General features: G+C 38.4%; 4 protein-coding genes, 3 long non-coding RNA genes and 2 pseudogenes across 9 annotated transcripts in view; 6 read left to right on the top strand and 3 right to left on the bottom strand.

Moving 5' to 3' along the window:
* ATP3 (gamma subunit of Mt ATP synthase) overlaps nucleotides 1-962 on the top strand; it is a 5706-nt gene extending 4744 nt beyond the window's left edge. Inside the window, exons 8-9 of the mRNA XM_086559165.1 lie at nucleotides 251-372; nucleotides 555-962. Coding sequence (XP_086415291.1) covers nucleotides 251-372; nucleotides 555-624 — 192 coding nt within the window. The 3' untranslated portion in view covers nucleotides 625-962. The remainder of the gene's footprint in view (nucleotides 1-250; nucleotides 373-554) is intronic.
* Nucleotides 963-2750: 1788 nt separating this feature from the next.
* On the bottom strand, nucleotides 2751-3751 carry LOC147496178 (thylakoid lumenal 17.9 kDa protein, chloroplastic pseudogene; annotated as a pseudogene). The gene is made up of 3 exons (XR_015194391.1): nucleotides 3602-3751; nucleotides 3424-3493; nucleotides 2751-3104 (listed from the first exon to the last, which is right to left on the bottom strand). The product of XR_015194391.1 is annotated as a thylakoid lumenal 17.9 kDa protein, chloroplastic pseudogene (transcript).
* A 17780-nt stretch (nucleotides 3752-21531) lies between these two features.
* On the top strand, nucleotides 21532-22689 carry LOC147496177 (uncharacterized). Its single transcript, XR_015196567.1, has 4 exons — nucleotides 21532-21617; nucleotides 21746-21815; nucleotides 21892-22211; nucleotides 22572-22689. It is a non-coding gene; the product is annotated as an uncharacterized LOC147496177 (long non-coding RNA).
* Nucleotides 22690-25196: 2507 nt separating this feature from the next.
* On the top strand, nucleotides 25197-35210 carry U2A' (U2 small nuclear ribonucleoprotein A). Of its 2 annotated transcripts, XM_086559163.1 has the most exons (8): nucleotides 25202-25385; nucleotides 25462-25502; nucleotides 25587-25716; nucleotides 25784-25989; nucleotides 28930-29103; nucleotides 30610-30660; nucleotides 30770-30943; nucleotides 34868-35210. In XM_086559163.1, exons 1-8 carry the CDS (start codon nucleotides 25304-25306, stop codon nucleotides 34871-34873), a joined length of 864 nt encoding a protein of 287 aa, XP_086415289.1. In that variant the 5' UTR covers nucleotides 25202-25303; the 3' UTR covers nucleotides 34874-35210. The 2 variants fall into 2 exon arrangements, with proteins under 2 accessions (XP_086415290.1, XP_086415289.1); XM_086559164.1 differs by lacking the exon at nucleotides 25462-25502 and having other exon boundaries at nucleotides 25197-25385.
* Nucleotides 35211-36345: 1135 nt separating this feature from the next.
* On the top strand, nucleotides 36346-37001 carry LOC147496175 (uncharacterized). Its single transcript, XR_015194510.1, has 2 exons — nucleotides 36346-36485; nucleotides 36798-37001. It is a non-coding gene; the product is annotated as an uncharacterized LOC147496175 (long non-coding RNA).
* A 5146-nt stretch (nucleotides 37002-42147) lies between these two features.
* On the bottom strand, nucleotides 42148-42525 carry LOC147496174 (benzyl alcohol O-benzoyltransferase pseudogene; annotated as a pseudogene).
* A 13670-nt stretch (nucleotides 42526-56195) lies between these two features.
* Nucleotides 56196-57018, bottom strand: LOC147496173 (uncharacterized). The gene is made up of 2 exons (XR_015194509.1): nucleotides 56741-57018; nucleotides 56196-56632 (listed from the first exon to the last, which is right to left on the bottom strand). It is a non-coding gene; the product is annotated as an uncharacterized LOC147496173 (long non-coding RNA).
* Nucleotides 57019-57029: 11 nt separating this feature from the next.
* Nucleotides 57030-60137, top strand: LOC147496172 (glyceraldehyde-3-phosphate dehydrogenase A, chloroplastic). Its single transcript, XM_086559162.1, has 5 exons — nucleotides 57030-57302; nucleotides 57424-57543; nucleotides 58564-58865; nucleotides 59017-59261; nucleotides 59392-60137. Exons 1-5 carry the CDS (start codon nucleotides 57261-57263, stop codon nucleotides 59892-59894), a joined length of 1212 nt encoding a protein of 403 aa, XP_086415288.1. The 5' UTR covers nucleotides 57030-57260; the 3' UTR covers nucleotides 59895-60137.
* Nucleotides 60138-60950: 813 nt separating this feature from the next.
* LOC147496171 (uncharacterized) lies at nucleotides 60951-62451 on the top strand. The gene is made up of 2 exons (XM_086560997.1): nucleotides 60951-60960; nucleotides 61058-62451. Exons 1-2 carry the CDS (start codon nucleotides 60951-60953, stop codon nucleotides 62449-62451), a joined length of 1404 nt encoding a protein of 467 aa, XP_086417123.1.
* The last annotated feature ends 8976 nt before the right edge of the window (nucleotides 62452-71427 follow it).

Raw genomic sequence — 71427 nt, 5'->3', positions numbered from 1 at the left:
ACCACTGTTTGATCATGTCTCTCTCTTTTTCTTTTTTTCCCGGAATGTTCCTTTCTGGGTTCCTAACTAGTCATTGACATGTGTGGCCAAGTATGCTCAGCCGCTTCTTGGTTTATCAATTATAAGTAGTACATGGCAGCTGTGCTTCTTGTTGCTTGTATAAGTCCATGTTTCTGTATATTATTAACACCTATCAAATCCAATCTCATCATCTGTCATACTAATGTGTGGTTTTCACACTGCGATTCAGGTTATGTTCAATGCAGTCTTGGAGCATGCATGCAGTGAGCAAGGGGCAAGAATGTCTGCTATGGATAGCTCCAGCAGAAATGCTGGAGACATGCTTGATCGTCTCACACTTACTTACAACAGGTGTCCCATTATCTTTCTCACACTTACTTACAACACATGTATAAAAAAACCACATGTATAACTTGCGCCAGTCCGTCACATCCGTGCACATACCAACTGCATCAGAAATTCATACCTTTTGTTGTTGTTACAACTTATTTATACTTGATACTGATCATTACTTTTGTGATATCTGATTATAGAACCCGTCAAGCAGCTATCACCACTGAACTAATTGAGATTATATCCGGAGCTTCAGCTCTCACTGGTTAATTCCAGATATGGTAGTCAGGATTCTATGGTTTTCACAATAAATTTGCTGTGTGAGCATTAAGGTACTCAATTTCCATAGCTTTCTTTTTTGTAAAGAGCTATGCATAATGATGATGATGACAGAGTTACGCACAATGAAATCCCCGAAGTCAACTTTTCTGGGACTTTTGAATTAATTGTGAAATGCTCTGTGGATTGCGGCAATGGAACTCTCATCTTCTTGTTTTCTTTTATGTTTTTCTTTTACTAGTAGCATTAATGTTGTAGTGTGAATTTCTATGAATTTGTAAAAACTTTACTTGTCACCCAAATAAACCTTGTATAAGTCTCATGCCAAATGACAATTTTCTTTTATATATATATATATAAAAAAGATGCTTTTTTATACTCGTCCACAAATACGGAATGTACAGAAAGATGCTTTTTTTTTTTTTTTTTTTAATTTCCATAATCACCTCTCATATATTACTTAACTTATAAAACCATAGGCTCCAGATTCTGTGCAAGGATACTTGGAAGACTACTCAGGGCATCACCAATGCTGGCCCTCAAAATAGAGGGCCATGTCATCCTTTTAGAGGTCTGGTTAAAGGAGAAAAGCAAAATGAAGGAGCTTCAATGGAGGTGTTCTACAGTGCCGAGCTTTAAAATGAAGATCTGTTCCTGGGATAACCAATCATAACTCGAACCCAGGTTTAACACTTCCTAGATCACTTAACGAAGAAATAAACCAACTGGCTCTATTATTTTCTCTTGGATGTTTTTCAACAGTTGCGGGCAGAATTTTGTTTGTAGAACCCAGGTCCTTTAAAACTTCGGATGAAATTAGTGACACTTTTCAAGATGGTAGAAATAGAGTCCCAGGGCTGTATTGGAAGGATGGTAGAAATAGAGTCCCTCAAATTTGGAGATAGAGGTCCATATAAGGGCTCCATTGGTGATGCCTTCATGTTCAGTTGCTGTTGAGCCCAACTGGCCAGCTCATGAGCATCCCCATTTAACTCCCTTTTTTTTTTTTTTCTCTCTCTCTCCACTTCATCTCCGGATCTAAAAACCACCACCTTCAAACAAATTTTCTCCAAACCCGTTACTTCAAACCCCCCGCCTTTGTTCTTGAGCTCAGGTTTGGTTTCAAGATTCTTTTTTTCTTTTATAAATGTTATGTTAACTGTCACCTTATTTTATTGAATTTTGTTTGTTATAAAGTTCTAGGGTTTTGAATTTTTGGCTAACTTATATTTGCATTGAGATTCGGGATTACTTGCATTTTGTATCTAATCACTCACAACCATAGTTCGTGATTCCTAACGAAACTCCGGAATTCTGTTCGGAATTTTGGTTTTTCAAAAAAACGGAATTCCGAATATAGAGTCGAAATATCCAAAATTCCAAAATTATCCGAAATTCCAAATATAACAAGGGTCGAAATTTAATAAATTTCGGTTTTTGAATTTGTCGGAATTCTAAAAATTCCGAAATTCCGAACTATGCTCACAACTACGTCTGTAATCGAATTCTCACCAAACAATTTATGGTGAACCACACTCAACAACTTTGAAATACTCATCCACTAGATCAACTTCAATAAACGGAAAGGAATACAAATCCATATTAGGAATATTTTTATATAACCTTGGAAGAAAAATAAAACTAATAAATTAAAGTCTTTTAGGGACCACATTACATTTGTAATTATGTACAACTGCATTGCAAATACACGCCATTAGTCTGCACTTTGCAATGGAAATCAATAGAGAATGTTGTGTAATAGGCAATTGATGCTCCTTCACTGTCCTTAATTATAAGGTTCAACGTCCAGTAGGGTACAATAGTGGGGAAAATGAGTCTTGGAGCTCCTCTAGGACGATAAATTAGCTAATCTATGTGATGTCTAAGAACACTTTTTCTCAAATGTTCTAAGATCACACAACTTTATCAATGAACATAAATGAATAAAGAATGAAGAAGATGAATTGAATCAAAGTTTTATTGATTGGCGATAGAAATTTACAATCTCTCTCTCTATTTCTTTCTCTCCTGTTTCTAATGATTTTTCTGACAATGAACTAATGAATTTTTTTCTCTTGCTCTTCCAGTTTTTATATAGTATCCTGATTTTGCTTTGACCCAGTCCATCTTTGACACGTGCCCCTTATCTTTCTCTTTTTTTCCGTTCAATACCTGCAAATGTTTGAAAACCACTACGAAATATACCGAGACATTGACTCTTATACCCATGTCTCGAGTTTTGAAATATCAGTTATAATATCTCCAGGCACGATATTTGCCCACTACATACAATCCAATATCAAAACTTGGTGCAGACCATCCCAACTCATCCACAATCTTCTTCACTCTTTCCTCTTGTCCATTAGAATCCCCTAAAGCTGTAGTGAAGGGATACACATAGGTTACCTTTGTAGCCATACATCTGGACACATTGACCTGAATAGTTCTATCATCAGAAACGACCACATAAAACAAGACGGAGTACATTCGGCATTATTTTGGCTTAGTGTATCGATCTCATGAACGTGACTGTCATACAGCGCTGGCATAGCTAGTTAAAGAATCAAATTCCCGAAAATGTTTTTGGTCTGTCGCGATGTTTCATAATGCATACGACTGAGTGCTTAGATGTCGTTGCTTGGCAAGTTGAATCAGGCAATTCAAGTATTGCATTACATACGAAGTTGTGACCAAGCAAGACTTAACTCAAAATTTTATATTCAGTAAGCTAGAAAGACTAGAATATTTATTCAACAACTGTTCTGGACTTCTGGAGTTCAATTTACTTACCATCTGGGGTGTCTTCAAGTACTTGAACTTTTGCATTTTCCTGAGTCTTCAATATGGCTTCCTCCAACTTCTACAAAAAATAGTACAACCAACCATATATATCGATCAGCATCAGTTCGAGCCCGAGATACCAATGTTAAATCATACAACTGAAAACAAATATTGTTCTGCTACTCACCTGAATCGCATTCTTGGAAATGTTATCAGGAATAGTCAGTGGGAAAGTGAATGACGATGACTTTGAATTCGTTGTAATACATCCTGGATTTGTTGATGGACATGGTCTAATTGAGAATAAATTCTTAGAGTGTGTCACTGTGAGGAACCAAAGTTAGGCCATGATGACACTGGAGTTCAAGTAATGACATTTTCTCAACATGGTTTTGTCTATCCATGAACTGGTTTTGTGCTTGTTTACCTGGAAATCTTTCCATATAAATTTCGAACAATGAGCTCACATGCTAGTCATATATTAGAAAAACAAAGGGTCGTACTCGGGAGATCTCCAAGAAGAGCCGCAAAGGGCTGAAAAAGACCGCGAGAATTTTTAGCTTTGGCTTTTTCTCAAGTGAGTAAATTCTCAGAAAAATGCCAAAGTTCAAGTACTTGTACACACCCCAGATGGTAAGTAAATTGAACTCCAATTCTCTCTAAAAAAAATTTGAAAAAAGACCAAAAATATTTTTATATTTAGTATGTATTAAAAGTCTTGTTTCATTTTTCTATAATGATTTTTTTTTTAAAAAGTCTCATTATAGCAACAGAGTAAGGATTTGTTCTTCGAACTTAATTAGACTAATATACGTACAATAGTTTCTGCGTCTTTTCATGAATGACATGCATAAGCATTTAATTGTATATAACAGTGAGTTTCCGAGACCAAGGTTTGAACAATTAAGTTCTATATCTTGTGAGAATCTAGCCAAAAATCTCATCTGAATGATTATTAAGTGATGACACAAATGATGTCCAGATAAAAAGACCACACGTCCACTTATTTGATCACCTCGCCATATCTTAAGAGAGAATTTAGGCCTTTTTTTTTATCGATATTGCCAAATAAACGTTAAAAATCCAAAAAGATAGTTTTCCGCTAGTTACCCCTCTTGAGCCTTCACCAATTTCTAAAAGCTTCTTTTATTCTTCGTCAGAAATCTCTAACCCGTTACAACACACAATAAAAAGCTTACCTAGCTGACGAATGGAGAAGTGGAGGGATATCAGAAAAAGAGAAGAAAATACCTTATATAAAAACATATCAATTAGTTGTTTCGAAAATAAAATAAAATAAAGACCCATCAAAAACCAAAACTCCAACAAAGTCAAAGGAGTCAAAAAGCGAATCTCCTAAAAGTTCAAAATCAAAAGGGAGACGATACCAGAAACAAAAGCAAAAAGAAACAAAAACAAAGTTAGAACTCCTAAAATTCAAAATCATATAGAGTCACAAAGGCAAAGGGCTAAAGCATGAATCACAATTCGGAAGCAAAGAACAAAACGAGGTTCTTATCTAATTACAAGTATTTTGAAAACCTAATTTCTCAATTTCTCAACTTATCAGATATATGTTTTTCTCTTCTTTTTTCTTTCTAAACTATCACCATAGCCCTATAACTCTTAATAAAAGACCTCTAGCTCAATTAGGAATATGATGGTGTGATAATAAGTGGTAAATGTGATTAATCTTTCTTTGGACGTCATTCGTGTATGTGAGGAATATAAATGTTTGCTGCATTTGAGAGAACGAAACTTGAGTGAATCTATCAGAGAGTTTGTGTTTTAACACACCATTGTGAGAACCCACCTTAAGGACGCTCTCAAAAAGTTTCGGAAACAACTCTGATTTTGCACTTCATTGCTAATATTGCGCATTTATCTTTAGATTATTAAATTATTGTACATATGTTATTCTAAGTTCAAAGGAGCTTGTTCTTATTCCCCGCTAATGAGATGCATACTCTTGAAAATAAATAAGGAGACAAGGCCATTTGTACTAAATAGAAGAAGTTTGTAAGTACCTTATCTGGAAAACTCTCACAAGACTTAAAGCTTGTCCACTAAGGAATTCCTAGTGGTTTAAGGCCTTGTTGCATATGGTCAATACAATCGCACTCTGCGAAACGAGATTAGTATAATAAATTACTCATTTGTGTTCTTAGTTTTTTTCTCTCTCATTTTTGTTTGAAGACAATCAAAATGCTATTTGGGGGTGGTGATTAGCTCCCAAATATGCGTTTTATTACCCTTATATTACTGCATTACAACCCTTCTTACGAATAATAAAAAGACAACTCATATTTTTTATTGTATTTTTCAGGTTACAGAGCAATTCAAACCACTTATCATAAAAGCTGCATCTTAACACCAAATGGAGCCTTATTTACGCTAATTATGAAGACTCAAAGCTGCTATGAAAAAGTTAAAGTCAAAGTCAAAGGTCAAAGGTCAAGGACTCAAAACCCGAGAGCTGGAAGTCACGTCCTTAACTCAGAAGACTAAATATGGATGACCTTGATACAAAAGAAGGTTTTCTCTAAACCTAGCTTGATCAAGAAAAAGCAAAAGGAAAAAAGCAAAAAAGAAAAATATAAAGCAACCATGGTGAGGTGTCTTGATTGTAGAGGGAGAAGACAAATCAGTCTTTTGTAAAAGTAGGGGTATACGAACTCAAAAGTAGGAGGAGAGAATACACCTAGACTTATTCTAGTGTCATGTAGGAGTAGTGTAGGATTTATTTTTCAAGTAATTTACATTCAATCAAGTTGTTTATTTTTTGTTTTTCATTTCAATCAAGTTATTTCTTTCAAGTTTATGTTTTTCATTTCAATCAAGTCATTTCTTTCAAGTTTGTGTTTTCAATCATTCAATCAACAAAGTCTTTTCAAGTTTTCTTCAATCATTAAAGTTGTTTCTTTCCAAATGTTTATTCAATACAACTAGAGTTAACCAAAAACAAGTCCAAAAAGCTAAAGAAATCTACTTTTTCTCCTTCAAAACTCACGGGTATAAGAATTCAAAAGTAGGAGGAGAGAATACACCTAAACTTATTCTAGTGTCATGTAGGAGTAGTGTAGGATTTATTTTTCAAGTAATTTACATTCAATCAAGTTGTTTACTTTTTGTTCTTCATTTCAATCAAGTTATTTCTTTCAAGTCTATATTTTTCATTTCAATCAAGTCATTTCTTTCAAGTTTGTGTTTTCAATCATTCAATCAACAAAGTCTTTTCAAGTTTTCTTCAATCATTAAAGTTGTTTCTTTCCAAATGCTTATTCAATACAACTAGAGTTAACAAAAAACAAGTCCAAAAAGCTAAAGAAATCTACTTTTTCTCCTTCAAAACTCCCATTTATCGAAGTTCCAAACAATTTATAGTGAACCTCACTCAATTACTTTGGACTTACCACTATATGAAAACTTCAGGTATCATATAAATTTTGATATATAACCATATAAGAGTTACTTTTGTGAAATTTGTAGTTGGATTTAATTTGGAATTATATTATTCTTTTGTGCAGCTTGTGGGGCAGAAAAGGGGCAAAATGGTATAAGCCAGGTATGTATGACCCATGTACGATGCCAAAAATGAGGAAACCATCTAAGACAAGCACTGGTTTGCAGGCATCTACAAGTTCGTGCTAGCAATGTAACACCATTAGGCACACAATCATCAAGTACATACTTCCAGCCCATCCAAGAATATAAGATCTTAAGTTGCCACAGTTTCAAAATACGGAGCAACATTAGGAACACATTCATTTGGTGTTGGTAGTCGTTCCAATAGTACAATATCACAAACTGTTGCAGGGAAGAAGAGTTTGTGAGCCATGGCTAACAAGAAGGGATAGACATATGATGGATTTATTTCTTATGTTTTGAGGTATATTTTGTTTTTTTACTTATGTTTTTGGGTATGTTTGATGGTCTAAGGCAATGTATGAACCATGTTTTATTAATGAAAAATGTGTTCTTAGATGGATTGTATTATTTATTAAATGTGTATTTGATTGGTTTGACGCAAGGGAGGTGACAGTGTCTTTTATGTTTGTGTTACTAGTCATGTTATGTATGTTGTTTTTAGATTGGTGTATGTGATACATATAAACAGGTGAGTGTGATAAAATAATCAGCTCATCGCCGAATTTAGTTTAGAGAAATGGAACTTGTTACATTCAGTGGGAGTCTGTAACTTGTTAGTTTAGTGTTAATCTGTGTTATTTAGTATATATGTAACGTGTCATCCCTGTAACTTATTTAGTCATTTAGTATGTAACTTGATTGTTTTGTTCAGAACCTGTAAACAATGAGACTCGAATTAACTATCATTTTGCACCATTTATGTTAATGAACAATACAATTAGTGAATTGAACAGAGTAGCATAGTAAGATAATCACAAAGTTATTCACAAATAATTCAAAGAACTTTCATCTATTCATTGCAAGTATTCAAATACAAATTCCAACAACATTTCATTAATGAAACTCCACTATATCACTTAATTACAGTCACTTAAACAAATAAAAGCATATGAAACAAACAATAACAACACTAATGATCATTTTCTTCATTTCATTCGCCTTCTTCAGCTTAGAAACTTGGTTCTCCAGTTGTTCTTTTTTCCTTCTCAAGTGTTTTGACCTTTTCATTCTCCGGTGGCTCATCGACCCAAGTGAAGAATTTATACCTTTTCAGATGGTATCTACACCCCGACGAATTTTCTTCATAGATTTTTCAGTGTATCCGACCTTCTTATTTTAGTCTCGAATAACAGTTTTTTTTTGTGACAAGGGCTTTTCCCAATTTGTGACGCCAAATAGGCGTTAGAAAATTTGTGACATCAAAGTGCCGTCAGTTAGGGGTGGGAATTTGGCCCTAACGACCCTAACCCGGCCCTGACCGACCGACCCTAAGCCCTATAAAGCCCTCACAACTAAAGCCCTCACAGGGTTTAGGGCCAGCCCGCCCTAATGCCTTCTAGGCGGGGGCTAGGGCTAAGATTCTAAAACATAGGCCCGACCCTAATTCAGCCCTCATTAGCCTGAATTCTAACCAAGCCCTAACCGCCCCGTTTCACACTTTCACTATAAATACACATACCATAATTGTCCAACTCTTTGTTAAATATTTTCAATTAAAATAACATTGTCCTTTGTAATTTATCACTTACACCCAATGGTACTTCCAATAACTTGTCTTATATAACAAAAACTTGTCAACTTAATGTACCATGAAGAACAATGAGCACTAGCCTAATAAAAATAAAACTTTATTCCTTTGATCATCAAGTCAAAGTCCATAACTTATTATTCTCAATTTCTTTTCTCACTTATTTCTTATAAATTATATTTTTATTCACATCCAAGCCAAGTCTAAAACTAAAGATTTCCTTCCACACCATTAAAGCAAAATACGAGCGGACATTTTGTAACATAGAAACCAAAAACAACCTTTGTCGGAAAAATGACATTTGTAATCTCAAACCTTTCTCCATCACTTGTTCAAAAGCCAATATTTTCATTTCCATATACAAAGCTTGAATCACTTTTAAATTAGAAGAAAGGTAATATTATATTTGTTTGAATCTATTATAGAAATAATTTATGATATTACAAATAGTTTAACAACTTCCATGACCCTTAACCAAAACTATTATGTTTCTTCTTTATATCTATTACTTCTTCCTTTCAAATGATAATATAATTATTTGTCTATATATTTCAATTTAAAATGTAATTTTAGTGAGGTTTGAGTACAAGGAAGAACAAATTCAACTCTTGATGTACTTCGATTCATTAGATTGTGGATGTGCATTTTAAATTTTTGGACTTATACAGATTATTACTAGATTGGTTGGACTTTGAGTTTGTAGATTATTGTACATTTTGTAATATAAATGAGTTTTAAAACCGATGTAAAAAAAAAAGAAAATATATAGGCCCGCCCCTAAAGCCCGACCCTAAAGCCTTTAAAGAGGGGCTTAGGGTAGGGGTAAGGCTTGAGGTTTAGACTTGTGACCCGGCCCGACCCGACCCTATGCTGACTTTAGGGCCGGGCCAACCCGGCCCTAATATTTGAAGGGCTTTAAATGTTTAGGGCCGGGCTAGCCCGACCCGGCCCATTGCCCACCCCTACCGTCAGTATTGTTGTTTAGCGTCACAATAAATCTAAAAATTAGTTTTAGTTTATTTATGAATTTTTTTGAAAACTTAGTGACGACAAGGAGGCATCACTTTAATAAAGATCCAGAGCACGTGTTTGGCGGTGTGCAACGAAGAAGAGTCGCCAAAATCCAATCTTTATGCGATTTCTTCTCGACTTCGAAAACCCTTCCCACTTTTCTCAATCTTCTTCTCCACTTTTCTCAATGAATTCGATTCCAATTCCGCTTTTGGTTCATCTACTCCAAATTTCGATGAAAATGAACTAAAAGTGGTAGTTTGTTCATCTCAAAATCTTCATCTTATGACAAAGGTACCATCTTTCCGATCTTTTAAGGTCAGTTTCTATAAAGATTAGTTTTTTTTTTTTTTTTTTTTCCGATTTGGGTTTTGGGTTTGCAATTCTTGATTTCGTTTTCTTGGGTTTATAATTTTCTTGGTGAATGAGTTTGTTTATAATAGCTGGTTTCCAAGTTAGACTTACAATGAACATGCCGCTATTTTACACGATTTCCCTTCCAACAAGGTTTAACATGATCTAATAATGGAAGTTCTTGTTTATGCATCAAAACAGGAGTTGTACTATAGTTGGATTCTAGCACACAATTGGAGGATCTGCCACTAGAAGAGACAAGTGAGTGAGCTAAGGGGAAACAACAACAACAACAACAACAAAAGAAAAAGCTATTTGGGATAAGGTGATTGAGAGATTTAGTAACAAACTAGCGGGTGGGTGGGCCTCTTGTCTTATGGTGATAGGATCATCCCCGATCAAGAGCACGCTGTCTAGCCTTCCCGCTTTATTATATGTCTCTTTTTTCATGCCTCCTCTCGGTATATCACATAGAATGGAGGCGATCATTAGAGATTTTCTATGGGATGATACTGAAGAGAGGCATAGATATCATCTTGTGGCTTGGAACTTAGTGTGCCAATCTAAAAGGAATGGTGGCCTAGGTATTAGGAGCTTACATGAATTTAACGTGGCGCTGCTAGGTAAGTGGTTGTGGAGATTCGGGGAAGAGAGAGATAGCCTTTGGAGAAAGGTTATAGTATCGAGGTTTGGGGAGAGACATCTAGGCTGGCTTAGTGGCCCTGTTACGAGTCCTTATGGGTGCGGGGTTTGGAAAGGCATTTTAAAAGTTTGGGAGGAGTTTCATAAGAACATTAGATATGTCTTAGGAAACAGAGAGAGTTTCAGGTTTTAGGAGGATGTTTGGATCAGTGATAGGCCATTATTTAGGATTTTCCCGAGATTATATGCCTTATCTGTTTTGAAAAATCAGCCAGTTCGCTCGTTCATGAGGATTGATAATGGTAATACGGTTTGGAACATGGGAATTGATACAGCTCTCTTTGACAGGGATATAGTGAGTGTGGTAGCTCTTACTGACATGCTGGAGTCCATCCAACCTGTGAGACCGGACAAAGATAAACGTCTTTGGGCAATCAATAAGAAGGGGAAATTTTCCATCAGATCTTGGTATTATGCCTTGAGTTTCCATAACAGACCTCGGGCTCTCAGACACACCCTGTTTCCTGGCCGTGTTATTTGGGGGTCCAAAGTTCCTTTAAAGGTCACTTTCTTTGTATGGTGTGCAACCTTGGGTAAAATCTTAACAGTCGATAATCTTAGAAAGAGACATTTCAAGGAAGCATTAGTCAACGTCATCCTTTCAGGTTTGAAAGATGGTGAGTCGCTGAATCATATCCTCCTTCGTCTTTTTTTTTGGCAAGTTTGGTGTTTTCTCATTCAGGGGTCGTATGGGTCATCCGTGGTTCGTGAAACGTGTGTTAGCCTCGTGGGTCTTCGATATGCAATCTCAAAGGGGAAGACGTATATGGAGAATGATTCCTTTTGCGGTTTTGTGGGGCCTATGGATGGAACGGAATAGAAGAACTTTTGAGGGAGTTGTGGCTTCTTTGGAGGAAGTAATCATGTCAATTAAAGGGCTGTTATTTTTTTTCGGGCCAAAGCTCATGAGGAAACTAGTAACATTCCTTTTTGAGCACTTTGTGTGTAGATGGGAATATATTTTGATTTGAGAACGGTGTTTTCTGCTTTTGTGTACATTTGATGTTGTTCTTTCTTTTAGTTGGTTTTCAATGTAAGGATACCTCATCCTACTATTTCTATGTTTTTATATTTTTATATCAATGAAATATCTATTTATCGATTTAAAAAAAAAACAAAAAGAAAAAAGGTAATTCTTAGGGCATTAGATTAGCAAATTTTTTTTTTTTTTTTTTATTATTTATTATTATTAAATGATCAGTCTAGAGACACCTTATTCATTACTTCATAACCCCTAGTTGTAGGTGTTTAAGTTTATGTTGCTTTATTATCGATGACGCAGATTGCCTTAACAATTAATTAGTAAAGCTATCCGAGTGAGTTCTTGAGCGGATTTTTTTTCTCGCTTCCTCATTTTGTATTTTTCATAAGTTCTAATCACGCTTTTATATTTGATACCCAAGAACCTGAAATTAGTTTATCGCTTCTTTATATGGGGGCTAATCACGAGCATGTTGAGAGTTATGCACGTGTCTAATTTATGTGTTGTTGGTAGTGCTGAATTGTGGTCTACCTTTATAATGAAATTGTAAATTGTGCTTCAAAGTTGTGTCTAATCTTATGCCTTTGTAGATTGTACTTGAGATCGTGTTCACAGAAGTTTTACTGGTGGATCATAAGAATTTGTTCCTGTAACTTCTGAACTTTCTCATTATTAATATACTTGAGGGTGTCTTGCACATGATCCATGGTCGATGATATTCATTAGCTCATACTCATAAATTTGGAGTTTTGAGCCATCATGAACAAAGGTGTTGCTTGAGGGATCATACCATGTCTATGTTGATTGTGCTTGAAAGCATTCTCAAGGAGAAGTTTTCTGTATATTTTGAGATTTCATAAGATTTTCTTCAAAAAGCCTATTTTTTCAAAAAATACTTTCTTCTTATAACGTATGTGTTTTTTTTCTTTATCCCCCTTTGAGTGTGTTTTCTTTCACATCCTACATGGATCGGAGGGATCAACTACATCTGTGTTGCCTGAGGTTTTATATACTGTATAAATTTTGCATGAAAGCACCCAAAATACACTTGATTAGATATATTGTTTTCACCCAATTTTGATTATTAGTTGAACATTTGAAGTTGCCCAAGTTATTAAGGGAACATTTTACCTCTTGTATTTTCTGGATGAGTATTTCCTACATGATATAAGACTATAGGCCAAGATTTTGGTTGTCCAAATGCTCTCCTTACGGCCTAGCAGATTTGAATATCATTTTTTATCGCTTAATGAATTGATGTGAGTACTGTTCTTTTTCTCGGTTAGTTAACGTAGATCGAATTAAACTTGGCGTGTATTGTAAATAAACTTGGTGTGTATTGTAAATAAACTTGGTTAGCCTCATACTATGTGTTATTCGGCTTTTGTGTTTTAATCCTTTACATTACCATGTAGATGTTGGGTTAGGTGGTACAGAGTTTAACTACGCTAGCTTTATATCTATGTCATATTACAAGTGAAAAGTCACTTCATTTTGTGTTTGTTATTGTTTTGCCTAGTTTTATTTTAAATCTAAACAATATAGTATAAGGAGTTATTCTTCATAAACGAGGATTATGGGGAAGGGTCAAGTTTGGAATAATGGTCGAGCACCGCATGTTTCATGCGTCGGTGTGTGTGCTTGCTTGCTTCTATTATGGCCCGCCTTCTGCTGCTTTGTTTTGTTGGTTTACATTTTCACCGGGTTTTGAAGCGTGGTCTTGAACCGGATGATTTCATTTCTCGGTCCTCGCGAGTTGTTGATAAAATTTGTGAAGAGAATTATCCTTTTTTTGCCAAAGCCCGATTCTCTGCCAGTATCTATACTTTATTCTCGCTTTTGATTGCTAATCATTTCACCATGCAATTTCACGGAAACTTCTAAGTTTTTGTTTTTCGAAAATCAGGATGAAATATACTTAATAGTTCGACAATATTCCTTTAAAAAAGTACCAAAACTTACCGATTTTTCCGATGTAAATGCTAATTTCTAGCTTCTCGTCCCCACATGGTATTTTCAACTATACTTTAAACTTGAATCTTCCTTTTCTTTTGTATGCTCGGTCATAGGAGAAGGTGTGAAAGAGGCACTTTCAAATGACACCGGTGTTTCATTGGGAGGGAGAGTTAGGAGAGTCGCAAAGAAGGTGGATGTTAATATGGAAAGTGATGAAGATCCGAAGGTGAGGTTCTCAAGTCTTATAAATGTATTGGATAGAACATTTCGTGAAGCTCTTTTATAGTGCCATGTTCTTTTCAGAATTCTGGGATTTTTTTTTTGCATTACCGTAGTGTTCCCCCTTTTTGAATACCTTTGCTGAAAGTCACATTGTTTTCTGGAAGTGTTAGGGTCTCTGATGGGACTAATGGGTATAAAGGAAGGAAGCTTGTGTCGTCTAGTGCCAAAGATGAGCTTGAAGATCAGGTATGTAATTTCTACTAAAGGTGAGCTTCAAAGAGGAACATTTAGATGTTTAACATTGATTGAAGCTATATATGGCTTCGAAAGTTGATATACTGAGCAAAAAAAAATAAAAATAAAGAAAGTTGATATACTAATTTTATTTTTTGCTACCCATGTTTTTGTGGTCTATGAATATCTTATGTTGGCTTCATACTAAGTCTGTTTTCTATTTTTCTGTAATGGCCCTTATTGATCATATCATTACTATTCATATTCATTGTTCTTTCTTCTCTCTTGACCCAGATTACCCGTCTTACAAATCCAGGGTTTTTCGATGCAAATAAGGTAAAACAGCCGGGTCTCCCACACTTTTATAAAAAGCTTGATATTTTGATGCAGTGTCACTCTTCAACCGTGAAGGAGAGAAGCTTCGATCTGTAAAGCTTCTTCTGCAATTCAAGTTTGTTACAAGGAGCAATTCAAGTTTGTTACAAGGCAGTATGTATAGAGTCAATTCTTCAATGTTAGATTTTGTATTGAGCCTGCATTAAGTTTGGCTGAGAGAAGCTCAAAAGAAGGCTATGTAGACAAACTATGGTGGGCTGGTCTTTCTTGTTGTTTTATAAGTCGTTGTCCACTGGTTCCTTGTAAGTGTTAGAACTGGTTCTTTGTAAATGTAGGCATGTTAATACAATTGTTGAGTGAAATTTACTATGTGGGACTACGCATGTAGCAGGGTTACAATTATATTGTTTGTTGAGAATACAATGTTATATATATTAAATATTTTTAATACAAGATTTCTTTTTTTATTTGTGTGGTAATCAGATGTGGATGGATGAATGGAAACAATTGTATGGTAGTGATTAGAGCACTTGCAGTATATGGCAGCAGGTGCATTATTATGAGCTGCATTATTATGTTTTTTTAAAAAGCAAAACAAAAATATGATTAGTGACGCTATAATGCCGTCACAAATTCAAAATACCGTCACAAAATTACTGACGCCAAAATGCTGTCACAAATTACTGACGCCAATATGCCGTCATAAATTTTTGTGATGCAAATTGAGACGCCTAAATTGTGACGCCTATTTGGTGTTACAAATATTATTTGTGACGCCAAATAGACATCACAAAAAAATTGTTTTGGTGTAGTGATTGTATTATTTATTAAATGTGTGTTTGATTAGTTTGACGCAGGGGAGGCGACGGTGTCTTTTATGTATGTGCTACTAGTCATGTTTTGTATGTTGTTTTTAGATTGGTGTATGTGATAAATATAAACAGGTGAGTGTGATAAAATAGTCAACTCATCGCCGAATTTAGTTTAGAGAAATGGAACTTGTTACATTCAGTAGGAGTCTGCAACTTGTTAGTTTAATGTTAATATGTGTTATTTAGTATATATGTAACGTGTCATCCCTGTAACTTATTTAGTCATTTAGTCTGTAACTTGATTGTTTTGTTCAGAACCTGTAAACAATGAGACTCGAATCAACTATCATTTTGCACCATTTATGTTAATGAACAATACAATGAGTGAATTGAACAGAGTAGCAGAGTAAGATAATCACAAAGTTATTCACAAATAATTCAAAGAACATTTCATCTATTCATTGCAAGTATTCGAATACAAATTCAAGCAACATTTCATTAATGAAACTCCACTACATCACTTCATTACAGGCACTTAAACAAATAAAAGCATATGAAACAAACAAGAACAACACTAATGATCATTTTCTTCATTTCATTAGCCTTCTTCAGCTTAGAAACTTGGTTCTCCAGTTGTTCTTTTTCCTGTTGGAATCTCTTTTGTATTTCTAAATACTAGTGTGTGTGTGTGCAAAGTGGAGGAGATGAACAAATATTGTTCTCTCCACTTTAGTGCATAATAGATAGTCCCACATTAGTTATCCACCACATCGGGTCGGGTTCAGGCTTGGGCTTGGGCTTACTATTGTGGGTAGTGGTTTGACCAATTGCCTAAACTTGTTTTGTTTTTTTCTTAAGCAACAAGTTTTGGTGTTTTATTAGGAGTTGGTCTCTCTTCCTTATCTGTTTAGGGGACTGACCTAACCTCTATAAATAGGATTGTGAGTCCATAGAGGGGATAGACTTTAACGGTCGAAACCCATCTCAGAGAAACAGAAACTATAACCTATCCCATTCTTCTTCTCTTCTTTTTTCTCAAGCAGCCGAGATAGTTATATTGTTGTTCTAGAGGGTAGTCCGTTCTAGTGCAAAGTCAAACTGGCAACTAACCATTGAATCCTCGTGAGGAAGACGCCATCGCCGCTTTCTCGCACCATTGGAAGGGGCTTAAATCTTTCCTTAAGGACAGCCTAATTTAGCCTTTGGTTATTACACGGTAATTCGTCCTTGTCTATTGCTCCTTATGTTCTACTCTAATTGCTGTGTTGATACAACTATTCTAACATTTCCTTCTCAAGTGCTTTGACCTTTTCATTCTCCGGTGGCTCATCGACCCAAGTGAAGAATTTATACCTTTTCAGATGGTATCTACACCCCGACGAATTTTCTTCATGGATTTTTCAGTGTACCCGACCTTCTTATTTTAGTCTCGAAACAAGAACCTACTGAATTCACCCATATAGATGACATGATGCACAGTTAAATTAAAAATTGTTAGGAAAATGGAAGGAAATTGATAAGAGTACAACTAGGGTTTGGAGTTAGAGAATATTATGACCGTTGTTGTTGAGAGTAAGAAAAATTATATATGACGTAATGTGAAAAACGAAATCTAAAACCATTATTACACAGTGGGCGAAAATGCTCATCTGCGATTTCAGGAGGCCACGTCAGCAATATTTTCACTTAAAGACCCATTTTTAATTACTATCTAGGACATATTCATCGGTTATTACATCTAAGTCCTCAATCCCAGGTAATTCAGTTGTAGGATTCTCTCGAGATCGTGCAGATGCTTTCAAGATACATAAAACAATTAGACGCCACTTTAAAAAACGATTCGTCATAGAACTACGAGTCATAAAACCACAAAAATTGATTGTAAAACAAAAACCCTTCGACCCTTCAAAGTTTAAGCTATGAATCCTAAAACAACAAAACCTTCTAATAGTCCCCAAAATAAAAAACACCCAAAAGACTAAAATCCCACGAGTTCTCAACCGCCAAGATTGAAGAACTCACCATTGACGAAGAAAGAAGCAGTTTAATCAGTCCACTAATCTGTAAGTTTTTTTTAGCATATTTATTTCGCATCTAAATATGAACACGGTATAGAGAGATTTGAAAATGATTTGGGGGTTTTATTTGGTGTGTTCGGAGCTTGGTGCTTGAGGCCGCAAGGATTCTTTCCTAGGGTTAGTGAGAGTTTGAAGTTACTGAAGATGGGTGAGAATTAGCTCCAATGGGGTATAGACAGAAAGCCCTACTTCCTTGAGTGACTATAGACCAATTGCATGCTGCACTGTGGTCTATAAGTGCATTACAAAAATCATAACAAGCAGAATGAAGGCTTTTATACCACAGGTGATATCCCCTAATCAATCAGCATTTGTGTTTGGTAGAAGCATTCAGGATAACATCCTTTTGTCACATGAGCTCTTGCACAACTATCACAGAGATTCTGGACCACCAAGATGTGCAGCAAAGATCGACCTAAGGAAGGCATATGACTCTATCAGATGGGAGGCAGTGGAGTTTGCTTTAACCATAGTGGGAGTTCCTATGAAGTTCATTAGATGGATTCAAACATGTATTCAAACCCCGAGGTATTCTATCATGCTTAATGGATCACCTTTTGGATATTTTAAAGGCAGAAGAGGCATTAGACAAGGAGACCCTATGTCTCCGTACCTATTCGTCCTTGTTATGGAGCTCTTTTCACAGCTGATTATGGAGAAAGTGGATGATGGATCTTTCAAATTGCATTATAAGTGTGACAATCCCATTATCACACACCTTTCCTTTGCCGACGACCTCATAGCCTTTATGAACGGGGATATCGACCGCGAAGAAGCTTTGAAGAAGAATACTTTGAACAGCTTTAAGATGTGTACTGGGTTGCAAGTAAACTTGGACAAGAGTAACATGTTCTATGCAGGGATAGATACTACCACATGCAATCAGATTCAAAGTGTGATCCAATTCCAAAAAGGTACACTTCCTGTAAAGTACTTGGGACTCCCATTGATCACAACAAGGCTAACATTTTCTGATTGTGCACCACTTCTTGAAAAGGTTTCTAACAAGATACAGAGTTGGAAGGGCAAATCTTTATCTTATGCTGGCAGGCTTCAACTCATAAAGGCGGTTCTCAATAACCTAAGCATCTATTGGCTATCATCCTTTGTTCTTCCGCAAAAAATAGTTGATGATATTGATAGATTGCTCAGAAACTTCCTTTGGAATGGACCTGATGGAGCTACGTCTCATGCATTGCTTAGGTGGGAACAGTTGTGTTATCCATATGAGGAGGGTGGACTGGGCATCAGAAACTTGAGTATACTCAATCATGCGACCAATCTCAAACACATATGGCATATTGTGAGTGGAAAGGAAACTCTATGGGTGAACTGGGTGAACAAGAAATTGATAAAAAAATAGGAACTTCTGGCACTTAAAGGTCCCAAATGACTGCTCGTGGGTTTGGAGGAACATTCTTCATGACCGTAAGCTTGCTTCTCCAATTGCACTTCACCAGATAGGAAATGGAGACAATACCAAGTTCTGGCTAGACTCTTGGCATCCTGCAGGTATCCTTAAGACTTTCCACAAGCATTAATTCTTGATTCTACATGTAGAATGAATGCAAATGTATCTAACGTGCTTGAGAATGGTAGGTGGAATATTCCACATCATATTAGGGTAATTTTACCGGATATTATTATGCAAATGGAAGAGGTTGTTAGCATAGGCAGAGGCGAGGATAAAATTGTCCGGTCGATTCCCCGGAGGTGAGTTTAAGCTCAAAGACACTTATCATAGCCCTGAGGGACTCAAAACAAACCATTAATTGGCATGGTATTGGGTGGTTCTCAAACAATATACCTCGACATTCATTTATCACTTGGTTAGCACTCAATGAGGGTTTGAAGACCTTGAGTAAATTAAGAGAATGGAAGGTGGTCCACTCGAGTTGTGTGTTCTCTCTTGGAGGGAAAAGAGAGAAAAACACTTATTTTTCCATTGTACTTACTCACAATTTGTATGGAAGAAACTACTTCAAAGTGCAGGCTATAATAGACAAAGGGAACAAACTTGGTCAAAAGAGGTTGAATGGGTCTTTGGAAAAAGGACTTGGCAAAGGATGTGAACAGGATGCATTGAGGCTCTTATTCAATGGATTTGTATACGGAGTGTGGCAAGAAAGGAACAACAGAATCTTCAAGAACGCTCACACCATGGCTGAACAAACCTCTTTTCTAATTCGAGTGATACAAAAACAAAACTTTGCGGCATGTCAATTCAAAATGGATGAAGGACCTAAGAGAAGTCGACTCATGGCATTATGGAACATTGATATAGAGTCAACATGAAACAGATAAAGAAATGTAAGTGGGAGAGAGGTGAAGAAGGCATATACAATTTGAACACGATGGTACCTTGCAAGGCACTCAAGGAGGATGGGCTGCTGCCATCGGGGACCATAAGGGGAAGTCATTGCAGCAAAGGGAAGACATAATACAATACCATTGCACTTATCGAACTCTACGGGCTCAAGCAAGGACTCAAATTGGCGAAAGAAGCATAACATTAGAAGAATTGCGGCCACCGATCGGACTTCGAAAGTAATGTGGTGTCTTTCATGAAGAACAAGGACACCCATGGCAAGCAAACCACTTAATGGAGGAGATACAAGACTACATAGGACACTTAGACCATTTTACTATTACACATGCATATAGAGAGGCTAACAAATTAGCGATGCCTTAGCTGCTAATATTCCTACTTGTAAGTTTTATTGAGATTGTACCTAGCTCGTTCTCGAGGATGTTAAGAAAATTGTCTATGAGGATGTTATAGGCAAAGTATATGCAAGAATGTAATTGACTTTTCTTTCTTTAATGCAAAGGGGTAAGGGACCTCTATAACAACCCTGCTTACCTACCAAAAAAAAAAAAAAATGGGGTATAGACAGGGGAAGGAAAGATGGTTGAAAGAGAATGGGATAAGACATTTGGGTTTGATAGAGTCAGAGAAGATAATAAGGAATAAGGTTTTCACAGGGTGATGCTTTATTGGGACTTACTTTCATGACGTGATTCATCCTACAATATGCATTAGGAACAGAGAAATGTAGGTTAGGACAATGTCAACTGACGGAATTCCAAATTTAGTTTGTATATTACAGGGGGGTTCCCCAACTGATCAAAATATTTTTTTTTCAAGATGTTAATAAATGTGGAAACAAACACATAAATGAGTAAAATAGTGTCATATTCTGCTACACTTGAACATCTCTGGGTACTTTTTATTCTTGGCATTAGATAGTGCTACAACGTGAACCGTAGTTAGGTTCTAGGCTTCAGTTATTTTGGGTGAAAGTGTGACATCGATAATCTAGCCAAAGCCTTGCTCAATTGTTTTTCGTTGTTTAGTTTCTTTTTCAATTGATAGGAAGTGTCATGCATGGCATAATGGCAAGAAGGCTGCACTTCATGTTTCCTATACCTTCCAGTGTTATTCATTTTGTCATTTGTCAATAATTAGTAAACCAACTCTTATCCAGGTTGAAATTTGGTAGACACCCAATAAACAGAAGTGTTCATTCAAGTGCAATGGAAGGCAGTTCAAATTTTGTACCTAGCATTGTTGTTTATGTCAACAACAATTGAAGAACGATTGAAGAGTGTCAAAGTATTATTCATACTTTTGACTTGAATGGCCATGGTGTGCTTAGTTTTGAAGAGTTTAGGATCATGATGAGGTAATTTACAAGTGTACATATATAGTTACGTCAATAAAGTTTCAACGTCGTCGGTTAGTTGATTGATTGTATTGACTATTGAGGGGTTAGATTGACTGATATATTCACTGATGGTTAAAGCATTTGTATTTTTTTACTTTTTAGTGTGTACACTATGTTCTCACATTGAGAACTCTTTGAATCGTACTCCCAGTCTTGTCCTTATATATTTGACTATTTGAGATAGCATTGTTTGAATTTGTCAATGACTCATAGTTGATTTATGGGTTTGCACTTTGCAGTATTTACTTTATCTCTCTACAAAATAACATTTTCCCTTGAGAATTTTTATTAAATCACGTGTTCCCCTCCACTGAAATACTTTAAAAGAATGCAGATTGTTATAAAACTATGTAAAATTTTGAAGTGGAAGCAATATCTTTGTAAATTTTAAAGCCCAACTAATGGGTTGTAAAATGTACAATGTTTACCCGTATTATGATTGGTAGATGATTAATATATTGTTTTGTGTAGGAAAGAAGCTTGCTGAAAGTATAGTCAAAGAAAAATTTGCAGCATGCTAACCGAAAGTACTAGATGTGTGGTGTTCTTGAGTATAATGTTCTTAATTAAACAAATACCGATTGGAAACATAGTTCATCAAAATTAAGACCAGTTAGTACTCTTCTTTTTGCAAGATGTATGCTTTGATCCCTTATGCCTAATTATTTCAATTATCTCTTATAATCCATGAACTGCATTGTAATTTATTAGTACTTTCATTTTTTGTGTCGATTTTGTAGGTTATGACAATAAAGTGGTGAATGTTTCATGAATACAATGCATCCTAACCTTTCGGATTGTGAGCCACAGGTAATTTGACTCCCAATCATACAATTACTATCTAGGACATGTTCATCGGTTATTACATACAAGTACTCAATCTCAGGTAATTCAGTCGTAGGATTCTCTCGAGATCGTGCAGATGCTTTCAAGATACATAAAACAATTAGACGCCACTTTAAAAAAGGATTTGTGATAGAACTACGAGCCATAAAAACACAAAAATTGATTCTTAAACAAAAAAACCTTTGACCCCTTCAAAGTTTAAGCTATGAATCCTAAAACAACAAAAAACCTTCTAAACCTTCTAATAGTCCGCAAAATAAAAAACACCCAAAAGACCAAAATCCCACGAGTTCTCAACCGCCAAGATTGAAGAACTCACGATTGACGAAGAAAGAAGCAGTTTAATCAGTCCATTGATCTGTAAGTTTTTTTAGCATATTTATTTCACATCTATTCTGTATTTTTTGGGGTTTTGAAATATATTCAATCTAAACTATAAACAACGTAATTTTTCTTCTTCTTTGAATAGAAATTCCAACAACCAATTAGCAATGTCAGTGCATTTTAAGATTGAATGAAGTACTTACCGTGTTGATTCTTACTGGTAATTAATTTTGCATTGCAGATCATGTTAACAATTGTTCTAAAAATATTTGCCAACTTATACAATTAGCTTGGCATAAAAAAAAAAACAACTAGAGCCAATGATTTTTGCTATCATACTCTATATTCTATGTTTTTTTTTTGTTTTTTGTTTTGACTCCTATTTATTTTTTCCAGATTGCGAGACCATTGGATTACGCCCGAAGAGGTTGGGTGAGTGTTGATGTTGATATAATTGTATGTGAATCTTGCGGCTCAAATCTTAGTTTTGTTTTGTTTGCATTGTGGACACCAACCGAAGGTGAACCATTGTTGTCCTCGAGTTGTTAGTTTAATAATACCATATTAATATCATAGTTATTAATTTATAATACTATATTAAATTTAATGGGGAGTTGTGTTTTATGTTTCATTTTCTCCATGAGCTTTTCTAACAAAAGAGTCAATCTCATCTGTTTTATTCAAGCTAATAATGCCGGTAAAGCCTTTGCCAAGCAAAATTAATGTTAGCGCCGGAAACCTCATGTCCTTGGAGGGGAAATAGCTGTGTGGAAAGCTCGGTTCAGTTTCCTCCAACCCCACCTTCAGCACTAATTGGGGGCTTTAAGGATCGATGTGACGGATTGTTGCAATTTGTTTCCCTTTCGTTTTGTCTTTGCCTCGCAATTAGTCAGATGCGACTTTCTAGGAGTTCACAAATTAATCGTCTTCTAGCCCAGTCAGAAACTTTGGCTAGGGAAACATATTACATACAAGGAATAGAGTTCATCAGTCGAGATAACACTTTTTGCATTTATTCTCATGTAAGATATGTGGAAATATTTATTCATGCTGGTGACTTGATAAACATATATTATTTGGCTACTCGAAGTAGAAGTTTCAACCTTTTCATTTTACATTGGTTAATGTTTTTCATTGACAGTCCAAAAGCTGATTAGCTTTGTGTGGATGGGAGCCAAGATGGGTTCTTAGCATTCCAGATCAAGAAAGCTCCGCCAATCGACTAGAGATGAATGCCCCTTTGGTCCTAATGCAAACTTACTCGCCTTCACATCATCCTGGACCTATCAAACATGCAATCTCTGCTTCTCTTAAAAGAGACACGAGAAAGAAAAAATTAGTTTTTCCTGAGTCAAGATCTGAATCTAGGTCACCTATGTTGGATTGTAGCTTATGTGGCTTTCTGATCGAAATCTAGGACTTCTCGACCGTTGATCCGAATCTTATGATTGCTAGGGATTGGGCAGCCTTCAGGAAGTGAGGTTGGTGATCGTGCAGCTTCATTTGAATCAAGGGGACCAAGTACGCATAACCGGAACATCGAGGGTGGTGGGAGTACAGTTAATGAACCACGTTGCAAATGCAGGGAGGTCGATAATGTAGAAAGAAGCTCATTGACCGTGGACGGTGACGAGCTGGTAGATGATGGCATCTAACTTTGCTTCTGAGAGCTATGGTCAAGGGATCCCTTTTGGAGCAACAATTGGCGATGGCTCTGCAAGTAATTTGGTTGGATCAATGGGTGAAAATCTAAGAGTATATTATATTAAGTAACTGAGGCTTGAAGGAGTTTGTGCTAAAGTCATTGGTGAAACATAGCTCTGTATATACTCTGTATATGTTCATGATTTTTTAATTAGTTGTACTTATGAGAGTTAGTAATTGATTTATTTGGTTAATAAGATGGTTGCTTAATGGAAGTTACAAAGGATATTGAATATGTGGAAGATGGAGTCGATTGAATGAATCAAGATATCACCTTTGGTTCCGAGTCTCCTCTTATTGGAGAAGCGAAGGGAGAGTTTTCACCCGCATTTACTTGCAAATTGTCATTTTCTTCTTTTGTGCCCGCCACACCTTGCTCAGATCCGAGAGGCTTTTCATTTAGTAGTTGTCATGAGTCAAATAGCTTGGAGCTCTCATCTCCGTAGCTTCAATGCCAAGCTTTACATTCTTTGGTCCAAGCTCTCCCGTTGGGAAAGTGAATGATCCATTAAGTTTCACAAATCAACACAAAATCGATGAGATTCAAAGAGGTATTCAAACTTCGATTGTGTTTTCACTTTGCTTGATTCAAACTCGGCTTAAAATGTCATTGTTCAATGACTTTTCCATTTTGAATTTGTTATTGAAAGAAAGATAAATTCTACTTTATCAAGTACTATTGTCCATAAATTGAGTAGTATATTAAGTAAGATTCATCAGTGGTTTTTAACGGATATTATATAGTTATTATTCCTTTAGATTGTTGAAATGTGAGGTTCGACTGATTTATTTTTTTTATATTTTTTTCAGAAAATTTCAGATTTCTCTTTTTCTATTTTTTTTTAAGCTATAAAGGTTCCCTAATGATCTATCATTCCATCTCACTATTTTTCTCCCCGTTTTTTACATCCCCATGTCGCAAAATGGACTAAGCATTTTATAAAAATTAAGCCCAAAATACAGGTAAGCCCAAACATTTAAAGCATACAATGAAACAATCCCGGCATGGCGGGGTGAAAGTAAATCGACTGATTTATTTTTTGATTTATTTTTTTTTGAAAATTTCAGATTTCTCTTTTTCTTCCTTTTGTTTTTCTCCCCATTTTTTATATCCCCATGTCGCCAAAATGGACTAAGCCAGTTAAATATAGTTGACTCTAATAATTTTATAAAAATTAAGCCCAAAATACAGGTAAACCCAAATATTTAAAGCATACAATAAAACAATCCGGGCATGGCCGGGTGAAATGCTAGTTGTCATATGTTTCAAGGTTTTGTTGACTTATAAAAAGTCTTTTGTGAAAAATCCTAGAAACTAGACCTTGAAGTGTTTAAGCCCAAGCCCGAGGCAGCTGTGGGTTTGAGCCGACATAACAGAAGTAGAGAAAGAAGAGAAAGAGAAAGAGAAAGAGAAAGAGGTTGTGATGGTGAGGTTAACGGCGGACTTGATATGGAAGAGCCCTCACTTTTTCAATGCCGTTTCGGACCGTGAGTTGGACCTCAGAGGTACGTCTTCCCGTCTTTCTTCGTCTTCGTACTAACACTGACTCTTTTTTTCTTTTATTTTTCTTTTATTCCTCAGGAAATAAAATTTCTGTTCTTGAAAATTTGGGTGCCACTGAGGTACTTATTATTATGAATGAATGAATGAATGAATTTTCGACGTACATGTTAATCAGTGCTGTTCATTCTCTCATTATTTGGCAGGACCAATTCGATACTGTTGATTTGTCTGATAATGAGATTGTCAAGCTTGAAAACTTTCCTTTCTTAGCTCGACTCGGCACCTTGCTTATTAACAACAATAGAATCACCCGCATCAATCTCAATATTGGAGGTCACTCACTCACTCACTCATTCCTTTCCTTTTCTCTGCATCAGCTTACATCTTATTTTCTTTACAGACTACTTACCAAAGCTGCATACTTTGGTTCTCACAAACAACCGTCTTGTTAACTTGGTTGAGATCGACCCTCTTGCCTCCCTAACAAAGCTGCGCTTCCTCACTCTCTTGGATAACAACATTACCAAGAAACCCAATTACCGTCTCTATGTCATCTTCAAATTAAAATCTCTGCGCGTTTTGGATTTTAACAAAGTCAAACATAAGGTAATCTCGTACGCAAAGCATCCATGAATATTTATCACTGTCACCACTTATCTGTTCCCCACTTGCCTTTCATACTCAGACAATACTGTGCTTTCTTTCTTATACTGCTTCAGTGCTAATTCACAATTTGCTGGATTTTTTATTAAATTGTCAACTCTAAGTTAGCTTTCAAAAATTGTGGTGATGATATTGAATACATGCTATTGCAGTGGAGTCTAAAACCACAGTCGCTTTGCTTAGCTTATAATAAATGGTGCACACAGAGACTAGACATCTCAAATCCCTATTTGCTCACCTAGTCCCGTAAGGGTTACTTGGCCACTTGTGGCTGCATCTGTAGTCTGTCATTTCTCTGGAATTGCTTTTGTAAAGAAGCATGTTGGGGAGATCATCACTATTTGAAAGTACTGATTAAAGATCTCTAAAGTTCAAACCTCAGGTAAGTTGTGCAAAGCTACTTAGAATTTTAATCAATTAACTAACTAAACTATTCTTATCTCATATAATTTTACTTTACAAGAACAGTATTTGTTTAACTCAAGTGTTTTTTTTTTATGAAACCCTTTTGGACGCCACGTAATATGGGCCCATTTTGGCAAAAAATTTACTCAGTTTATCATTTGCAACTTTACTAAAAGACGATTTGAAGTAAGTTCCCATTCAGAATCATTCATTTTTCATTGATATTGGTTTGGAAATGTATATACTGATTTTTGGTTAGGCTGATCTTGTCATGGAGATCATTCTCACCAAGAATCCGCTCAATTTAACATTTGTGACTTAAATAAAAGACTACTTCAAATTTGAAGTAAGTGTCCGTTCAAGGCCATTTATCGGTACCCTAATACACTTGGTGTGGAAATATAAGGACAATGTGTTATTCCTTCATTTTTTATTTATTTATTTATTTATTTTTTATCGGTAAAATTCACTCATATTCATAGAAAGATAATAATGTTACAATGTTCAAAAGTCTAAGTAGCAAGGAGCTACTTGACCACACTCAAACTCCCCAATTAGGCAATTAATAAGCTTGCTCATCTTACTAGCCCATTCCAATTACACATGAAATCACCAAATGTTACACCCATAAACATAAACAATGGAGTAGCACGTCCCCAATCAAATAGGAGTTCTTTGATTTCCACTACCAACTTATGCACTCCCTTTCCTTTTGTTCAAAAATCTTCGTGTTCCTTTCTTTCCATAGTGTCCATACAATGACATTTGATAGATGATCCGTTAGTCATTTGGCTTTGCTAGAGAGTGAACCCATGATAATACTCTTGCCCAAGGCCTCCTTGATATTTGATGGTGACACCCAAGCAATATCGAAAGATGCATAGAATATTATCCAAATTCCGAAAGTGATTGGACATTTGAGGAGAAGGTGGTCCACATCTTTTTCCATCATCTTGCAATACACGCACACATTGGGGATATTCATACCTCTCCGATTGAAATTGTCAATGATTTGAATTCTACCCAAGTAAGAGCCCCAACAAAAGAAAGCAACTTTATGTGGGATAAAGTTTTTCCAAATCCGCTTATATGGAAAATTGGTGATTCTTTCATTCTCCTCAAGCGCCACCAATGAATATTGCTTAGCCAAAACTGGGTAAAATGATTTCATTGTAAAGGAATCATTGTCATCCCACACCCAGTCTCTTATCCGCTTCTCTAAAGTTTCTACCTACTTCATATATTGCGGTCTATGATGTTCCTTCAAAATCATAGAGGATCTCGTTGATGTGGAGATCAACTTCACAAAATCATCATCCCTTGGCAGCGTTTTTAAAGACCCATCAGAGCCTTGAGGCTCACTGCCTCTGTGAGGCTTGAGGCAGGCCTCAAAGGCTTAGACTCAATAAAAAAACAGAAACAAAAAGGAAAAAGAAAAAAAATAAAAAAAGACTGGAAAAATCAAGAAAAAGTAGTTGTGAATTTAGATAGAAGAGAAACAGTATGTCATACTAATGAAATTACTATAGCACAAATAAAATGTACTGAGGCTTAAGGTTTTAACTTGTTGCAGACGCATCGTGCTCTATGTATGAAAAGCAGAAATTAAGTCTAAATACACATCCAAAAAGATGGGTAAATAGAAATATAGCATAGCAATATAGTAAGTTGAGAATTAAGGTACCAAACAGAGGAGAGGAGAGAAACAAAGGAGAAAAGGAAGAGAAAGAGTAGAGTCGGCTGCACATTGTAGCCGGGCATCTCATATATTATTAATATATTAGAATAGATGTGTAAAGACAAAATTGCCCTAGTACACCCTAATAACATCTCCAACATAGTATAATGCTAAAACACAAGTGTAGAATGATATTATGGTATAATTCTAAACAGAAATACTTAGGGACTTAACTAGTCACATAAGTCTCAAACATAAACATAGTCGCGACTGACTAAACAGTAGACACCCACTTACACACGCATAGATGCAGTCATAAGCATAAAGACAATAAGACATTCGCTGACCTAGACTCATAGCTTCAAGGTTCCAAGGCTCCATTCTTTTCATTCGCCAGTAAGAATATCATCAACATATTCCTCTACAAGATCGTCATTCTCAAAACAGTGGCAAAAAAATGAAAAAGAAGTAATAAAAAAGGCTGGGGTATTTGTATTTCTAGTGGGGCTCAGCCTCACTAAGCCTGAAGTCTTAAGCCTCAAAGCTCACGCCTCACACTATTGAGGAGCCTCACAGTGTGCATGTTTTAATTTGTAAAGCTAGAGCCTCAACGTGCAAGGCGCCCATGAGGCTTAAGCCTCAATGCCTTTTTTTTAATTCTTGTCCCTTGTGGATGCTGTCGACTTGGGCATTGTAGAAATATTCAATTTTTGTTTCTTTGTCTGATAGGATACAGTGTTTGTTATACTTCGATTGTTATATTGGTTAGTTTCTAAATATTATGTATCTTCAATTGACAGGAGAGAATTGAAGCGGAAAACTTGTTTGCATCAAAAGAAGCAGAGGAGGAAGCTAGAAGGGAACCTGCTAAGACATTTACACCAGGAGAGCTTCAGAATGTTCCAGAATCTCCCAAGGAAGATCAGACACCTACTGTCACTGCTCCAACACCAGAGCAAATAATAGCTATTAAGGTATGGTTGCTGTTGACTTGTTGCATTCATAGTATGTCCTAGAAATTTCCTTCATTAAAGAATTGTTTATTATTAGCTGGCATTGTAGGAAGATGCTTATTCCGTTATATCCTATGGATCATACTCACAGTAGGTCATAATTTGTGGACTCTTTAACTTCTGGTCAATTTGTAGTACATTACTTATTTTGTACACTATATGTGATATTTTTGTGAAGTAATTCCCCATTGTATGTTCTTACATCTCCTCACGGAAAAGTAGTTTTCATTATCAGTGGCATGGTAGATTAGGACATACTGATGTGTTCTTTTTTCCCCCAAACTCTCTCTCTCTCCTTCTCTGTGGTTTAAAACTTTCAAAGAATTTTTTTAGAAATATTTCCTCCCCCATTATATTCTTTTAAATTTTCTTAGAGCAACCTACGACTTCAACTGAATGTTGTTAGACAAACTGATGCGGCAACCAAATCTCGTGATTTGTCTCCTTATTCGTGATATATTACACTTTATTATTTAATTCTACCAGGTGTGAGTCTGTAAAGAAATTTAGTCAAAGTTAGCCTAACCATGACAATGAAGCAATGTTGATGATCGGAGAAGGGAACAGAACAAATCTAAAGGATCAATTTCTTCCATGATCTCTGTTCGTTGATCTGACAACGGACTTGATTTCTCTACTTCCCGGCAGTGCTGTTTCTCTAACTTGAATGAAAATGCTAATTATGGTGAATACTCTCCATTATCTTTCACTAATGAATATAATCAAATCATTGAGAAAAGTTTCGACAAGTCTTTGCACACTTCAAACTTGTAGCTCACACTGTTATAGAATTCTCTTTTTATAAGCTGTTATACATTGACTGATGTATTTGTTCAAACAGTTGATCTGAATCTCGGTTTAGCAGTGTTTATAGCCATTTCTCTCCGCTGAACTTGGACAAAAGGAGCATTCAGTTTTTCTTGTTACAGTACAGGAAGAGAAACTCGACTTTACAAATTTCAAGTGAGAAAAATTAGTTTATCGTCCATGAAGAAGACATTTTATAGCTAGTGTAGAGACTGATAGAAAAACGGAGATTGATAAAATGTTGTATTGAGAGCTAGAAAACTAAGTTTTAGCTTGTTTATCCCAGTACAAATTTGTGTGCACGAGATCGTTGTCATGTCGGGCTGAGTGTGCCACGTCAGTTTGTCCAACATTCGGTTCAAGTTATTCAGTTTGCTGTAACAATTCTTTTATATAGGTTCCTTCTGCTACTGGTACTGTAACACATCTCACCTTAACCCATGTCCTCTCCCTACTTGAATCATATTATATATATTTTAGTAATATGGATAATTTTGAAAGGAAGAGAAACATCTTGGTTCAAACATAACAACTTTTGGCCTTTTACTAGTTTAATTGAACACAAATAATTCTTACATAAAAATTTGCCTGGGGAAGTCCTTGATACTTAAACTTTATCGATGCTTTGGATGTTCATCTGAGTTCAATTTTTATTTGCAGGCTGCGATTGTGAATTCTCAAACTCTGGAAGAGGTTGCGAGGCTTGAGAAGGTATTTACTATCTTTCTTTCTTTTCTGTGTGCCTTATTTCATGTTTGATGCTGTATTTATAAATCAGGTTGATTCTTGACTTGACGTTTTGTCCTTATTACTTGAGTAGGCACTGAAGTCAGGCCAGCTTCCGGCAGATCTGAAGATTCCAGGTGATGAAAAAGCTACATACGTCCGTTCCCAAGATGACAAAATGGAGGTAGATGCTAAGAATGGAGCAACTGAGCAGTTGGACGATGCTGAGCATCAACAGAAGAATGACGGCCCTGCAACAATGGAGCAGGTAAGGCACATTCTCTGTATGGCTTCTTGATATGTCAAAAAAATTTCTTCTGTCTCTGATAAATGAGTTATAAATGCCAGAAAACAAAATACGGATTGTATACAACTCCTCGGTGAGCAACTACTGGGGGGCTACAGTAAATACATCTAATCCAAACATTGAAACATAATTCGCTACTTAAAAATCATCACTTAAAGACAAATTTTGAATCCTTCTCTGAAAAGACCACCTGCAACCCATACATAAAGTGCTACTTCTGTCCGTGATGTTAAGATTTATAAAGCTTGGTTCACTAAATTAGTCATTCCTTTTCTTTTGTCAGTCACTACTCATATGTGGGAGATAAAAGGGTATCATCTGCTTTCGGCGGAAGCCAAATACCCTGAAAATAATTTTATGAACACTCTTTGATTGATATAAGGGGACCAATATATTTCTGCGAAAGGAACAAAAAATTAGACTGAATTCTTGCAGACTGTCCTTTTAAAGATTTCAGTTCTTACATGTGGCAACCAAGGGGAACGCCATACCTATTTTTGTGGTGTCAAAATTAGGGTATGTACTGGACAGTTAGGTTTGAAGAGGAGTAACCCTAGGGGCGACGTGGCAGCAGTGGTCTCCATTACTGGTGCTTGCTCAGTAAACACAATTGGTGATGCTTCGAGTCCCTAACATTTTTCCAACTTCCGATTAAAAAAATTGATTCATTTTCCAAATATGTCGACATATCATAACTCACGAAAACTCTGTGAAAATAAAGTCTTTGACATCAAAATTTTGGAATCTTTTATTCTTTTCCGAGAACGACTCGTACTCTAATACCGAATAATAGGGTTTAACAATTGGCAGAAGCAATCCTCACTTTAAAAACAATGAAAACCCTAAAAATCTTTTATTTATTTAATCTCTTTCAATAACATAAAAAGATAAACCAATTAAAAAACCCAAATTACAAGCCATTATTTGTACCAACCAATAGTAAAAATTCGGAGATAGCTGCTGAGTTATGAAACTTCGAACAAGACCTTTTATTCCGTCTCGTCTATTTTTCGTTTTTTGTTTTCGGATGGGATGTTTCATTCCGTCACATTCCGTCCGAAGTTTTAAAGTCACCTCTACATTGGGCAACCCTTCGTAGCTTTTCACTAGGAAGGTAGCAAAGAGGGGAAATAGTCCTACGTGGAGGTGAAAAATTGTTGCTTGCATTAGGAATGCTCTAAAGAGGGTCAACCGGGCAAATAAGAAACTTCTAAACAAATCAAAGAAAGAGGCCATAAGAAAAGCCTATGGGCAGTACATCGTGCGCTGCATGCTCCGCAACTGTTACAGTTCTGACCCGTCAAGCCTTAAACAGATTAAACATTTTACTGGGACTTCCTTATCAAATTATGCCAACATATCTTCTAGAGACTCTATCTTCTAATACCTGACAGGAAATTGATCCGAGTCCCAGTCTCTCTTCTTCACCCTTGAAATTCAGTTTCCATCTCTTCACCTTTATCTCTTCATCTTATCTTACTATTATAAAGATTTAGTGAAACTCAACAGTGCAAACTCTAATGCTCATATTTTTTCCCCATTTTGCCCCTACCTTTATTATAATTTACTAATTTTCTATTGTTTTAAGATTTTTATTTCAGTTGGAACCAAAGTCCCAAACACCATTATCAAACTCTGGAAACTGGGTCCCATCTTTTCTTATCTTCTCCTTTATAAATGATTATATATCTTCTCTCACAAGCACCTCCAATTTCATCCGCCACCACCATTTCCCCTCTATATATCTATTCCTTGAGAATTGCTAGCGTCCTACCCCTTTAAAGGGGTAGGGCCATCCTACTACACTACAGACAAAAAAAGCTACTTTTTTTTTTGAAGGTTAAGCTAGGGTTAGGCAGACAAAAAAAAAAACTACCTGTTCACCTATTCTAAAGGTTTAATTTTATTTTATCAGAAAAAGTAATCAATGAGTTAAATGAGTTGACTCACTTCCTTCTCTCTTTTTCTAACCCATTAGCCATTGCTCCGGCTTGCCGGAATCCGTTCAGGCTAGTCATTTAAAAAAAAAAAATCAAAAGAAGAATCTCCACTTTCTCAACTGCTAGCAATCCTCAATCTTCAATTAATATCTTTGGTCTCTTTTTTTTCCTGTATTTCTTTAATGAAAGTTTTAAACAGACAATGGTTATTCTCTACACGAAATGGTAGTTATCCTTGTAGCTCCCAATTGTCCATCTCTTTTAGTGCCCGGAGCAAAACAAAATGAATTCCTTTGACCAGTTTTAATCTTTATTAGTGCTGTATTTGGTGGGCATTTACTTCTTACTGGCTATTATCGTATTGTTCAAAACAAATTGGAATTCATACATCAAGATCACAAGCCCCAATTGAACAAGATTTGCAAACCCATGAAGATAATCGCAATGAAAATGGTGAACATCTCGTATGGTTTGTTACCATTATTATTGGTGGTTAAACTTGCTATTTAAATTTGAAGTACAAGAAGGGGAAAGTTTAGTTGAAAGGTGTATTTTTTTTTTCTTTTCTTTTCCATCAATCATTGAAGGGGTTGAGTTTTCAGTTTGTCTGCTGGTGTTGTGGTGTTGAGCTTATAGAGGGAGGTCGGTGAAAGTGTGAAACTAATTGGTGGAGAAGATAGGGGTATATAATGGGTACGGAAACCAATTTTAAATGTTTATAAAACTTTAGACGTAACTGGTCACCCTTTTTTGGCTCTTATAGGGTAGGATGGTCCTACACTCCTATCCCTTTAAAGGGGCAGGACGATAGTGATCCTCCTATCCTTCAGTCATTTTCAAGTCTTGGTTTGCAATGAAAAATTCAAGGTTGGCTTTGCAATGAAAACTTTGATTTGTTATATGAGTTTGATGGGATTTTAGTTGGTTATTTGACTTTGAGAAATGGCTTTCCTGATGGTTAGGTAAGATAAAAGAATATCTAACTCAACAACACAAAGTGGAACAAAATGGTGTTGGTGATTTTAAAATTTGTTTTAGTTTGTTTGAAAGGTGATTTTATGGTTGGACTTGAGTGTAGTGTCAAAGATACATCTTTATCTCAAGATTGAAGAGTACAAATTCAACAAATTAGAAGAATATGATAAGAGGTAGAAGATGGGTAGTTATGAGGTTTAGGAGAACTGGAGAAAAGGTAGGAGAAGAGATGGAACTGTGGAAGATGGGCGTACATATTTAGGTGTTTGGTGAAGACACGTGAAGAGATACCAGAGAATGTGATTGAACTCTTACACTAATCATATATGTTAGCTTGGATCGAAATGACCCTCGAGCCCCAGAGATTTTTTTATATTATCAGACAAAGTAAGACTTCCAAAATTTGAAATGTCATTATCATCCAAGAGTCTTATCCCTAAATTTTTATCCTTCTTAATTTCTGATATTGGAAAAACCAAACTTCATTTTTGTCTAGTTTATGTTAGGAAATGATTTCAATTATTTATAACCCCTCCCCCCCTCGAGCCCCAGAGATTTTTTTATATTATCAGACAAAGTAAGACTTCCAAAATTTGAAATGTCATTATCATCCAAGAGTCTTATCCCTAAATTTTTATCCTTCTTAATTTCTGATATTGGAAAAACCAAACTTCATTTTTGTCTAGTTTATGTTGGGAAATGATTTCAATTATTTATAACCCCTCCCCTCGAGCCCCCAGAGATTTTTTTTATATTATCAGACAAAGTAAGACTTCCAAATTTTGAAATGTCATTATCATCCAAGAGTCTTATCCCTAAATTTTTATCCTTCTTTATTTCTGATATTGTTAAACCAAACTTCATTTTTGTCTAGTTTATGTTGGGAAATGATTTCAATTATTTATTAACCCCATTGACCCCATTGAGAAAAAGAGATCCTATTTTAATCGTTTATTTTGTATTATTCCAGGACTAGATGTTATGGAGATCCTCATGGGTGACTACTCATTTTGCAATCAGGAGCAAGAGAGCAATCAGGAGTACAATCAAGGATACCTTGCCGTGTGCTATTTCTGTTAGGTAAAGAGCCATATATTGGTTGTTCGGCCCAATCAATTTGGATTCAATCCTTCCAAGTGAAAGAAGAGCTTACTTGCAAACACTTACAAATTATGAATTTCTGTATTAGGTGCAGATGCTAAGTTTATTACCGAAGAACTTGACATCATTTTCAGATTGTTGATTTAACTTTTGAATTAACTGAATGTTCTCATGTGAAGAAAGGCCAGCTAAATAGTCGGCATTCTTGTTCACTTCTGGATACACACGTATATTCTACCTTCTGCATCTGAGCTGCTATGTGTGTTATGGCTGCAGCAAGGTTGCTGCAATGCCATGGGGAATTCTCCTGACCTTTTAGGATATCTATTGATCTTAGAGAATCAGAACACACACAGATACTTTGGTGAAATTGTGCTGCTGATATAGTTGGAGCCCAACCTCGATTTCCTAGAGCTCTTGGTATAAATCAGAACACACGGATACTTTGATAAGTGGAAAATTCGTGCCACCACAAATCCTAAATGACCGAAAAGAGCAACGGGACCATTAGTCATCATACACAGTAAAATTGTTTGAAATTTTGATGATAGGGACTTTCTACTACAGGGGACCGGATGGAGGATGAGTTCATACTATTTGGCTCCCTTGTCATATTCTCCAACTCCACAGCAAGCCTTTCCATTAGTGGTGCTGGAAGTTTAACTGTTACAACTATCCCATCCTCGCCTTTGCTGTTCTCGGATGGTCAAAGTAAGCTGGACAGGGAGCCGGTGCCTGTTGGCCCAGCATATAATGCTCTGCCCCATCCAAAATTCACAGCTTTGAACCCCATTGACAAACGTGTCGTATCAGACACACAGAATGTTTCCGCAGTTAAGGCTGAATGTGGTATCATGCAGCGAGTATATCGAACTTGGAACACTTGCGGAGGTGAGGGAGCATGCGGTTTCTTATGCGCACTAGGGCTTGTACACAAAAGAAGGACCGATGTGCCATGTCATCAACGTGCATGTCTTCATGACAGTCGTTCAATTCATGATGACGTGCACAGGGCGCTGGTGATTGGTCTCGCACATTAAGGAGTAGTTCGCAATTCAGTATGGGTCGAAGCCGTCGTACTGATGGAACACGTGCCCCACGTGCCACCTCGCTTACAGCAGTCGCAAAATGTAGCAGACCAATGGCGTCACACATAGTGTGATTCGTACGAAAGGCAAAGATAAATCCTCCACATAACAATCTAGTCACCTACAATGCGCGTGCCAAGTCGTTAGATGGTTACTTGAATTTGAGAGGTTCTACTGATGATCAAAGGCACAAGTAAACACCCTTAAACAGGATGTTCGATTAATTAATTTTACCTGTGTCAACAACAAAGGGCAGTGAAGCACACCATCGGAGCCTGGGACATCACAAAGGAGATCCACCTCCCTGGGAAAGGTGGTTGTAAAACATCACCAAATTGGTCCAACCTCACATGAGCATTGGCCTCAACAAATGTTGTGTTATTTTGAATAAAATAAGAGGTGAATTTGAATTTGGGCTTGGACTCTTTGATCTCTTATCTTCTTTTTAGTTTTTGGTAAAACCTGTTTCCTGATAGGATTAGAAACATAATTTGATATGGATTGGGAAATAGAAACTTAGTGTACTTGTAGAATCCAATCCCTACAGGGAACCTGAAGCAGTTACCTATAAAAACGGATCTATTAGTGCTCAACGTTTCAAGTCTCTACAAAAACTCCTATACCAGCCACCTATAATATGAGCGAATTATTTTGTACACTACGTTTTGGGCAATTATAAGATCAATATTTTTTTCTTTGGTTTATTTGCAGTAAACAAATGAGAGTATAACTGGCTGTTGTATCCTGGAGGTTGACGCGGCTTTGTCTGCATAAAGAGGAATATACGCGAAATAACCTTAGGAAAAGTGTTTCATCTGTGCCTCAACTAGTCTTATTTTTATTCACAGTTTGTTTTTGTTGTAGAAATTGCTACCAACAATTTTAAGGTTGTCTAACGATGAAAGGTTAAGGTTTGTTTATCGGTTTTCGTTTATGGGTTAAGGCGATTAAGAGAAGGTATTGATAAAAATTGTGCTTCAATTGGATTAATGCTAATTCTGGATATTGGCATGGTAACAACAATTGTTGTCGTTACTATACTTACTATACTGCATAAATTTTTTATGATGCTTTGCTTTTAGATCGCTTTCTCGACAGTCTTCAGGATTTGCATGGCGATGATAGCAAAGAAACTGTTCAAGAGTGCTACGAGCTATCCGCTGAGTATGAGGGAAATCTTGAACCTCAAAAGCTGGAGGAGCTTGGGAGCAAGTTAGCGAGTTTGGATCCTGGGGATTAGATTGTGGTTTCTAAATCATTCTCTCACGTGCTTAATTAACTTGGCCAACTTAGCTGAGGAGGTTCAGATTGGTTATAGGAGACGGATTAAACTTAAAAAAAGGAGTTTTCACTGACGAGAGCAGTGTGACAACAGAGTCAAGATGTTGAAGAGGCATCCCAAACAAAATTCAAGGACACCAAGATTGAGCGGTATTCTGATAGAGAACTAGTTCAAGGTTCAAGGCGTGCGCATGACCCAAGGAAAGTACGCTGGAATCCAGAATCAGGTCTACAAAAGCTAGATTTATTAGAGAAGCTTGACGAGAAGATTGAGAAACATGGAAGGATACGGAATTGTTTGGCTCAGCTGTATGCCAAGGACATTACTCCTGATGACAAGCAAGAGCTTGATGAAGCTCTTCAGAGAGAGGTTTCACCTGTGAGCAACATCTGAGTTCGAGATTTGGAGATTATCGGAAAAAAAAAGAATAGTTCGAAATTCGGAATGGTAGGACAGTTCTGACGAAAATGGCTATAACGTTTTGCTCGATGATTGGATTCACAACCCGCTTTTTGCGTTATAAAGCTAACTCAGAGATGTTTCCAATGGTGTATGGCTTGAAGTCTAATTCGTCCAGAACTGATTCAGTTTTACAGTTCTTTATGGCTCACTTTCTCGTCAAATAGCGAAACGTGAAAATCCGATTTTTCAATCGGATAGGTATCGTATTCCTTACCAAATCTATGCAATTCTTTGTTTTATATTGTGAGATGAATTAAAACATAGAATTACATGCTAGGGTTTTTAATTTAAGAAAATTTAAAAACTAAGTCTATATGTTCTAGTTATTTATCTAGTCAATATGTTGTGGCACTGAGTGTTAGTTAACATGCATTGAAAGTTTTTTCATTGACTAGATATAATTGTTTGAGATTAATTTCTCTTTTGTACATATATGATCACCAAGATTGGTGTCTTTGTTTGTAAGAGATGCATATAAGGAGATATTAAAGTTTGTTGATCCCACATCTAGTAGTAATGGAGCTACACTTCTATTGATATAGGACCCCACGCCTTATATGAGGTCCAACTGAGGATTAATTGGGCCAAGTGATGGCTTAGGTTGGGGACAGTATCAGTCTTGGGTGAGACATCTGTGAGGGTACCATGGATGGTTCTTAGGCTTGGCCTTAGTCATGCCTGACTGGTGAGACAAAGCCGATGGTTCGGTTAAACCAGTTTCGGTCCAAGGTGGAGATTGTTAGTTGTATGGACCGAATTGGATGTTGTTGATCTTAATAATCTTATACATCTATTTACATGATTTCTTGTTATGTGAATGTTTGGCATGGTAGATTATGTCATATTAATAGGAAGTATGTTAAGAATATGAGCATACTTGGTTTAATTTCTAACTTGGATGATGTTTTTGCACACTGTGAATCTTGCACTAAGACGAAAATCACAAAGAAGCCTCACAAATCAGTTGAGAGAAGTACAAGTCTGCTAGACTTGGTACATACTGATATCTGTGAGCTTGAAGGAGTTCTGACTAGAGGTGGTAAAAGATATTTTATTACTTTTATTGATGATTGCTCGAAGTTTGCATATGTTTATTTGTTGAAGAATAAAAGTGATGCGTTTGATGTTTTTAAAGTTTATATACTTGAGGTACAAAATCAGCATGACAGGAACATTAAAGTAATTCGAAGTGATAGAGGTACTAGGTACTGAATATGATTATGCTGATTTTGACCTTTTCTTGCAATCACATGGTATAATCCATGAGACAACAGCTCCTTATTCACTTGAAATGAATGGAGTAGTTGAACGTAAGAACAAAACTCTCAAGGAATTAACTGTTGCTATGTTACTTAGTTCTGGAGCACCTTCAAATTTATGGGGAGAAGTTGTTTTGACCGTATGCTATGTGCTGAATAGAATTGCTAATTCTAAGACAAAGGTTACACCTTATCAGCAATAGAAGAACATGAAGTCTAATTTGAGTTACTTCAGAACATGGAGATGTCTGACTTTTATAAGGAAGCATGATCCCAAGATCTCAAAGCTTGAGAGCAAAGCTTATGAGTGTGTCTTTCTCGGCTATGCTATGAACAGTAAGGCCTACAGGTTTCTAAATATGAAGACTAATGTCTTGTTTTGAATCATCTGATGCTAAATTTCTTAAAGACATGTTTTCATACCTATCTAGAAATAGTGGGGGTGAGTCTTCCTCCAAGGCACCTACTTATGATGTTTCTGACACTTATATACTTAGATTACATGACAGAGACACTGTTACAGAATCTGAACCAAGAAGAGGTAAGAGAGCAAGGGTTGCTAAGGAACTGAGACCCAATTTTGTCACTTTTGCTTTGGAAGGAGACCCTTCCTCCATTGAAGAGGCTCTCGCATCTTCTGACTCTGAGTTTTGGAGAGAAGCCATACAGAGTGAGCTTGATTCTCTCGTAGATAACAAAACTTGGGAGTTTGTTGATTTGCCTATTGGTTGCAAGAATATAGGAAACAAATGGGTTTTAAGAAGGAAGTTTAAAACCGATGGTTCAGTGGATAAGTTTAAAACAAGGCTTGTTATCAAGGGTTTTCGACAGAGAGAGAACTTTGATTTCTTCGACACATATTCACTTGTTATGAAGATAACATCCATTAGAGTTTTATTTTCTGTTGCTGCTGTTTATAATCTTGTTATTCATCAGATGGATGTTAAGACAACTTTTCTAAACGGGGATTTAGAATAGGAGATTTACATGGATCAGCCAACAGGTTACGTGGAACCAGGTAAGGGTCAAAAAGTATGCAAATTACTTAAGTCACTTTATGGGTTGAAACAGACACCTAAACAGTGGCATGAGAAATTTGATAACTTTATCATTACCAGTGGGTTCAAGATAAATGAAAGTGACAAGTGCATTTATTATAAATACTTTGATGGGATATGTGTTATTATATGCTTATATGTTGATGATCTACTAATCTTTGGTTCCAATTTACATGTTGTGAAAGAAATCAAGAACCTGTTGTCTTCTAACTTTGATATGAAGGACTTAGGTGAGGTTGATGTAATATTGTGAATCAAAATTACAAGATTGTTTGATGGCATATGGCTGGATCAGTCACACTACATTGAAAAAATGTTGAAGAAGTATAACTACTTCGATTGCGTGACTGTGAGTATTCTTTTTGATCCCTGTATTAAATTATTTGCGAATAATGGTGAACATTTGAATCAGAAGGAATATGCAAGTATCATTGGTAGTTTGAGATATGCTACAGATTGTATAAGACCTCGACATTGCCTATCAGAGGGTGTTATTTGCGGTACACTAGCAGCAATAGATTCGATTGGAACATCCTTTCAGAAGACTCCGAGATCACCAGTGGCTATGTGTTTAGCATTGGTGGAGGTGTTGTATCTTGGAAGTCCAAGAAACATACCATAATAGCATAGTATGCTATGGAGTCTGAGATTAATTATTGCTTTGGCTAGTACGAGTGAAGAAACTAGTTGAATACAAGACCTTCTTACTCGTATACTAGTCTAATATAGACGGTATTAGTTACAATGATACTTTGTTGATAGTATTACAGCTATAACTGGGAGAGTCCATATCATTTTGATTTTGTGAGATCTGAAGATAACCTTACAGGTTCATATACCAAAGCTCTAGCCAGAGATATAATGTGGATTGCTCTACTAGCATGGGACTGAAGCCAATTGAAATATGAACATCTATAATGGTAACCCAACCTAGGGACTAGAGATCCCAAGAACTAGGTTCAAAGGGAAGAACAAGTCAACCCAACCTAGGGACTAGAGATCCCAAGAACTAGGTTCAAAGGGAAGAACAAGTCATAGAATGTTGGTTGTGAGACATGCATTGTTACTTATCTGCCTCGTAGTTGGATAGTAAAATGTATGAAATCCTGCAGCGATAAATAAAGGTTGAGGTTTTCTAGAAAAAACTCTTAATGAATTTCTATGGTCTTTATGGGCGGAGTGCATAGCTACAGGAACACTCTTGATAGACTCACCTAGTGAATGTGAAAGTAGAGGCCGCTTTCTATGAGAATGGGGATTGATTCTCTAGATCATTCACGAATCCAGGAAGAGAGCACAAGGCCTTTAATGTGCAGAACATTAAAGGAGAACACTGGATATGTTGTGCGTGATTATAACTTATTGTATACTCAATCCCTAAGTTTAAGACTTAGTCACTTATGACTCTTATACTTTGAGTAATTTTCACTACGTAAAGGTTTAAGTCTTGGACACCTTCATCTATACATAACATGTTGATACTGATATTGATTGCCCTTAAATATATTTTATATTTTGTTTTTATCAAAAATAAGTGGGGGATTGTTGTGTTATTTTGAATAAAACAAGAGGTGAATTTGGGTTTGGGCTCTTTGATCCCTTATCTTCTTTTTGGTAAAACATGTTTCCTGATATGATTGGAAACAGAATTGGATATGGATTGGGAAACAGTCGTAGAATCCAATCTCTATAGGGAAACTGAAGCAGTTCCCTATAAAAACGAATCTATTAGTGCTCCACGTTTCAAGTATCTACAAAAACTCCTATACCAGCCGCCTATAGTATGAGCGAACTATTTTCTACACTACGGTTTGGGCAATCATAAGATCAGTATCGTGGTTCTTCATTTTCTTCTTTGGTTTATCTACAGTAAACAAATGAGAGTATAACTGACTGTTGTATCCTGGAGGTTGACGCACTTTGTCTGCATAAAGAGAAACATACGCGAAACAACCTTAAATAAAACGTTTGATCCGTGCCTTAGCTAGCCTTCTTTTTATTCACAGTTTGTTCTTGTTGCAGAAATTGCTACCAACAACACACATAACACCTTCACCTGTACATTCAACCATAAGCTTAGTATTATGGTTGTTGAATCCTACTCCTTCCCTGAGCCTACTCGCAAAGGAGTAGTAATAAACAAGTGTTTCTGCGATGGCCTCTTTAATAATCTTCACAGGATCTCTTTCTTCATGCATTCCCGCAGCAGCATTGTTTCGATAAAAGTGTATGAAGGGAACATGAATCCGAAGGCTCTTTTGATCGTTGATATCAAAAAGTTCTTTAAAATCACGTGGTGTTGGCTTAGCAGGTGCAATCAGTTCAGGTTTGCCCCTTTCTATTTTGAAGACTAAAGAGGAAGACGAGGATGAAGACATTACAACCAGTTTTAAAGGAAAATAGATAATAGCTAAGCTAGATTTCGATAGAGTGGTGGTATATACTGTGTTGGTTTGATTCTTGTCTCCCAAATTTTCTTCCTCAGATCAGGCATGGTGTTCAAAAGGAGGCACCGAGTACTCCCTGTTCTTTTAGTATGTGAAAGATTTCAGCATACAAGTTTAATAACAATTTATCATTTTCTCTTTCCTTTCTACTATACTTTTTGCCCCCAAGTGAAATCCTGTCTACTCTTGCCTAATAATTTCCGCCTATATAAAATCCAAAAAATAGGGTCGTTTGAACAGCACAAATACCACAAGCATGAGAACGATCATGATCAATTGAACACAATCCAAGAGACTGAAAATTCATTCTCGCTAAAAGAATATTAGGCTTTGTTTTGGTGCCCATTAAGATTTTGGTATTCGTTGTACAATCCGAAGGAAATGAGTTGACCACACTAATATAGACGGCTTATGCAATTGTTTCTCTACGAACCTCCTAAAATCAAGAAGTTCTAAAACGACACTGCAAAAGAGATTAAAATGACAATCTCTGCAATATCCCAACATAAAAAGTTAGATTCAACCTGTCATAAAAAGTTTGCAGAAGGAAACTATTCATCCATCGTGCTGCACCAGAATCCCTATTGTAAAGGTGTGTTTTGGTTTTCCTTTACATACAACAGAAAAGAGGAGGATGGGTTTGGGTTTTGGAGAGATCGAGTTCGCTAATGAGCGAGCTGCCTACGTATCCTCTCTTGATTCTGAGGGGAGAGAAGAATCAGGTCTCACGTAGTTCATGTAGGTGGTATTTATAGGCATAAAGGAGTGTTTATCCTTGAGACACGTGTACTCTCTTGTACATATGTAGGGTGGAGATTATGAATGTGTGTTAGGTTGGTTTTGGTAGGAATTGTGTGATGATTGGGAGTTGGTGTAGTAGTCCATATTTTCCGGTGATGGGAAATACAGGTAAGATTTTGGTGATGATTACATCTGGATTAGAGGTGGTGTTTTTATCTAAGGCGTTCTGTCTCCAGTCGTTTATTCGTCTCGAGATATTCTCGAATGAGCTTAAGCGTACTACCTACATGAAGGGAGCTGCTCACAGATCGGTCTTGGAGGTCGATGTCCTGAGTTCGCTTATGCTTCGCGCGTGTGCAATATTCCTTAATGAGGATATTACTCCCCTACACAGCCCCCTCTCAGTAGATTGTTTTTGTCCATGGAAGCGATTTGCTGAGAGAAAAACGGAAGTACGTGTGGAGCATGAGCGAGCTATGGTGAACGATCTGACTGAGATGCCGTAAAGTTTGAATCGTGTGGTATGATGATTTGGCGGGAAAGGGAAGTTGGCACGTGATTGGCACGTGACAGAATTGTAGCAGTTAGTAAAGAAATGTGTCGCCGCGTTATCCGGAACTTTGAAAAGACAGGTCCTTGGAACACGTGTGCGGGCTAGGGCATAGGCTGTAATCATAACTTCTTGGTAACTGAACGGGCGGTTGCACAAAATCAAATTTGGGAAACTCGAAAAAGTATCTCCTGTTTCCTTCTCCAGCAAAAACGCAAGCTAGGGTTTCTCAGGTGAGTGTTTCTGCTGCCTTTTCATTTTCAATTTGCTTTCCTCTTATTCAAGTGCGATTTGTTGAGTAGGTAGGTCGGTGTTAGGCTGTAGGGTTTAAGCTTGGGTAGTTGATAAGAAGGAGACGACACAATGTCTGATTCTGACGATACTCGATCTGAAGAGGTTCGGGAGGTCTCATTAAGTTGTGGTGAGTATGAGGATGATAAGGAAGAATCGGTGAGTCTTGGCATTCAGGTTGGGCGGGATGAGGAAGTTAGGGTAGACGAGGGTAATACACGATCTGGGTCGGAAGGTGCTGTGGCAAGCACGTCAGGTCGAGGGGAGGGTTCGTCGTTAAGTGGGTTGCCCCCTAAGACGGTGGATCATTGTGCTGCGAGCTCGTTCCCCAAACTGAGGGCAGCTTATGGGATCAACGTTCCCGATCTGGAGATATACTAACCACGGTTGAGTGAAAATGTACGTAGTGAGGAGTACAACCCTCCGAATGGTGGGGTAATCATCTGTGAGCGTATATGCAAATACCGTTCTCGAAGTTGGTTTGTGACTTCTTGGCTCATTGTTGGAAGTCTCCCTGTCAGTTTGTTGGTAACACCTGGCGACTGTTTAGGGTGTTCGACCTGTTGAATGTGAGTGGCGAATACCGCATAGGGGTATCCGACATAATTGAGCACTTTGTTGTGAGGCGATCTGGTAATTTCAACTTTAGTTTACAAACCATGACGACGCCGCTCGTTATGATTGATTGATTATGTAAGCAATGAGGCTTGGACAAAGAGGTTCTTTGCTAGTTTGGCAACCACTTGTGCTAGCGGATGTAGGTTGCAAACTAGGATTTGTAACATTTCCGGTGGGTGGGAGTGTCTTGCTTTTGTCGCTTTACTCGGTGATTTCCTGTGATTCTAACTGATTCATGTCTTTGCATTGTTTGTAGATTTTTCTGTGAAAACACAAACTGATCGTGGGGAGATAGAGAGGTTCGCGCGGCTGACTCGAGCACAAAAACAAGCGAAGTTGCCCGAACTTGCTCATTTCTTTGTGGAAAAGGGTGGGACTGCGATCTGGGAAAAAAGAAAGGCTCAGAAGGACCGAGCTCGAGGTCAGACTAGGAGAGGGGTGATGGAGATGCGCGCGAGTGACTTGGTAACACGGGAAGATAGGAACCGGGGTCGTGGTGGCCTGAGACGACCCTTTGGAGGTGGTGCTTCAGGGGCTGGTGGGTCGAGTTCCCGACCGAAGGGGGTCGATTGATGCTCCCCAGTAAGAGGAGACGGTGATCTTCAATCCTCGTGTAAGGAGCAGGTCGAAAGAGAAGAACCGACGCCTCGAGCAAGATCTTTGCCCGAAGTTGCCAAAATTGCGCAAAGATGCTCTTGGTGAAAGCTCCAGGTAGCGGGCTTTCGGTAGTGGCGGTGGTGCTACGGTTGCTTTCGCCGAGTCGGGTGCGACCGAGTAGGTCTTGACTTGGCCAGCTTTGGGGGGTCTAGTCCGTCTCCTACAATCTGAAACCTAGTCCGGGCGGCGAAGCGAAGGGTCCTCGCAAAGCTAGTGGAAAGTTAGCTATGGTTCGCGGATGACTTAGAGTCCGCGGTTTGTGTATTTAGATGACAACGGGTTCAACGAATCGCGGAGGCTTAACCGACCAGAGCTTCAGTCGAGTAAGGTATCGGCTTGTCCGCTAGAACAGATAGCTCTGGATGGCAACCGTAAAGCCGGATGACAAAGGGGCTGGCCGACAACAACCGAAGCGGATGGAAGTCGTCGAATAATGTCCGTGGGATTTGTCCCGTTTTGATGTATCTGTTAAACTTATATGCGCATCGCGTGACTGGTTACTAACATATGTGTGCAATTGCAGCTTGTGAGTGGGTTTGAAGTTGAAGGAGATTGCTTTCGGTTACGGAGGCGATAGAGAAACCGTGGTGAAGCCGCCGACGAGCTGAAAAACGTTCAAGACGCCGCTAAGATGGAACGTGAGGAGCTTGAGGACTGAAGAAAGCACACTAAGCTCGAAGTCCGCAAAGATCTTTGAAGGATACCGAGCGTAAGATCTAAGGCTAAAAAACTACGAGGTCTTTGAAGAGAACATCATTGTAGCGACTGTGAAAATTGGTAGGTTGAACGAGTATGCCTTACACCGCAAGAAGGTTGCTCAAGACGCTACGAAGGCCTATGACGACCTGGATGCTGACTTTGTTGAGCTGGAAGCGGACTATAAAGCTTTAAAAGAGGAGCATGTAAGTGGGATGTCTCATACCGCGACCGAACAAAAGTGCGAGGGAGATGTCGGTATTGTTCTCGCTTCTTTAGTGGTCGTGCCAGAGGTCGTGGTACCGCAAGCTGAAGTTGTTGCGTCTGATGTGCTTATGAGTTTGGATTTGGATGGAGTGTCCATTGTGGTTGAAGAGAGGGATGCTGAAATTGACGAGTCACTTGTGGCTTGAGAGCTAGTTGTTGCGCCTAGAGATGGCGAAGTTGTAACTTCGTTTTGCTAACCTTTGTATGCTTGTAAGTCGCGGATACAATAAAGCCGGGTTTCCAGGGTAACCCAGGCAGTCCGCTTTTTCTTGTTTTTTTATGTGCTACCACTTTGAACGATCCGGTATCCCGCCATCGGTTTGGGGTAGCCATATGATGATGAGTATTGGTTAGCCGGGTTGGATTTCTGAGTAGGCTCGGCAACTCGGCTAAGGAACGAATCGTGGTTGGGGCCCGTCCGACAGTCGTTTTTGCTTATATGCTATGCTTGTTGCTTGTTTCCACTGTTGTGGTGTGTGTGTCGTTTGCTTGATTGAATGTATAAACGGTGATCTTTGCTATAACTATGCATGTCGGATGTACCGCGGTGATAACCGACCTTCAAGTAACCTGTAGCTTGAATGAAGTCCTTGTCATTACATTGTCTTTAGTTTTAGGTGTCGCCCGTAATGAGGTTACTAGATCGCCGTGACTGCATATAGAGTAGGGCGTATGGTGTTCTGTTCATTGTCGAAATGGCGATTTCCTCACGTGTAGGAAAACGAAGCGGTTCAAGGAGTGTAATGATGGCGGGCGATGGCCCCGACGCTTTGGCGCCTCAAGGTAATTATGATGTACTTAGGGAAAAAGACGTTACATAATAAGTAAAACGTTAAGTAGAATACCAAAGGTATTTGCTTGTCTTCCCCGTCTTAGCTCCTTTCTTTGCCTTAACGCCGCAGTGCACCATCTTCGTCGCTGCTTCTACAGGTACGTTTGTTTCCATTTTTGGATGTATCTTTTTGAGAAGGAGTTGGTGGATAGCTCTTTAACCCATGCGGTATTATCTCTGTTCGTAGGTTTGATTATGGCAAGGTGCCACAACTATGTGAGAGGAGAAGGGAGTTTGAGAGAAACTTCGCCTCTGGTAATGGAGGAAATGGAGTTCGACTCTCATGTGCACAGTGATCGTGGTAAGAGGAAGGCTATTTTTGTAGGAGCCAAAGGCAACAAGCGACCTAGGAGATCTGGTTGTTCGGCTGGTGGCATTGTATTTAGGTCGCCACAGCGGGTAGGCGACACCAATCGTCATGCTGCGGAGCGTAGCGACCTGAGGCAAGGTCACCACATCGCTGGTGAGAATTCTTCCCCGCGATTCGGGGATGTGGGGAGCGAATTCTACTACCTGGGGAAGACGGGGAAGAAGCGTACGGTGAAACGTTCTGATTGCAGCTTCCACTCGGCATCCATAGCGACCAGCCTTCTGAAGGGGATCGTGTTGGATGGTGACAAGGCGGAGGTGAAAGATGAAGATATGGAGACGCTGTTGGGGACGATGGACATGGCTGCTTGTTTGGTGAGCTCGTTATGCGCTAAGTTGTTGTGTCTTTTTCCAGGGCGATTTTGATCTTTAACTTTGTACTCGCAATTTCTTGCAGGGTATGATAAACTGAAAGATGTTGTGCAAAACGTTGAGACTGATGTTAACCCACACGTCAAGCTGGGATGTATGCGAGCTGCGTGGGGAGTTGACAAGAGGAAGCTAGAGGTGATAACCAATAAGTATCAGAATGCTGCTGACGAGAACGCTGCGTTGGTTACGGCTATGACTGATCTAGAGAGGGAGTTAGCTAAGGTGACTGCATATGCCAAACAATGTCAAGGGGTAGCGCGCAAAGCGCAGAAGGCGTATAGCATGGCCTGTGCCCAATATGCCGTAATGGATGAGAAGTATCACCTCTTGAAGAAAGCAACTGAGGGCGAGGAGCAGGGGCGAGGTATGCGTGTGATGCTGAGATCTGCTCGGCACACTACTTCTACTAGTGCGGCCCCGAAAGATAAGCATGTCTTGACTGATGTTTGATGGTGCAATCTATCCTTGTCTATTTCAGCTATGGAAAAAACGTGAGTGTTCTTTACGTTATCCTCTCTTATATGAGAGTTAACAATAGAGTCAGTATCTTCAGTTTGCTGAAAGCGGTTAAATCACTTTGGTACGTGAACCGGTTTCCACGGAAGTGGCGATTCGATGTCTTGTTAAATTTGTAATAAACACCGATCTGGATTTCCTGGGTAGACCCAGTAGATCGGTGAGTCTAGTTGTTTTGGCGTTGGCCGAGTATTGCTACTGACTGGGTATGGAATGCATGTTTCTGCTTAATTGCTTGTAGTTAGCATCCTGCTTATTATTCATGTGGCTTGAAATAACTGAGGAGCTTGAGGCTTAGATTAAAGAAACGTTTTGCCTATGATTATCGCTTTCTTTCGTGGTCATCATGTTATCAGAGAAGAAACGCTGGGAGCATTCTAGATGATCTGAGCCTAGAATTAAGAGTTCTCCACTAGGTGGATTGATCTGAGCCTAGAATTAATACTCGAGAGAGTGTTTTGCTCAGGCAGAGCGTGTTGGCTCATAGAAGCGCAATGCTCACGGAGAGCGTTCTCGTATGGTCAACCCTAGAAGTATAGGTTCTCGACTAGCGAGGTTCGGAGAGGTTGTGGAGCATGTAAGCTCCAGAGAGCTGTCTGCTCACGGAGGGCGTTCTCGTTTGGTCGATCCTAGAAATATAGGTCCTCGACTTAACAAGACTTGGAGAGGCTATGGAGCCTGTAAGCTCCAGAGAGCTGTCTGCTCACAGAGAGCGTTCTCGTTTAGTCGATCCTAGAAATATAGGTCCCGGACTTAACAAGACTTGGAGAGGCTGTGGAGCCTGTAAACTCCGAGAGTCATGCGCTCCACGAAGAAGCGTTCTAGTTTGGTCGATCATAGAAATATAGGTCCTCGACTTAACAAGACTTGGAGAGGCTGTGGAGCTTGTAAGCTCCAGAGAGCTGTCTGCTCACGGAGAGCGTGTTAGCTTATGACAACATTACTACCGATAGCGTTGACAATGTAAATTGTCTTCGGGTCGTTCCTCGGTCGCGAATTGTATGACTTTTCGATGCAAGTAAACGGAGTAGATTGTAATAGGCAACATAAGAAATTTAACCTTGAGTTTATAATAAATGAAAAACGGAATATACAACATCAGTGGTTTCATTGATAAATTTTTTTCAGCAGATAAGTATTCCAAGGGCGAGGCAACAATTTCCCCTCTTGGGTTTTTATCCAGTATGCTCCATTGCCTACAATGCGTTCCACGATGTATGGGCCTTCCCAATGTAGGTGCTAATTTGGAGTCGCCTTTATGTCTTTTTAGTACTAGATCGCCATGTTGAAAAGATCTAGGATGCACTCGTTTATTGTAGGAGTTCTTCAGAGTTTGTTGATAAGATGCGACTCTGATGGCGGCTAAGTCACGCCGTTCTTCTAACAAGTCGATCTCTCGTGCTAGAACGGAGTCATTGTGTCCCGTCTCTACGAGCTCTGACCGAGTCGTAGTGACTGTCAGTTCGGTGGGAATTACGGCTTCTGTGCCATAACACAAGGAGAATGGAGATTCGCCTGTACTGGACCGAGCTATGGTGCGATGAGCCCACAAAATGTTCTCCAACTGATTTGGCCATTGGCTCTTGTTCTTTTCAATTTTTTTCTTCAAATTTTCTAAGATTACCTTGTTGCTGGCTTCTGCTTGACCATTAGTCTGGGCGTATTGTGGAGTAGAAAATGCATGAACGATCTTCCACTTAGCTAGAAATTCTTTAACTGTTTTGCCTTTGAATTGGGAGCCATTGTCCATCACTAGTGTATGTGGCAAACCAAATCTGGTGATGATGTGAGTCCAGATGAAGTTTCTGACATGTGATTCTTTGACATGTGCTAAAGGAATGGTTTCGAACCACTTAGTGAAATAGTCAGTTGCAACTAAGACGAAGCGAAAACCAGTGCTTTTCTGTGGGATGAATGGTCCCATGATGTCCATGCCCCACATGTGAAATGGCCATGGGCTCGCTATCTTGATCGACTCATGGCCTGGTTGGATGATGTTGGGCCAAATGTTTGGCATTTTATACACTTGAGGACGTATGCTTTGGCGCCGATCCGCATCACGGGCTAAAAGTATCCTTGGGAAATTGCTTTGTGGGCTAAAGAGTGACCTCCGGCATTATTTCCACATTCTCCTTCGTGGATTTCCGCAAAAATCAATTGACCCTCGCTCGAGTAATGCGCAAGTGTGGTCCACCGCCAGATTTCTGAATAACTTGTTATGAAGTAAGCAATAACGGCGTGCGATATGGGATTTGCGGCCTTGGTACGCTTCTACGGGAGTCGCCATCTTTGGATGTAGTCTATGATGGGTCTGATCCATGTTTAACTCAACAGATTGCCAGAGAGAGGGAATAGATCGCTTATTGCTAGGGCGTGCTCGACTACTTCAATGAGTAGTTGTCTTGGGACGCAGTTCGGTGTTTGAGTGGCTAAGTAAGCTAAACTGTCCGCGTGATGGTTCTCGTCACGCAAAAAATGATGTATGGTAGCTTTCTTAAAAGAAGGCAGTAAATGATAAACGACTTGAAGATATTTCGAAAGGTTACCTTCATGGGTAGTGTACTTTTTTGCAACCTGGGGAACGACCAATTGCGAGTCACTAAAGACTTGGAGTTCCTTTACACCGAGCTGTAGTGCCATACGAAGTCCCATGATCAATGCTTCGTACTCCGCCTCGTTGTTGGAAGTTGTGAAGTCGATTCGAACTGACTTCTCTACCATAGTTCCATCGGGGGACACTAAGACAACCCCGATGCCACTCCCGTTAGGGTTGCTAGAGCCATCTACAAAGAGAGACCAGACTGATTTGATACGTTCCTTTGTGCCTGCGAGCTCCGTTTCTGGTTCCCAATTTGGGTCATCAACAGGGAAATCTGCTAGGAAATCTACTACGACTTGACCTTTCTGAGAAGTTCGAGGTACGAACTCCATGTGGTGTTCGCCGAGCTCTTCAGCCCATATTGCCATACGAGTTGTCTTGTTTTCTTTGTGAAAGATTTTCTTCAAGGGAGGTCGGTAAGTACTTTGATCGGATGTGCTTGAAAGTAATGGCCCCTGAATTTTCTTGCCGAATAATCAACAAAGCAAGTAATGACTCTTTCAATGAAAGAATAATTCTTTTCAGTTAAGTGAGCGTCTTACTTGTAAAGTAGATCGGTTTTTCTGAGTTGTTCTCCTCTTTGAAGAGAACTGAGCTGATGGCGAAGTCTGATATTGCCAAATAGAGCCCCAGTGTTTCTCCGACTGTTGGTTTGGCTAAGATGGGAGGCATGGTGAGGTACTCTTTGAGAGTGGAGAATGCTTGGTGACATTGATCGTTCCATGAGAACTGCTCGCCTTTTTTGAAGAGTTGTAGGAACGGTCGGCACTTGTCTGACGCCCTGGATATGAATCGGTTGAGAGTCGCGGCAATGACCATGCACGATAAGATCTGTTTCTTTGTCTGTGGATTGGGCATGTCTAAGAACTCTTGGATTTGGTCTGGATTTGCTTCGATCCCTCGTTGTGACACGATATCCTAGAAACTTTCCGGAGGACGCTTCTAAAGAGGCATTTCTCCGGGTTCAAATCATTCGAAGTTCGGGCGAACCTGGAGAACGCTTTGCTCGGGCGAGTGAGGTGGTCGCCGCTTTCTTGCTTTTGACGACCATGTCGCCGATGTAAACCTCCATGGTATCTCCTAACATGTCCTAGAACATATCGGTTACGACGTTGATATCGCCGCCTCCAAAGTTTTAAGGTCGAACGGAGGACGTTATAGCAATAAATTCCTTGCTCTGTGATGAACGCGAGGTTTTCTCTTGATCCTCCTCGCCGAGTGGGATTTGGTTGTATCCACTGTGACGCCGTCCATGAAGGAGAGAAGTTCATGACCACAGTTTGGTCGACAAGTCGGTCAACGCGAGGTAGGGAAAACTATCTTTCGGTGTTTCTTGATTTACATTCGTGGAAATCGACGATAGCTTAATCGTCCATTCTTTTTGGGGACCGCGAACGATGTTGGCGATCCAAATCGATAGTCTACCTTTTGATGAAACCAACTTGCTTCGAGTTTGTCGACCTTCGCCGTTGATGGCTTTCTCAAATCGCAGAGAGTTAGCGAAAGGCCGCTTAACCGGGTCTAGCATTGGGATTTACATTTAATCTATGACATGCTACATTAGGATCTATTCCGGGCACATCTACATACGACCAAGCAAAAACATCTTTATTCATGGATAAGAAGTTTACAAGCTGGGCCTTGAGTGTGGGGTCAAGATTAGCCCCTACATAGACGAACTTGGGGTCGTCTTCTGTTCCTAAATTCACACGCTCTTTTTCTGCAGCTGGGGGTGCTGCGTCTGATGGTGATGTGTCTTTTGGCGATTTGATCTCTGGAATGCTTTATCGCTCTGAGAGACGGTGTGATTGGCAGCTGAGGTTGGAGCGACCTCTGTGGCGACGACAACAGGGGTTGGGGTGGCCTCTGTTGTCATAACAACAGGGGTAGGCGTGATCTCTGGAACCGGGGCTGGTTGCATGATACTTGATGGTGCGACTTCCAAGGTCGTAAATGGTGGCACGACAACATCTGATGCGACCTCTGGGGCTTTGATCGATGGAACGACGGATACCGGGATTGACGCCCGAGGTCTTGGGCCGGGTGAAGTAATGACTCATTGGAGCGATTCTTGGCGCCCCGAACGGGAGAGAAGGTCTTCTTCTTGCAAAGCCCGGTGTTCGCGGTGTAGCTTGGACTTTGACTCCGGCAACTAAGTCGTTCGCCATTGTATAACTAGTAGGCTTGTGCTTTGTGTGGATTGGTACACTGGCGGTCTTACTTGCTGATAGGATTTGATTACAATGATGCGCTTCGAGCTGATTGCTGCGAAGTTCCATCATTCCTCTAGGACCTGGAAAACGGAGAACTTGATGTAATGTTGACGGTATAGCTTGCATTTGATGGATCCAACGCCGTCCTAGTATGGCATTGTATGACGACTTGATGTCTAGAACGCTGAAGGGTGTATTGAAGCTGACTTTGTCTTCTCTAGACTCTACCGATACTGGGAGTATGATGTCACCGACGGGGTCGGCCCTGGAGCCATTGAACCCGTAAAGGGGGGCAATTGGATCTATGAGGACTGATTTGGGTAAGCTCATCTCTTGAATGGTGTGGTAGAACAAAATGTCGCATCTAACTCCTGTGGTCGATCAGACGCTTGGTATCGGTCGCTAATTTTGACATGGACGACAAGTCGTCGTTGCCATGAAGGGCATACCTTGTTGAGGTCGGCCCCTCGTGGAAAGTGATATCTCCGTGTTGCGACTGAAGCCAAGGGCATGTGTTTGTGGAAGAGAAATGATACACTTCCTCAAGAGCTACCGACACGACGTCTTTTCTCTCCGGAGGAAGTTCTGACGAATCATCCGGGAAAGTAATCATATGAATGGTTCTAGCATTGTCGCGATCCGACGAGTCTTTGTCTTCGCCGTGGCAAAGAACGGTCTTTGGGACGCCCTCGCTGCTTTGGCGGGCGAGCTTGAACCTCTTGGTGGTTATGACGAAGTGGAGATCGATCAGCGTGCTCGGGCGAGCCATAAGTTTATGGCGCAAGTCTCCGTCAGGAATGTTGGTGTCTTGTTTTATATGACCAGCTTCCACGAGGTCTTGGAGATAGTGCTTAAGCCCCCAGCACGCATTGGTCTCATGGCATTTTGCTTTGTGGAAGGCGCAATAGGGCTTGTCAGGTCGATCTATTGGTTGCCTCACATCTGGTCGGAAATATGAGGCTCGCTGGATCTTGTCCAGTATGTAACTGGGGGAGCGTGTCAAGATAGCGAACTCTCTGCTGTTGTCCGGTCGGTTACCTGCCTTTGGTGCAAGCGACCTGGATCATTTTTTGGCACGTGGGGTGTGATCAGAGATCGCTGCGACCTCCTGGTCCTCGGCTAAGCCATGGAGCTTCAAACTTTCTTGCAATTTAATATACTTGTCTACTCGAGCGTATAGTTCGGACAACGTTTCTGGGCGTTCTTTTATCAATGATCTGGAGAGGTCGATACGCGCACTCGGCAGTTAGAAAATGCCAATGTGGCAAAAGACTCTTTCGGGCCGCTTTCCATACATATGCCTCGGCTTTGAACCGGCCTAAGAATTGGCGAATGGTTTCATTTTCCCCTCGAATGATAGCCAAAACAATGAGTCAAGAGTCGCTTTCTTTTCCGCATTGTGCACGATATTGACTAGCAAAACGGTCAATAAGCCGTTAAAAGGTTTTGATAGAATCGGACTCAAGTGAAAAGAACTAATCGAAAGTCGCCATCCTCGGTGACCGGCCGGAAATAATCGACAGTGAAGGTGATCAAACTTCGAACTGAGAGCCGGACTTTGAATGTAGCGAGCCACGTCGCGATTGTGGGGGCATGTCGCCATCGTCACATTAAGAAACGTGGGTCGGACAAAATCTTGAGGAGAGGGTTTATTGAGTACCTCGGCACCGAACGGAGACACGCGGTATGTCTTGAGCATTTTTGAACAATCTGGGTTGCATCATTTCTTCTTGCGACTCGGCCGATCCTTTATGCGATAATTCGTTAATCATTGATTAACCGTTGATGCCGCTCTCGGCGACGTTACCGGTTTGGTTGTTGTTGGTAAGCATCTACTTGTGCTCGTAAAGCGGCATTTTCTTGCTTGTTAATCCCAGCTGGTTTGCGAGATTTTGAACTTAAGCTTCGAGGCTTGCCATGCTTCGTGGGCTTGAGAATCGTTGGTTTTTGAGTTGTGTGAAAGTGGTTTCTCAAGTAATCGAGACCACAAACGGCGCCAATGTAAAGGTGAGTTTTGGTTTTTCTTTACATACAACAAAATAAAGGAGGATGGGTTTGGGTTTTGGAGAGACCGAGTTCGCTGATGAGCGAGCTGCCTACGTATCCTCTCTTGATTCTGAGGGGAGAGAAGAATCAGGTCTCATGTAGTTCATGTAGGTAATATTTATAGGCATAAGGGAGTGTTGATCCTTGAGACACGTGTACTCTCTTGTACATATGTAGGGTGGAGATTATGAATGTGTGTTAGGTTGGTTTTGGTAGAAATTGTGTGATGATTGGGAGTTGGTGTGGTAGTCCATATTCCCCGGTGATGGGAAATACAGGTAAGATTTTGGTAATGATTACATCTGGATTAGAGGTGGTGTTTTTATCTAAAGCGTTCTGTCTCCAGTCGTTTATTCGTCTTGAGATATTCTCAAACAAGCTTAAGCGTACCACCTACATGAAGAGAACTGCTCACAAATCGGTCTTGGAGGTCGATGTCCTGAGTTCGCTTATGCTTCGCGCGTGTGCAATATTCCTTAATGAGGATATTATTCCCCTACACCTATCACAAAGACACCTAAAACTTTTAAAATGGTCGCAAAGTTTCTTTGATAGGGTCTCTTGCAGAGGCTATTACCTAGTACCTACTACTTACCAATTAAACAAGACAAAGAAAGTCCTTGGAATGTTAAAAACTTAAAACACACACCAATTCAACAATCCGGTTGGACTGTCATGATACAGTTCTTGTCAGACTCCTACAACTCCTCATACATCAAATCACTAAAATCTCTACTTAGTGTAGGTTTGATGATGGTTGGATTCCCACAACAATGTCATAACTAGTAAAATGCACAACAGCTCAAGGAAAAGTAAATAATTAACACCAAGCTCTACTTACCAAAGAAACATAAAACTACTTGTACTATAGAATTGGCAGCAGTCTACAACGAAGTTCATGGATTACTAGTATCTTCAGTTCCATGAACACAAAAACGGAAAAATATTCTAAACTATGCCTGAGAAAGTATTATCAAAACTAAGATGAAATTCCTTTACCAAACAAAGATGCTTCAATAACCACCTTTAAGGTCATTGACCACATCATAGGGGATGGGAGTAACAGTTTCAAGGGTGGCTCCCTCGACCATAAAACCAGGCTTAGGACCTTCAGGCTGCCTCTTGGTGTTGATCTTCTCTCCGCGGGATTTTGCCTCAGTTTCCAACTTGTCATTCTGAATCTTCCACAGCTTAAACTCTTCCTTGCACCTGGATGGCTGAACATGCTCCACCCTCACATGGATTCTCTTCCTGATAATCCTGTTCCCAGCCTGTATCATTGTTACAACCAACACATCATTACCATCTTACAAATTAAACCTGGATTACATACAGAAAATAAACAACAATATGAAACCAGGTAGAACAGGAATAAAGACCTGTTTGTTCCAGAGCTTGCCAGTGCGACCGTGATAGAATTTGTGGGGCATGCCCTTGTGGATGGCTCCGTTGACCTTGACATCCACGTAGTCGCCGACTTTGAAGGTCCTGAGGTAGGTGGTGAGTGCGATGTATCCCTTCTTCTATATATTAACAAAATGGACCCACGTTATGCTAAGCCCGTCATGAATAAGATCCATTTCATCACGACCGAAGGCCCAAGCCAACTAAGAGTCTCTTTGCAGCATTTTTGATGTTTTGTAAAAACAAGTGAGACGGATTTAAGGTGAGTTTTGAGTGGTGGTATAGTAGTAGTAGGGCAAGCTATACGAGAGCTGATGTGAGGCTTTTGGTGCATGGAAGAGAGTTTTCAAAACCCAACCCAACCCAACCATAGCCATTCGTTGCATGGATAGGATATCCAAAATCTCATCCTCTCCTTCATTCTCTTGAGCCAACGTTTTCTCACCATCATATCATAAAACTATCCATCCATTTTGCTCCTCTCCTCATTCAAACATGGCTTCGGCTACTTTTTCTGTAGCCAAACCTTCTCTTCAGGTCCTCTAGCTACTTTTCTGTTACTTACAAATTCATTCTCTTTCTGTACATCATGATCCCATCTATTATGTACTGCATAATATATATACGTACTCATACTTCATTTACAACTTAACTGCAGGCTACAAATGGAAAGCTACTTTCGGAATTCAGTGGCCTCCGCAGCTCCTCCAACTGTATGCCCTTCCCCAGGAAGTCCTCTGATGACTTCTTCTCCCTCATTGCCTTCCAGACCTCCGCGGTACGGTGTGCTCTCACTCCTCACTAATCTTTACATTAGCTCAAATATATCTAACTATTCTGTCAATATGTACTTGTGTGACTAACTTTACTCTGTATTCAACTAATTATGCTCTGCCTTCTTGTTAGGGGAATGACATTCGCATGCTAATGTTTGTGCTTGACAATTCTCGATCATCTCCTTGAGACACCTTATTATTATAAGATCCATTTGCACTTTCACATATAGATGGAACCAAATAAAAATTATTAAACTACACTCCGTCGCAGCAGCCAATCACCATTTTTTTTATCTCCCCCATACAGTTGTTTCGCTTTGATCAGTCCCAAGTCAATATTTTGTGTCCTTGTTCAACATGGCTTTGAAAATTCATAATGACCATTGAGATCACCTGGGACAGAAAATTACAATCAAGCTGGTAGAGAAACACTAGAACTGACATGTCCCCTGTTTATTGGGGACTTAAAATGGTTCAGCTAGCGACGTTATTGGTGAGACGGTTAGAATACTTGGTCCTGAAGTACCTAGAGTTCTAAACTCTACTACCATATGCGTATGAATGAAAGACTTGGTCATTTCGAAAAACACTTCATAAAACTACTGTTTGATAGTCGACCCAATTTGGCTACACAAAGTATCATACATTACACAAGAAACGTGCAAATTACCACTTACGTATGGTTTTTGCGTGATTAGGTGAATGTTAGTGAGAAAGCATTTGACATTCACTTGGTCTACACTCTAGACCTCCTCGCTGATAAATTTTAAAGAAAAAAAAAATAAGGTGATAAAAAGCTACTGAAAAATGCAGAATTTCATTATACATTTTATGAAATTATGCTTGCAAGTCTCAACGCAATCAGTCTCCTAGATGACTACTATATTATTAAGTACATTGAGATGTGATACTTTCCCAGCAAAAGGAAAATTTCCTTGTGGGCTGTCGGATTGGTATATAGGGATGGCTTAAGTTGAAGTTTATTGATTAGATTCATATTGGGAGCTTGTGAAAATGTGAAGGTTGGAGGAAACGGGTACAAGAAAGGAGTGGTGGAAGCAAAGCTCAAGGTTGCAATCAACGGATTCGGTAGAATTGGAAGGAACTTCTTGAGATGCTGGCACGGGAGGAAGGACTCTCCCTTGGACGTCATTGCCATCAACGACACTGGCGGTGTCAAGCAGGCTTCCCATCTCCTCAAGTATGATTCCACACTCGGCATTTTTGACGCTGTTGTCAAGCCTATTTTCCCCGATATTATCTCTGTTGATGGAAAGGAAATCAAGGTTGTCTCTAGCCGAAACCCAATAGATCTCCCTTGGAAGTAAGTCTTTCCTTTTGTCCACTTTCATTCCATTACTTCCACTTTTGATAGTGCATTGATATGTACTAGTTCTAAGCTAGATAGGTTGCTATATTGCATTTTATCAATATTGTTAATTTGTTACGACTTATTGTCTATGTGAATGTTATAGGGATCTTGGGATTGATCTGGTGATTGAAGGGACAGGAGTATTCGTTGACAGAGAGGGTGCAGGCAGGCATATTCAAGCCGGGGCCAAGAAGGTGCTCATCACTGCTCCTGGAAAGGGTGATATTCCCACCTACGTGGTTGGGGTGAACGCTGATGCTTATGACCCAGCTGAGCCCATCATCAGTAACGCGTCTTGCACCACCAATTGCCTTGCACCCTTTGTCAAGGTTCTGGATCAAAAATTTGGTAATTCATTAATTTAGACCTTCATGTTCCAGTTCAGTCACCTGTACATCATATAACATACAAATCTATATAAATACCCATGTCAAAAGTGGCGCATTCATGTATACCTGAAATGTGGTGGGCAATGCAGGCATCATCAAGGGTACCATGACAACCACACACTCATACACTGGAGACCAGAGGCTTCTGGATGCGAGCCACCGTGATTTGAGACGTGCAAGAGCTGCTGCCCTCAACATCGTCCCAACATCAACAGGTGCAGCCAAAGCTGTGGCTCTTGTCCTGCCCTCACTAAAGGGAAAATTGAATGGAATCGCTCTTCGTGTGCCCACACCAAATGTGTCAGTTGTGGACCTTGTTGTACAGGTCACCAAGAAGACCTTTGCTGAAGAAGTGAATGCGGCATTCAGAGAGAGTGCTGACAACGAACTCAATGGCATCCTATCCGTATGTGACGAACCCCTTGTCTCGATGGACTTCAGGTGCTCCGATGTCTCCTCAACTGTCGATTCTTCTCTAACCATGGTTATGGGTGATGACATGGTTAAGGTGATTGCTTGGTATGATAATGAGTGGGGATACTCTCAAAGGGTGGTTGATTTGGCTGACATTGTTGCCAACAACTGGAAATAAGCTATGATAAACACTTTCCTCCCGTCTGTACCAGCTATACCTAGAGTTTCTGCGCACATGTTATAGTTTTTTGTTGAATTCATCATCCTTGTAGATTTCTCTACTTTTCGTATGCGGATCCATTTCGGCACCTCTGTTGTTGTGTAGTACCATATATATAATCCAAGCTTCATCTGCTAAGCACTCAAAATGATTGTAATTTTGTTCTTGTCACTTATTTAGTGGGATTTTCGAGGAATCAAATTATTGCATTCTCACCTTAATATGAAACTGGCCTGTTTTGTTGGTAGAAAAACGAAATATTGAACTGATGGACATTTAGAACTATGTATATTATCAATTAGTTCATGCACTTATAACTAGCATCATAGATGGATATATGGGGGTGCATGTGTGGGCGGTCGCACCCCTGAGATTAGAAAAGCTCCACTACCACATAACTAATTGGGATTTTTGGCAAAAGTCACCCCTGTACTTTGCCCCCGATAACCACTTACCCCCTTAAACTTTTTTCTAAGCGAAAAAAACCATCAACTTGCTAATGCCAAACGCAGCTGTTAGTTGGGTTGCTACCGTTAGTAAGATATGATGTATTTCATTATGTAGATGATGTCATATTGAATTTTTCTGGAGTGGTGCGTGCCCCTTGATGAGTTGGATAGTCAATGCCAACTCAGATTAGTCAAGTCAAAATCCCCAAATTGAAACCCTACTTCTCATTTCTCAAGTCAAAATTCCCATGCCCACAAAATTAAAACCAAGTTCAGCCCAATAACCAATAGCTTCAGACGAACTCTTCTCTTCTCCAACTCCAAACCCTATCTCAAATTCCAAACCATAGTTCAATCAAAATCCAAAATCCAAAATTGACTATGAACACCTAAACCCACAAATTAAAAACCCTAGTTCCATGGTGAAATTCTACCTTTTACAGATATACTATGGGGATCGGTTTGAGAGTAGTCCTAGCTTATAGTATATTGGGAGGAATGTGAAAAGCGATTATGAAAATTTTCCAAGTAGTTTGAATGTCTTCACTTTGAAGGAAATGGTAAAATGACTGGGGGTATAATGTCAACAGTTGTAAGTTATACTATAACAGTCCTGGTTTATGTCTTGAAGAAGGTTTGAGAATGATTCTGAAAGATAACGATGTTAATGAGATGATAGTGATGTGGCTAGCTTAGACCATGTCAGTGATGATGATGAACTAATTGAGGTGAGGAAGAAACTTATTGAACTGAGGAATGCTAAAGATAAGAAGAGAGTCAGTCCTGGTGAAGGTGTTAGTGGTGGTGGTGTTGGTGAAGGTGAAGGTATTAGTGGTGGTGTTGGTGAAGATGTTAGTGATGTTGGTGAAGGTGCTAGTGGTGGTGTTGGTGAAGAGGAAGAAGTTTTGGAAGGTAACAACACTGGTGACTTTGAAGATAGTGATTATAGAGACTCAGATGACTATGATAGCCCTGTGGAGACTAATGATGATGGTGATGGGGTGTGCATTAAGAGAAAGAAAGCTAGTTGGCCTGTGTTTGATTCAAATATAGATATGAAATTGATTGAACCTGTTTTGGGGATGAGGTTTTCTAGTAGAGATGAGTTGAAGATCTGTCTCTGGGACTATGGAGTTGCAAATGGCCATCCTATATTCTTTAAGAAAAATGAAAGTAGGAGATTAACAGCTAAGTGTGCTGATGGATGTAACAGGAGATTGCATGCCAGTCCTATGCAATGTGAGAATAGCTATCAGATAAAGTCCTATAAGGGTGTGCACACATGTGTCAGAGATTTCAATGCAAAAGTTTGTAATTCTAGATGGCTTGCAAGGAAATATAGTCAGGATATACTTAACAATCCAAAGTGGAAGTTGGCTGACTTTAAGCAAAATGTGTTGAACACGTACGCAACAATCGTTTTAATGAGTAAGTGTTCTAGAGCTAGGAGGATGGCATTGGGGGAGATCGACTCAGTGATGGTTAAGCACTATGCCAAGCTTTGGGACTATGCTCATGAGATATTGCGCAGAAATCCAGGGAGTACTGTTAAAATTCATTGTGAAAATCCCCATATTTTCCAAAGAATGTATGTTTGTATTGATGCTTTGAAAAAAAGTTGGAAGAAAAGTTGTAGACTTGTGGTTAGGCTTGATGGATGCTTTTTGAAGGGTTATATCAAAGGTGAACTGTTGACAGCTGTGGGTAAAGATGGGAATAATCAAATGTACCCAATTGCATGGGCTGTGGTTGAAGGTGAGAACACAAAATCTTGGGTTTGGTTTATGGAATTGCTGCTTCAGGACATTAGGGAGGTAGATGGGCTTGGGTGGACTCTGATCTCAGACCAACAGAAGAGTCTCATAGCTGCAGTGGATATGCTATTGCCTTTGGCAAAACACAGGTGCTGTGCAAGGTATATATATGCGAACTTTAGGAAGACCTTTAGCGGTACTTTGTTGAGGGCATTGTTTTGGAAAGCTATTAAGAGTCCTACTGAAGAAGAATTTGAAAGTGTAATGACTGAAATTAAGGCTGCTTCGAAAGATGTTGAAGATTACTTGTGAAAGAAGCAAAACCCAAAGCAATGGTGTAGAGCATATCTCCTTAACACGTCTAGCTGTGATGCAGTAAAGAACAACATGAGTGAATGCTTTAATGGCCAAATCATTGAAGCAATAAGGAAACCAATCATTCATATGTTGGAGGACATTAGAATTTATTTGATGACCAAGATACAAAAGAAGAACACGGAAATTCAGAGATGGACTAACAAGTTGGCACCAAGAATTAGGAAACTTTTAAAAGAGAACAAATTGGAGAGTAGAAAGTGGACTAGTATTTATTCTGGGGGTAATATGTTTGAAATAAGAAAGCCAAACTATGATGATTCGTATGTTGTTGACACATGAAAGAGGTCTTGTTCTTGCAGAAGGTGGGACTTAAATGGCATTCCATGTGCTCATGCAATATCAACCATTTTTTGTAGAAAAGAGAATCTTGACAGCTATGTGGCATCATGGTATACAGCTGATTTGGTGTCCAAGGCTTATGAAGAGTTCATGCTTCCTTTGTGTGCATGGGAAAAAACACAATTCCCTAAGTTATTACCTCCAAAAAAGATAAGAATGCCTGGAAGACCAGCAAGGAATAGGAGGAAGGATCCACATGAAGATTTGGACAAGTCAAGAAAACTATCAAGGAGAGGAAAGCAAATGCGATGCTCCAATTGTAAGGAGTATGGGCATAACAAAGCAGGGTGTAAAGAACCACTTGCTGAACCACTTGTAGAACCAGTAAGTATGTCTATTTTGTTTATTTGATGTATATATAACAATAAATTGTCTAATTTAATTTGTGCTCGTATAATTTTAGGTCACTGACGTAGAGAATGCAATACCAAGCAATAATGATGTACCAGCCAGTCTACCAGCCAATGAAGTGCCGAGCAATGATGTACCAGCCAATGTACCTGTTCAACAAAGAAAAATTAAGAAAAGGCACCTATTGGATTTGGAGTGCATACATCCGAAATAACTGGGAGGACTTTTGTGAAGGTATCATATAAGTTTTGATATACAAGTGTAAAAGAGTTATTTTGTGAAATATGTAGTTGGATTTAATTTGGAAATTATATTCTTCTTTTGTGCAGCTTGTGAGGCAGAAAAGGGGCAAATGGTATGAGCCAGGTATGTATGACCCAAGTATGGTGCCAAAAAAGAGGAAACCACCTAAGAAAGGCACTGATTTGCAGACATCTACAAATGCTAGCAGTGCAGCACCGTTAGGCACACAATCATCAAGTGCTTCCAGCCCATCTCAGGTTGCCGCAGTTTTGAAAGATGGAGCAACATTAGGAACACAGTCATCTAGTGTTGGTAGCCCTTCCAAGAGTACAAGATCACAAACTACTGTAGGGAAGAAGAGCTTGTGTGCCATGGCTAACAAGAAGGGATAGACATAACGTTGGATTTATTTCTTATGTTTTGGGGTTTGTTTTGTTTTTTACTTATGTTTTTGGATATGTTTGTTGGTCTAAGACAATGTATGAACCATGTTTGATTAATGCAAAATGTGTTATCAGATGGCTATATAATCTAGCAAAGAGCTTGTGTGCTTTTGCCAATTTTTTATTAATGCAAAGAGTTTGTGTGCTTTTACCAATTTTTTTATTAATGCAAAGAGTTTGTGTGCTTTTGCCAAAATTTTTTTTAATGCAAAGAGCTTGTGTGCTTTTGCCAATTTTCTGACAGGTTGATAATAGTGGCTGATAGGTTTATACAGGTAAGATATTTGCATTTTTTGACAGGTTGCATTTTCTGACAGGTTGCATTTTCAAGTTTGACTCTTTAACACAATTACTTCGCTTGCAATTGCACTCTAAATAAGCTTTACCTTTCTCATTTCCATCACAAGCACAGAATTAGACATAAGGAATATTATGGTAAAGCTATAGTTAGACAAGTAAGAAATTTTAGGCATCTTCAAGGTTTGAAAGTTCCAATAAATTTTTTTGAAGTCTTTGTTAAGATGATCACCTAGCTAGTCTTTGTTAAGATGAGCCTAAATTTGCAACCTATCACCTAGCTAGTCTTTGTTAAGATGATCACATATTCAACCTTTCTCTAAACAACTAGAAAGTACTACAGATCGAAATGTCAAAGGAGATTGAGTTGCATGCAAGGATGTGAGTTTCCAATCTAACGAATGGACATAAACAAGAAGTGACCCAAATACAAAACGATGTATGCAAAAAGGTTTATTCAAAAAAGGAATCCTTCAAAATCCAAAAACATATATAGAGTAGTCATGAAATCATACAAATATTAAACAAGAACTGATAGTATTCATGCCCAAGTATGTATTTATCATCATCAAGGAAGTGCATTGCCATTTGTTGGTCTTCCAAAACCAAGTAACATTGTCACAACATCTAAACAGCACAGTCTCAATGTAATAATGTACAACTCAAATTTCTTCCTTACAGAGAACAGAGACATTTGAATCCATGATAAACGTAAAAATGATAATTTTACTAATGAATAAAGCGATGAAACTCTAAACGTAAGTAAAACTAAAACTAATTTAACGTGCCTAAGATTTATCAAATTTTCTACTCTCAATTCTATCGAAATAGAGTGGAGTAACAAATTCGTTCCACTCCTAGTGCTCTAGCATGGAATGTTTTCTAGTCTAATTAGTCGGTCTTAAGTCTAATGAGAGTTTTACGAGGGGGAATTATACTACGATGCAATATGAAATTGATTATTTTAATTTAAACTACGAATGCTATGGAAATATGATTGTTTTTGAATCTAGATAAAGGATTAGAGGGGAATTGAATCCACCTCGAATCCAACTTAATAACCTAGCATAGATTGTTGTATCTCGATTCTTACGTTCTTACGGCAAGAATTACGAGTTCTAATCCCTAGTGTTAGGTGGCATTTCTACCAAATACTAACTAGCATGTGAGGTCGTCCACCCATTCTCATGGCTTAAACACGACCTTCTAGAGTGGAATAGAATCTACAAACAATTCTACACTAACAACTAAGTTTTCATCAAGGCTTTATCAACCCCTCTAATGGAGGTTTTAGCCTTGATTCATCAAACTAACATTTCCCATTGAATCTAAACTAAACAAAATGTAAAGAATTGAAATTTACTTAATCAAACAACAATGACATCTAATTTAATGACTAAAATGAAATAAGAACAAGAATTGAAATTAGATCTAGAAATGGAAATGACAAAAATCGAAATTGATAAAAATACTACTTTATTGATCTAATCAAATGAAGAACAAGATTCAAAGGTTTAATCTAATACAATGAATTGAAATTAATTAAACTAAGTTCTAAAACTAATTAATGGAGGCTAACTAATCTAGGTCTAACTATTTACTATTAACAAAGAGTGAAGCTTTGGTTTTTATACTCTCAGATCCAAAATCGAGCATGGGCTTGGAGCCATGTTTTGGGCCGAGAATCGGCCCAAAACCCAATTCTTCGAAATCAAAAGGCCTCTTCAGCTGCAGTTCGCTTCAACAGACTTTTCGTCCACTTCTGCTCCTCTGATTGGGTCAAGGCTTGGACCATTGGAAAGCTCTTTCCGAGCCGGTCGTTTTGACATAAGGTAGGCCCAATTCCGAGGTCTGAGTCCAACGATATGGTCTTCGAAAGTTCTGTTGACTTTGTGCAATCAAGCTTTACTTTTGCGTGGACTTTGACTTTTCAGCTTTGACCGGGCTTTAGAAAGGCTTTGTCTTCTTGAATCTTGGCCTTTAATCACGTAACTCCTTAGTAACCGACCTTTGCTCCTTTATCTCTAAAGTGGCACATTTCTCGCACATAATGGACTTTGAAGCCCTGAATGTATAAAAACACGTCGGTGTTAACTCTTAATTATTACTCACATAATTGGTCTAAAAGTATGACTGTTACAGGGTTAAAACTATAGTTTTGGGCTCTTATCAATCCACCACGTTACCAAACCTGTAAACAATGAGACTCGAATACAATCAACTAAACTGAACAAAGTTATTCACAAATTCAAGGAACATTTCATCCATTCATTGCAAGTATTCGAATACAAATTCCAACAACATTTCATTAATGAAACTCCACTACAACACCACTACAACACCATTACAGTCACTTACAACACCATTACAGTCACTTACAACACTCCATTACCATATTTTAGACTAAAACTCAATTACAGTCACTTAAACAAATAAAAGCATATGAAACAAACAAGAATAACAATGACCATTTTCTTCATTTCATTCGCCTTCTTCAGCTCAGAAACTTGGCTCTCCAGTCTTTCATTTTCTGTCTCAAGTGCTTTGATCTTTTCTTTCTCCAGATCATCCTCCCAAGTGAAGAATTCACACATTTTTGGATAGTATCTACACCCAATGAATTCTTCCTAGATTTTTCGGTGTATTTGACGTTCTTATTTTTGTCTCAACCCCACAGAAACAAGAACCAACTGAATTCACCGATGCAGATGACATGATGTAGTTGAATTCAAAAGTGTTAAGAAAATGGAACGAAATTGATAAGAATTTGGGAGATTTTGATTGAACTAGGGTTTGGAATTTGTGATAGGGTTTGGAGTTGGAGAAGAGAAGAGTTTGTTTGAAGCTATTAGCTATTGGGCTGGGCTTGGTTTTAATTTTGTGGGCGTGGGAATTTTGACTTGAGAAATGAGAACAAGGGTTTCAATTTGGGGATTTTGACTTGACTAATCTGAGTTGGCATTGACTATCCAACTCATCAAGGGGCACGCACCACTCTAGAAAAATTAAATATGACATCATCTACATAACGAAATATGTCATATCTTACTAACGGTAGCAACCCAACTAACAGCTGTGTTTGGCATTAGCAAGTTGAGGGTTTTTTTTTTTTCGCTTAGAAAAAAGTTTAGGGGGGTAAGTGGTTACCGGGGGCAAGTTCAGGGGTGACTTTTGCCAAAAATCCTAAAAATCTTCAAACTATAAGGACACGCACCCCCAATTTCACCCCCTAAATTTTCACAACTATAGTAAGAATATTATCAACAAAAATAATAGTATGAAAAAAAAACTAATAAAAAACTTTCTAATAAAACAACTTTTTTTTACTTCTCTTTTTGCTCTTACAAAATTATCATTTATCATTTGAGTTTAAAACCATTAAAGAGAGACAAATGTGTCTTTGAATGTTTAATGGGTTGATGAGACTAAAACAAATAGCCAAAGGCCCAAAGCTCAACCGGTCAGTTTGTATAATTCTAATCGGCCATAACAAACTCTTATGCTCTCCTTCCTTTTTTTTCACTCTCAATTTTTAAACAAATGGTCAAACCTCAACTCAAAAAAAAAAAAAAAAAAAAAAAAAAGAAAGGACTTGCGGGACTTAGCGACTTGTTTGCACGATTGTCCTAATTATTTGTAAAACTAATTATCATTATCAATAAAATTTCCACTTAAAAAAAACAAAACAAAACAAGGTAATTTTTTATTTTCAATGTTAATCTTTTATAAGTTTATATAATATTATACATTATATATAATGTTATATATAACATTATAAGTCTAAATTTTTGTGAGCATGTTCTCCATGGTGGGGAGATCATATCTACAAAAAATCAGCCCTTAATTAAACTTTCAAGTCCATGATTTTGCTTGAATTAATTTACAATGTGGCTATAATGTGGGCATAAGAATGTGCCTCTAATGGGAAAACTTGCCTCCGTTTATTAGTTCCCGTATTTTCGGTTTTAACCCAAACTTTTGGTCCAAAAGGGTACCCAAAAGTTTCACCCACAAAATTTTCTACACTTCACGTTTGAAGGGTAAATCAGTAATTTACATCATTTCTCAGGAGTATAAAACTCAACGTCTTCAGAAAACAAACAGAGACATCGTTTCGCGGTTTCACAATAAAAAAAAAAAAAGTTCGTTCGTCTTCTCCATATTCCCAATTACAACGTTCAAATGCGACCAACGAATCATGCTATTGGGAGTGGCTACTTTTTCCCTCTCCATTTTTCTCTTTCTGCACAGGAGACTTCCAACTGGTAAGAGTTTCTGATGGATTAAGTCACACACCTTCATTTCTAATTTGAGGTCAATCTGTTATACGATAGACGGAATGCCACCTTCAGTTTGCCTCTTTTCCTCTATTTATGTAGATATCATTGGAATTTGAAATGATCGATGTATGTCTAATTTTTGTGTCGCGTGAAAGTCTCTAACTTATGATGTCTTATACAAGTTCTTCACTAACGTCGCTTTAATAAGGTATTTTGATTTTCGATAGTATTGTTCTTTCTTTTTCCATACTAAACCAAATTACTCAATTTGTTCGAAGAACCTTACAGTGTTTTTAACTTCCTCACTCTATAATAGCATTTTCTATTTCTTCCTTTGCAATCCATATCAATCTTACTGAAATTTGAGGGATCAACTTTGTAACTAAATGCTGAGTTGGGTCTCATGTACGTTTATTGATCTTTTCCTTCATATTTCCAATTTCAATTTATTTTCTCTTTTTTCCTCTGTTGAATTTGTCAATATTTTTATTATTTTTTATTTAACATTAATTTAGTGTTTCAAAACAAATAGGATAATTGTGCTCCGCCAGAGTACACGATTAACATGAATTTAGCATTTTGCATTTAACATGAATTCAGTGTTAAATGTTCAAAATGTTCGTTAATAGCCATAAAAAAAAATGTAATTTGTTGTAATTTTGCTACTCATCCTCTCTGTGAATTTCAAACTCTTTGCGTAGGTAACTATATTTTTTGCACTCAGTGAACCTTTTTTTTTAAAAAAAAAATCACAAATTGATGTAATTTTATTACAAATTCATGTTATGTATTTCCTTTTTGCAGTCACTATTTCTTCTTCAACATATGACCCCCATGAGTTCAACTGTGGTCACACAATCTTCAAGCATTTTTCTTCAAAGGCTCACCCCTACGCTCAAGCAAATTTCTATGGTAATTTCAACACTCCTGTTTATATACTTTGCTCTTCGACCATGATTAAACCAAGTGAGTTGGAGGAAATGAAGTACACATAAAAAAGATCCCTAATGAGCCCATTGAAGTGGAATTAGATAAAGCTTTTGAAGCGCCTGATACCAATGCATTTGACCAAACATTCAAGTTTCTTTCATCTTTTTCGAAAAACCATTCTCATCATTAGTTCTTCAAAATGGTACATTTTTAAAATAAAACTGACACGAAATATATACTACAGGGATTATGATGCCGAAAAAGAAAGGAAAAAGACTGTTGAACAATTTTACCGGATCCAACACATTAACCAAACATTTGCTTTTGTAAGCTATCATCAATGAATTACGTACAAATGTATTGATAAAAAAAAAATGAGAATATGGGAGGGTTGCAAACTTCTCAATGAGTTTGTGGATGAGAGTGATCCTGACTTGGATGAACCTCAGATTGAACATTTGTTACAAACATCTGAAGCTATCAGGAGAGGTATGGCCTTATCCATGGTTTATACAAGTGAGTTATACATTTGGGAATGGGAACGTATGTATATTAGCACTTGAACTTTCTATTTTCTGCAACTCCGATGTATTTGCTATTGCCTATTTCGTATGCGGTTTTTTTTTCTTGATTACAGGCGATGACTTTAAGGATTTTATGCTAGGCGGTGTCAGAAGGGCGAAATAATGTCAGGTGCACCTCTTACTCCTCTTAGTATGCAATGTCAGGTCATTGGTGGGTCTTTCTTAAGAATTTGCATTGGAAGATTGAATGTAAAAATACTAAAATCTCAACTGTTACAGTCTTCGGAGTCAAGTTTTGGGACCATTTGATAAGAAGAATTTGACTAAGGATATCAAGACAAAATTACAGATTAATTGTTGACTTCTATTTAATTAGAAAAAATACCCAATTTAGAAGACATCTGCTTGGTAGCTATATTTAGATTTTAGTCTGAAAACTATATAAGTAGCTTACTTCACAGAAGGTGTAGCACTCACACATGAGCAACACAAGAAGTTGCTCTTTTGTGGACTATGGAGTGTGGTAGTAATGTAGTATGGACCAAGGCCCTTTTATTTGAATACTAGCGAGTAGTGACAATCTATTCTCCAAAGAAGCATTAATGGCTTGGCCTTCAGCTCCAGCCAACATCGCCTCTCAACTTTCTGCCCACGATGCTCAGAAAGTTTTATTTGTTTGAATTCATGCAAATAGCCGTATAGGACATTCGGTGCTGAGGGAGCAAATATTTCCATTGACTGGTTTTATGGTCCAGTACAGCGATATCGTTTCTATCCACTTTCATGTTTGTCATCCTGTTCCAATTTTTTTCCCTTGACTTTATTTATTGGTTTGTCTTGCTAATTTTTATTTTAGGCTTTGATTGTTTTATTTTCTATCATTTCCCCCCCACAGAGCAGCTGTGTATATGGAGCATGTAAGCATTAACTTTGGTTAGAGCACTCTGACCGTGCTCTAAAAGGGTAGGTACAACAAGCCAGGTCATTAATATCTTCTCACTCATATTTTAAGAGAAAGGTCAAGTTTTATTATGGTTTATGCTGCTCAGCATGTTTTATATCATGCCTGTTAGATTTATGTGCATGTTATATATGTTGTGTGTATAGTATTTTGATTAGTAGTTGTCTTTGATATGATTGCCCATACATTTGCAACAATGGTGCTTCGCATGTAATTCCTTGACTCCCATTTTCTTGGGATTCGAGCCAATGGGCTGTAGTAGATTTCGGTTTTTAACAATTAATATATTTGGTACGTATTACTTCTGGCCCTGTCCTCCAATTTGTTTATGATGCTGATATGGGAATGTCACCTAATGAGCTTACTTAGGTGGTTTTGCCCATGGTGCGAAAGGAATGGACATCTTGAGTGTTAATAATCAGCTTACTCAAAGGGATTCATCTGAAGATGCTTACACAATATTTTTTTTTACTACCACTATCATAAGTCCTTCGCTACCATTTTATACAATGCTGATATGGGAATGCCACCTAATGAGCTTC

The sequence above is a fragment of the Coptis chinensis genome, chromosome 5 (genome assembly GCF_015680905.1).
Source record: "Coptis chinensis isolate HL-2020 chromosome 5, ASM1568090v1, whole genome shotgun sequence".
Classification (NCBI taxonomy): Eukaryota; Viridiplantae; Streptophyta; class Magnoliopsida; order Ranunculales; family Ranunculaceae; genus Coptis; species Coptis chinensis.
The sequence above is the reverse complement of the archived record's forward strand: the minus strand, read 5'-3'. Positions and strand labels throughout refer to the sequence as shown.

Excerpts from the sequence above, each read along its gene's own strand:
- U2A' (XM_086559163.1), top strand. The coding sequence starts at position 25,304 with ATGGTGAGGTTAACGGCGGACTTGATATGGAAGAGCCCTCACTTTTTC. Across the intron at positions 25,990-28,929 it reads TTAACAAAGTCAAACATAAG|GAGAGAATTGAAGCGGAAAA; the intron begins GTAATCTCGTAC and ends TTCAATTGACAG. Across the intron at positions 30,661-30,769 it reads AGGTTGCGAGGCTTGAGAAG|GCACTGAAGTCAGGCCAGCT; the intron begins GTATTTACTATC and ends TTACTTGAGTAG.
- LOC147496172 (XM_086559162.1), top strand. The coding sequence starts at position 57,261 with ATGGCTTCGGCTACTTTTTCTGTAGCCAAACCTTCTCTTCAG. Across the intron at positions 57,303-57,423 it reads TAGCCAAACCTTCTCTTCAG|GCTACAAATGGAAAGCTACT; the intron begins GTCCTCTAGCTA and ends ACTTAACTGCAG. Across the intron at positions 58,866-59,016 it reads CCAATAGATCTCCCTTGGAA|GGATCTTGGGATTGATCTGG; the intron begins GTAAGTCTTTCC and ends TGAATGTTATAG.